At 40.0% G+C, this 72,089-nt stretch overlaps 1 protein-coding gene across 1 annotated transcript; it reads right to left on the bottom strand.

Moving 5' to 3' along the window:
* Positions 1-20,591: 20,591 nt before the first annotated feature.
* Positions 20,592-71,639, bottom strand: EPDR1 (ependymin related 1). Its single transcript, XM_049894526.1, has 3 exons — positions 71,072-71,639; positions 25,404-25,612; positions 20,592-22,526 (listed from the first exon to the last, which is right to left on the bottom strand). The coding sequence occupies exons 1-3, from the start codon at positions 71,362-71,364 to the stop codon at positions 22,330-22,332; spliced, it is 699 nt and encodes a 232-aa protein (XP_049750483.1). The 5' UTR covers positions 71,365-71,639; the 3' UTR covers positions 20,592-22,329.
* Between the last annotated feature and the right edge of the window lie 450 nt (positions 71,640-72,089).

The raw sequence follows: 72,089 nt of genomic DNA, 5'->3' as shown, positions 1-72,089 counted from the left end.
GGTGTTGTTGTCCTTAGGCACCTTGGAGTTGGTTCTGACTCATTGGGACCCCATGCACAACAAAACAAAACACTACCCGATCCTGCATCATTCTCACAGTTCTTGCTATGTTTTAGCCCATTGTTGCAGCCACTGTATTGATACATCTCAATGAAGGCTCCCCTCTTTTTTGCTGACCCTCTGTTTTACCAAGCATGATGTCCTTCTCCTGGGACATGTCCCTCCTAATAACATGTCCAAAGTAGTGGAGATGAAGTCTTGCCAGTCTTGCTTCTAAGGAGCATTCTGGCTGTACTTCTTCCAAGACAGATTTTTTTGGTTCTTCTGGCAGTGCATGGCATATTCAGTATTTTCACTAACACCACAATTCAAAGGCATCAATTCTTCTTTGGTCTTCTTTATTCATTGTCTAGCTTCTGCATGCATAAGAGGTGATTGAAAATACCATAGCTTGGGTCAGGTGCATCTTAGCCCTCAAAATGCGATCTTTGCTTTTTAACACTTAGAAGAGGTCTTTTGCAGCAGATTTTCCCAATGCAATAAGTTGTTCGATTTCTTGACTGGTACATCCATAGGTGTTGATTGTGAATCCTAGTAAAATGAAAACTTTGACAACTTCAAACTTTTCTCAGTTTCTTACAATATTGGTTGTTGGTCCAGTGGTGAGGATTTTTGTTTTCTTTATGTTAAGGGGTAATCCATACTGAAGGCTGTGGTTTTTTATCTTAATCAGAAGTACTTCAAGTCGTCTTCACTTTCAGCAAGCAAGGTTGTGTCATCCGCATATTGTGGTTTGTTAATGAGTCTTACTCCAATCCTGAGGCCCCATTCTTCTTCATATAGTCCGGCTTCTTGGAATGGATTATTTGCTTAGCATACAGATTGAGTAAATATGATGAAAAGATGCAACCCTGACACACAACTTTTCTGATTTTAAACCACTTGGTATTCCCTTGTTCTTTTCAAATGACTGCCTCTTGGTCTATGCATAGTTTCCATGTGAGCACAATTAAGTGTTCTGGAATTCCCATTCTTCGAAATTTTATCCATAATTTGTTATGATCCACACAGTCAAATTCCTTTGCATAGACAATAAAATACAGGTAAAAATCTTTCCGGTATTCTCTGTTTTCAGCCAAGTTCCATCTGACATCAACAATGTTATTCCTCATTCCACACCCTCTTTTGAATCTTGTTTGAATTTCTGACAGTTCCCTGTCTGTGTACGGCTATAACCATTACTGAATTATCTTCAGCAAAAATTTACTCGTGTGTGATATTAATCATTTGATAATTTCTGCATTAATTGGATCACCTTTCTTTGGGATGGCGATAAATATGGACCTCTTCCAATCAGTTGGCCAGGTAGCTGTCTTCCAAATATCTTGGCACAGATGAGTGAGCACTTCTAGCATTGCATCCACTGGTTGAAACATCTCATTTGGTAATCCATCAATTCCTGGAGTCATGTTTTTCATCAATGCCTTCGTTCAGCTTGGATTTCTTCCTTTGTTACCATCGGTTCTTAATCATATACTACCTTCAGAAATTTTTGAATGTCGACCAATTCTTTTTGGTACAGTGACTCTGTGTATTCCTTCCATCTTCCTTTGATGCTTCCTGCATCGTTCAGTATTTTGCCCATAGCATCCTTCAATATTGCAACTTGGGGCTTGAATATTTTTCTTCAGTTCTTTCATCCTGAGAAATGCCAAGCATGTTCTTCCCGTCCCGTTTTCTAACTCCAGGTCTTTGCGCATTTCATTATACTTTGTCTTCTCGAGCCGCCCTTTGAAGTCTACTGTTAAGCTCTTCTACGTGGTTTTTCCTTTCATTTGCTTTAGCTACTCTACATTCAAGACCAAGTTTCAGAGTCTCTTCAGACATCCATTTTGGTCTTTTCTTTCTTTCCTGTCTTTTTAGTGATCTTTTGCTTTCTTCCTGTATTATACCCTTGATGTCATTCCACAATTTGTCTGGTCTTCAGTCATTAGTGTTCAATGAGTCAAATCTATTCTTGAGATGGTCTCTAAAGTCAGGTGGGATATGGTCAAGGTTATACTTCAGGTCTCATGGACTCGTTTTAATTTTCTTCAGCTTCAGCTTGAACTTGTATATAAGCAATTGGTGGTCTGCTCTGCAGATGGCCCCTGGCCTTGTTCTGACTGATGATATTGAGCTTTCCCATCATCTCTTTCCATAGATGTAGTCAATTTGATTCCTGTGTTTTCCATCTAGCGAGGTCCACATATATAATCACCATTTATGTTGTTCAAAAAAGGTATTTGTAAAGAAGAAGTCGTTGGTCTTTCAAAATTCTATCATGTGTTCTCCAGCATCATTTTTATCACCAAAGACATATTTTTGAACTACGGATCTTTCTATGTTTCAAACTTTCACATTCCAATCAACAGTAATTATCAACGCATCTTGATGATATGTTTGGTCAATTTCAGATGGCAGAGTTGGTAAAAATCTTCAATATCTTCATTTTTGGTCTTAGTGGTTGGTGCATAAATTTGAATAATAGTTGTATTAACTAGCCTTCCTTGTAGGTATATGAATATTATCCTATCACTGACAGCGTTGTACTTCAGGATAGATCTTGAAATGTTCTTTTTGACAATGAATGTGATGCCATTCCTCTTCAATTTTTCATTTCCAGCATAATAGATCATATGATTGTTTGATTCAAAACAGCCAGTACAAGTCCATTTCAGCTCATTAATGCCTAGGATATTGACCTTTATGGATTCCTTTCATTTTCAATGACCTCCAATTTTCCTAGATTCATGCTTTGTACATTTCACATTTCAATTATTAATGGATGTTTATAGCTGTTTCTTCTCATTTTGAGTGGTGCCACCTTGGCAAATGAAGGCTCTGAAAGCTTGACTCCATCCATGTCATTAAGGTTGACCCACTTTGAAGAGACAGGTCTTCTCCAGTTATATTGAGTAACTTCCAATCTGAGGGCTCATTTTCTGACAGTATATCAGACAATATATATAAGGTTTTCACTGGCTAATTTTTTTTAGAAATAGACCTCCAGGCCCTTCTTCTTAGTCTGTCTTCATTGGAAGCTCTACTGAAACTTGTCTACTGTGGGTGACCCTGCTGCTATTTGAAATGCTGGTGGCATAGTTTCCAGCATCACAGCTGGAAGCCACCACAGTATGACAAACTGACAGAGGAGTGTTAGATAGGACAGGTAGAATCTATTCAAGTGGATTGTTGTTGGAAATGCCTAAAGGTCCTCTTATAATCAGATTCTTTTATTCATGCTCCTCTCTGAACTCTCTCCTGCTCTAGGGGAGCTCAGCATTGGAGCATCGGGCATATCAGGTAGACAACTGTTAGCATTTTGCTTTCAGATAGAGTCATGAAGCACTTAAGAACCTAAAATAAGTCCTATATGACCAAATGGTGGAGCAGGTGTCAAGTCCTTAATCAGTACCAAGTTAAAGTCAGTAAAAAACAAGTTCAAATGTCACAGAATCTCAGCTGACCCAAAGCAGGGGAAAAAACCTAGAACCGTAATAAGATGGGAGAGATTTAGGGGATAGAATAATGGTTATTATCACAATTTAACTGATGTATTCCTGGCTTGCCTGTATTTGTGGTCAGTCATGTTGTTTGGAGTTTCTGGCTAACTTGTTTAAACTTAAGTGCACAGATTCAGGATAAGGTATCTCCAGGTAAGAACCCAGACAACTCAATGTGGCTGAGTCTTCATTACAATGACAGAATCCAGTGTAATACAAATGTTCTGGTTAATTCACCAAATCAAAGTCAAAGGCTTTGAGGTATATTTGAAAGAACACCAACTACAATAATAATAATGGATTCCCATCTCATCTGACAAATTACTAGTTTTTTTTTTTTTTTTTAGGAGATGAATTTGATGGTTCTGAGCTACTGATTCCTTCTCTAAAAAGATATCTATTTTGCTAGGCTACTTGTAAGGGTCAAATAAAGTACATCTGTGAAAGCAGCTAGTACAATACTAGCTTGGACCTTCTTCTCCCTACCCATTTTCTTTCCTCCACTTTTTCCTTTATCCATCAGTCCCTCCTCTTTTTCTTCCACAGTAGATACCCTAAATGTATCACTCCCTGAGCATCGAATCCACCAAAACTCCCAATTAAGTCTGATTTTCAGTACTCACATAGACTTTGCCACCAAAACAAACCAAACTCATGGCCATCGAGTCAATTCCAACTCCTCGTTACCCTATAGGACATAGTAGAATTGCCCCATAGGGCTTCCAAGGCTGTAAATCCTTATAGGAGCAGACTGCCACATCTTTCTCCTGCAGAGCATATGGTGGGTTTGAACCACCTACCTTTTGGTTAGCAGCTGAGCCTTTAACCACTGCACCATCAGGACTCCTCTACCCTTGCCACAGTGACCTTCAGATGCATTGATCTTCCTGCCTCCTTCCACATCATCTCTGCTAGAGTAATGCTCTATGCCCACATGGACATAAGCAGAGGGTGATTGTAACCCTGAGTCAGGGTCCCTCAGGGAAGACGAATAGAAACCTCAGCAAACTCAAAGCATGTGTTTTATGTATCAGGGGAGATCACAAGGGCAAACTATATGTCAACTGTTTCCATTGTTGACTGGAGAGGCCTTGCTGATTGAGAACATCCCACCAATGACTGTCCTTTGACCACTCATTCCCCTCTGCCCTGTGGCAAATCTGTGTTAACAGCCAAAAGGATATGAATTTGGTAGCATCCTCTAAAAAGGAGTTACCATAGAGTTACAAAACAGCATTCAAACATGCCATGCAAATATTCATGTGAGCAAAATTGGACAGAATTTATTTTGTAAGCAGATGGGAAAATTATTGCAGCCCAGGGTGAAGACTTGGAGGTTCCTGCAAAAAGGTGGTAGCTGAAACCATGCAACAGGATGAGATCACTCAGGGAGAGAGTGAAAAAGCAACATTTAAGGAGAGACAGAAAAGCTTCTTTGACAAAACATAGAGTGGTAGGAATGTACCAACATAAAGTAGCATCACTAAAGAATCAGGGTTAAGAAATTTCAAGAAGTTACAGTGGTAGAAGTTCACGAGTATGGATAGACATACAGGTCAAGTAAGATGGAGTAGTCTTTCAATGGTTTCTCATTTCTCTTGGGGAAAGTTCAATTTCTTAAAATGCCCGAATGCCCTTCCAACTCATCTCATACCATTCTCTCATTCTCCCACCTCCAACTCTCTGCTCCAGCCTCACTGCCTTTTAGTTCCTCAATGTACCATGTTCTCTTGTCTTAGTTTCCTAGTGCTGAGATTTTTTTTTTTTCTTACAGTTCAGGGGGCTAGAAATCCGAATTCAGTGTGTGGCTTTAGGGGGTGGTCCTTCTTTATCTATTTCTGCTTTTACTCATTGCCGTTGAGTTGATTCTGACTCATGGGACCCCATGTGCTACAAAGTAGAACTGCTGTATAGGAATTTTTTTGTTTTTTGTTTTTTGGTTGTAATCTTTATGGAAGCAGATTTCTAGGCCTTTCTTTTGTGGTGCTGCTGGATGGATTTGAATCACCAACTTTTCAGTTAGTAGACAAGTCAACCATTTTGCCACCCAGGGACCTATCAGCTTCTAACAGCCAGCAATCCTTGGAGTTCCTGGGTTTGTAGATTGATACGCTCCACTGCTTTCAGATAGCGTCTGTCTTCCTTCTGTTCGTGCTTGCTCATGTTTGTGTCTATGCTGCTCCTTAAAACTTAGAAATGTTTGGGTTTAGGACATGCCCTATGCTGATATGGCCATATTAACATAATAGAAAAACCTCATTTCCAAACAGAATTACAGCCACAGTTATAGGGGTTAGGATTCTAACACATTTTTGGGGGGGAGTGGGGATAGGGAGGGACACAATTCCATCCATAACATCCCTCCTATCCCAAAGCTTTTATACATGCTGTTCCTTCTGGCTAGAATACTCTTACCCTTAAGCGCACTTTAACTCATCTTCCCAATTTCAGGTAAAGCACTACTTCCTCAGTGAAGCCTGCCCAGACTTCTCCAGGCCAAGTCAAATTCCTTCATTATATGTTTTTATGGAATAAGATTTCTATCATAGCACTCATTTATAATTATGTAATCATTTGTATTATTACTTGATAAAATGTGTCACCCACTGGATTGTAAACTTTATGAGATGAGACTGAAGAAATTCTAGTGCTGCCATCAGGATTTTAATCCAATAGCAACAGTTGCCAACCAAATTTAAGTCTGGTATGGAAAGAGACTTTCTGTACTCTGTGCTCATTAGGACATGCCTAAACAACCATGTCAAAATCCCCTTGGTGGTGCTTCCTGATTTGGCACTCAAGAAACATTGTTACATCTCAAGCCTACAAATTGGCTGGTTAGATTGCTACAGGATAAGCCATAAAGAAGATTTTTACAGTCACTGGTCCTTAGTCTTTGGAAAGTCCACAGTCTCCTTCAAGAATCCAATGAAAACAGATAGTGGTGATGGTTGTACCACAGGGTAAATAAAATTAATGTCACAAAATGTGAAAAATTTTGAAATGGCAAAGGTTTTGTTACATACATATTTACCACCACAATAATAATATTAATAATAATAATAAAGGAATCCAATGAAAGCCATAGATATTCTATTAATAAAAACTTTTAGGGATGTACACAAGCTGCCTAGGTGAGGAAAATGGGTTGGACTTGACCACTAACCTAAAGATTGGTGGTTCGAACACACCCAACAACCATCAGGCCAAAGAAAGGCCTGATGAGCTGCTTCCGTAAAGATTAGAGCCCAGAACCCCACGGAGCAGTTCTACTTTGTGATGTATGGGGTCACCATGAGTTGGAATAAGCTTGATGGCAGTGTGTAATGGAGTATGGCTATATACAAGTCTGCATATAATTTTAAGAGGTTCACAGATCCACTGCAATCCAGGTTAATAATTCCTGCATAGATGCTGTAAAATTCCTGCACCAAAATCCCTCAGGATAAAGATAGAGGAAAGGAGAAGGAAATGGACACCAGACACTGTTTCCTACACTTGGCATCTGTCACTTCATTGAATCCTCATAATCACTCCATCAAATAAATGTTACCATCCTCATTTAATATCTTGCAAAACTCACACATCTAGACAGCGATTATGCTGGGAATACGGAATATGGATTGAGTTGTTTTCCTTTTACCCTAAAACCAATGCTTATTCCATTCTTAGCCTGCCTCTGAGCACGAGTGATATATGAGACCAGAAGCACATGATGTGTGGCTTCCTGGGCTTTGAGGTTGTGGAGAGACCAGGGCTGTGTATGTGCCAGAGGCTTCAAGGAAACAGCAGATTAGCCACAAAAACTGAAAGAAAAAGATTTCTTTTGACTGTTCCCTTTTCATTGTTTGGAATTACTATCACTTTTTTTTCACTGTCTAAGTATTTTGGTATAGGAGGATTTTTTCTCTTGCTAGGAAAGGATAGAGACAACCAAGGATTTTGTTAAGCTGAACTGATGATAATTATCAGCAAGAATTTTAAATTAGCAAAATGAAGGAAATTCAACTTCTCATTCATCAGAACAGATATGTTGATTGCCCTCTTAGCTGCAGGCTTTATGCTCTGTGCTGAGAACCCAATCGTGAGCAAGGCAAACAGTCTCTAGCCTCACAGAGTCTCAAGTCTAGAGAGGGAGACAGATAATTACCCTGCCAATGCAACATAATGAAATGTTGTGTATGGTAAGCAAGAAACAGTGTTCTATATAGTGAATAGTAGGGGTAACTATCCACTTCTAGTTGGGGAGAAAATTTACCCTGAAGTCTGAAAAGTGGTTATCCTGGAACAAGGCGGTGGGAGGGATATAATTCTAGGCAGAAGAAACATGCAAAGATAATGAGGCAACAGAGAACAAAATGCATTTGAAGACCTGAAGGCAATTCATGACGACCTGAGTGTGGGACGGTAAGAGGCAAGAAAACTAATTACATTGGGGAAGTAAACAGGAGCTAGACTGTGAAGGGCTTTGTGGCTGGATGAAGACTGGGTTTCCTTCAGAGAGCAGAGCAATGAAAGCTATTAAAGTTTTGCAAGAGAAGAGTGGGTACTGGAGAAAGGGGCTACTGGCTGCAAGTTAGTTAACCCCTCTGAGTCTCAGTGGCCTCATATTAAGGGATAATGACTGTTGTAAAGAATAAACAAGTCATTGCATGCTATACTCTTGGGACAGTGCCTTAGGAAGTACCAGCTTTTATATGATAACACTAACACAGGTGAGACCGGAAGGTAGCTGACCATAGGTAGACACAATACTCTAAGAACCATTCTTTCATTTCACCCACTGTCCTTACAACTGCTCAGCAGTGGCAAGTAGAGCCCTGCACCATGTCCAAAGACTCTGTGGATTATATAGAAGTTTTCAACAGGTCTGTCCTATCCCACCATGATCAGGGAGCAATGTTTTTCCTTCCACCATCTTGAAACAAAGTACACAAGTCTCCAGGTCCATCAGAAGGAAATGTCAGGAAAAGGCAATGGGCAGAGCCCAAAGAATAGATGGCTGAACTGCTGCTGACGAGTGGCCCTTGAAATCACACACTCCCTATCAGCTTGGAGCTCAGCAAGGCTTATCTTGTTTTGGAGTTGCTGTGAGGTGTGGGAGACTCATCCCACATGCATGCATCTGAATCTTTATGCCACACACTTCCTTGTTTTGCAGCTTCTTTAAGTGATTGGATTTGCTGCAGTGAGGTCTGGGCAACAGATCTCCTGGTATCGGCAAGAGAACACAGGGGCAAGGGGTGGGGAGAAGGAGGTATACCTATGAAACAGACAGACAGCACTTCAAGACCCTGCCTCATCTGCCACTGAGCATTTCCAGAACATTCGGTTCAGCTGAACATCTCTTTCTTGTGCCCATCAAGTACAATTTTGGAGACTTGGTCAAAATGTCTGTGGGTGTGGTATCACTTCCAAGTATGAAAAGCCTTAGGACTTGAGACTTAAAATCAACATTCATACTGTTCTTATCTCTAGCTATGGAACCTCTGAGGTTGGGGATTGAATGAAGAGATGAATGGGCACCCTAGAAAGCATACTCTGTTCTGAGGGTTTCTTCTCATTAGAGATGGAAACAAGTATATGCTGAGTATGCACCGTGCTCAGGGAACTATTCTAGTTGTTTGCTCAAACATTATTTGTTAGTTGCCATTGAGTGGATTACAATTCATGGCAACCCCACGTACAACAGAACAAAACGTTGCTTGATCCTGTGCCGTCTTTATGATCGTTGGTATGCTCAAGTCCATTGTTGCAACCACTTTGTATTTTTTGCTCATTCCAACGTAGAGGGCTCATTTTCTAACACCATATTGGACAATATTCATTTTTATAGATATGAACAACAAAGCCCTGAGAGATCGATCTATCAATAGGACAGAACTTCATATGGGTCAGTTGGACTCAAAAGTCTAAGGGTTCCTTATGCTCCACTGCCACTCTGGTCATCATGGTTTAAGTGCATGACTTGGAAGACTGTCTGCTTGTGTGTGAATCTTAGCATTATCACTTCCTGGCTCTACGACCTTGGACAAGTTACAAACTGTAAAATGGATAATAAATATATTCACCTAATAGGACTGTTATGAGATTAAATAAATTAATACTTGGAAGACACTAGAACAGTGCCAGCTGACTTAAGTGGCCCTGTTATAACTATTGTTATAACTAAAAAGGGTAAAAAAGTCCCAACTTCTCAGGGGACAATAGCATATTGTCTTAGGTCTCTAGAATAAAAGTAAATACATATATAGTCCAGTGAATACATAAAAAAGAACAAGACAAAGAACATTCAAGCCCCAGCCTCAATACCTCATTCCAAGAAACCGTCTCTAAAAAGAAAGAAAGGAAGGAAGAAAGCAAGCAAGCAAGCTAGCTAGCTCCAAGGCAGACACATGGGAAACATTGGTTTTTAAAAAATTATTTTCCAGTAAGAACTAATCCCTTTATTGGTGTCTCTCACACCCCTTCCCATTTCCCCACAACTTCATGAAGGACCTGGAAAAGGACCTGGATGAACTGAATAATACCATCCTTGTCCCATGATTATCTACCATTATTACTGGCTTCTTCAAGTAGAGCCCCTCCAAAGACCCTTAGAAGAGCTTTATAGTCATTAAAATCTTCAACCTCAAGGTTTACTCAGCTTATTCTCAGCTACAACTGGGATAATGGAAAGATAGGGATTTAGTGACATTCTTTAACTGGGCTAAGCACTAAATCCTAAATTGTAGCTGTAGTCATGTGTCCAGAACTTTCTACAGGCTTTTTCTTCTTAAAGGATGCTTGTTTAATGAATTTAGTTCAATTAGCAAATCTATATTGAGAGTTTACTTGTGCAAATTATTATGGGAAGTTGGAGAAAATATTAAGACAGGGGACTTGCCCTTGCGGAAAATAAAGTCTATCTAGGGAACCATGACCTGGTTGTATGTTAAAAAATGGTGGGTGACACACATGAAATAGCTAGAATAGAAAAATGTATAGAGACCAAAGTTCATTAGTAGTTACCAGGAGAGGGAGAAAAGGGGAGTCATTGTTTAGGAAGCATTAAGTTTCTGTTCATGGTGATAGAAATTTGGCAACTGATGCTGGTGATGGTGGCACAACATGATTAATGCAATTGAAGTCACTAAATCGTACATGTGAAAAATGTTAAATTGGCAAGTGTTGTGTTATATGTATTTTTACAACAGTTTAAAAAAAAAAAAAGTAATGAGTCACAGCCAGAGTGTGGCTGGGTATTAGGGTGGCAAACAAAATACTGTCACGCCCTGACTGAACTATCCTTGAAATCGTTCATTATAGCTTCGTTTCTTTAACTTGAACCTTTTTGGCTCCTCCAAAACATCAAATGCCTAGCTGTCCTGCTTACTTTAGAAATTATTTCCTCTATGCCAGCTATTCTCGACAGCACAAGCATCACCTGGGGAGCTTGTTGGAAATGCAAATTATCAGGCTGGACCCCAGATCTGACAAACCTATTGCCCTGGAGTTGATTCAGGCTCATAGTTACCCTATAGGACAGAGTAGAACTGCTCCATAGGGTTTCCAAGGCTGTAAATGCTTACAGAAGCAAATTGCCACATATTTCTCCCATGGAGTGGCTGGTGGGTTCGAATTGCTGACCTTTGGGTTAGCAGCCGAGCGCTTAACTACTGCACCACCAGGGCTCCTTGGACCCCAGATCTACTGAAGCTAAAACTCCGAGGGTATCTCCGACAATGTGTTCTATCAAGTCCTTAGGTGATTCTGACGCATACAACAATTTGAGAACCACTGCTGTAGGAATTTTCCTCTTAATCCCCACCCTAAATTGGGTTAAAGACCTGTAATGAATATGTTATTGCCTGAGTAGGTGCATTTTGAGGACAAAAGGATACAAGAATTCCACGGCCAGTGAAGAGAAGATTCTCATGTTTTAATAGCACAGCAAGTTGAATTAACATCTCTTGATAAAAGATAAGAAACTGGTGGGTAGGAAATTGCCCCAACTCTCAAAAGACAGACTAAGGAGGTGCCAATGTTTCCTTTTAACAATAATGTGGCACCTACTCCAAGAAATGGTCAAATGATCCACTAAAACCTAAAATTCTTGAAAACAAACCAAGCGCCCATCCAGAGATGAACAGATAAACAAAACAAAGGTGGTAAATACATAAAATGGGGTATTATTTGGCCATAATGAGCAGTGAAGTTCTGATATATGCTGTGACACAGATGAACCTTGGAAACATTATGCTGAGTGATATAAGTCAGACATGAAAGGACAGGTGCTGTATGACCTCACTTATATGAAATATCTAGAATAGGCAAAGGCATAGAAACCAAAGTTTATTAGTGGTTTCCAGAGACTTGGAGGTAGGGTGGGGTGAAGGAGATTATCTCTTAAAGGGAAATAGAGAGTGGTGATGGTTGCACACCATGGTAAATGTAATTAATGTCACTGAAAGATACTTCAAAATAGTTGAAAAATGGCATATTTTAGCACAATAAAAAAATATATAAATGAACAAAATTCTACAGCCTATCACCTGATTGCAAGAATTTAGCTGGAAACGTGTTTAAAATTGCTCAGTGGTTAAGAGTTTGGCTGCTAACCAAAAGGTTGGAGGTTCAAATCCACCAGACGCCCCTTGGAAACTCTATGGGGCAATTCTACTCTGTCCTGTAGGGTTGCTATGAGTCAGAGCCCACTTGACGGCAATGGGGTTTTTTTAAGGCCCTCAATTTCATATCACCAAAATACTTCCAAGAGATGCGCCCAACAGCTGTGTACCCACCCATTGCCATTGAGTCAATTTCCCCCATAGAGTTTTCAAGGAGTACCTGGTGGATTCGAACTGCTGACCTTTATGTTAGCAGCCATAGCACTTAACCACTATGCCACCAGGGTTTCCAGCAGCTGTGTAGAGAGTACTTAGTTCATTATCAACCCTTTTACATCATTGAGTATTATAAATTTCTTAATATTTACAAATCTCAGAGGTATAAATGACATTTTATTGTTGTTTAACCTACATTTATTTGATTACTTCCAAGACTGGATGTTTTAAAATGTTATGCATCATTGTCTTTTTTTGTGTGTGTGTGAGTTGTCTGTTTGTGCCCTTTGCCCATTTTACTAATAAACTGTATTTTTAATTGATTAGTGAACTGTTACTTTATGTAAAAAGTATATTATAAAATGTTTTCTTCCAACTGTCAGTAATTATCTTTCGATCTCCTTTATATTTTATATAAGGAGCCCTGGTGATGCAACGATTAAGCACTGGCTGCTAACTGAAAAGTCAGCAATTCAAACCTACCCAGCAATTCCCATGGTGCAGTTCTACTCTGTCACATGGGGCCGCTATGAGTCAGAATCAACTCAGTGGCAAACAACAACACATTTTATAAGTGTTGTTACATAGACAGCTTTGTATACTCAGTTCTGCTTTTCCTGCACAGTTTCTTTCAATGCATTTTTTTTTTTGCTTAAACTATTTCAAACCAATATCAGGAAATGTTTGCCTGCATTTTACTTTCATAGGCTTAAAACAATCCAGGGGTGTTTTTAAATTGTTTTTACATCCAATCTCTTTAATGCACCACAATTCATTTCAGTGTGTGGTTTGGATAAGACTACAATTAGATTTTCTTTCTAAAAGAAATGGATGATTTCCTCAGTACTTTTTGACAAGTAAACCCATTCCTCATACGGGCTTATAATGCTTCTTTATGAAATCTTAAATTCATATGTATATTTCAAGACCATACCACCCCATGGTTTATTTGTGAGTTCTAGAATCTGTCAGACTTTTGACTTAACCCCTCATTTTATACCTAATAGCTCAAAGAGTCCTCAAATGTTCTTCCCTTTCTTCTCTAGTTCCGACTATTTATTTTTCCAGGTGAATTTTGAAATAACTTTGTCAAATTGCAAAGAAAATCCCATTGGGTCTGTGATTAGATATTTTTAACCTCTAAATTTAGTTGGAAAAAAATTACATCTTTATAGATTATTTAGTAGTAAAATTCGGAAACTGATTTTTAAAATTTTCTTACATAGCACTGCAAAATGTACGAAGTTGATGTGTTTTTTTTTACTAGAAATTTCACATTTTTTTAAGGATTATTTCTCTATTTCTCACAAAGAAGCCTCTCAGTAATTTGGAACAAGGGATATTTCTTTAGCTTGAAAAGTACAACCCCTAGGATCTCTCCTCTGTTAGGGGACTTCACACATCCGTTATCAATGGCTGGCTACGTGTCCTATTTCATTCTAGAAATTGTTTTGCCTGGAAGGAAAAGCAGTACAATTGAGAAGTCTACTGGAAATAGGGGAGGAAGGTCCCAGAAACAACTCTCCTGGTAGGGAAGTTGACCACTAGTTTTCAGATTGATCACTTCAGTCCACTGGCATAGTGGTAGCAGTGAGAGGAAATGTTTTCCTACCTTGTTCCTGCTTGCCCCTGTTACTTACTCATCAAAGCCGAGGACAGCCTTAGTCAGATTGCTCGTTAGTGGTTACTCTTTCACAGGTTGGCAAACTGATAGTGGATACTCCTTGTTTCCAGTGCTACTGTGACTTTATATCTTTTGTGTGTTTAAATGTACATTTGAACATGAAGTTTGGAGAAAGATAAAGTGCCAGCGCAACCCAGAACTCCAGGGGCACTGCAGCCAATCAAAGAAAGGTGATTTTGAAATATTTTTATTTCCAACTTATATTATTCAAAATTGGATGCATAGAGTTGGGTTTTAATGTATTTCTTCAGTCTTGTCATTGTTTAATACATGTGACTTTCATAAGTAATGCAGATATCTAGTGGTAAAGTCATAGTCAAAAGTCAAGGATATTTGATAGAAACCTTAGACTTCTCATCTATGAGGTGAGAATAATAATAACAATAGTATCTGGCTCGAAGATTGTTATAGAGATTAAGTGAGATAATCAGTATAAAGCTCTGAATAGAGAACCTGACACGAAATAAGTGCTTATTAATGTTTTCTATGACTGAGGTTGTAAAGCAGAGGGCCAAAAAAGGTGAAGAAGACACATGCTGAGATAGGTCGGCACAATAACAGCCACAATAATGGACTCAAACATGCTGGCAAATTGTGAGAATGGCACAGAATCAGTTTGGCTCTCTTGTACATAAGGTCGCCATGAGTCAGAGTCAACTTGACAGCAGCTAACAGCAACAACGTGGTTAGGGTTGATACTATTTTTATTTTCTCTATCCTTAATGTGTTGTGTGCAAAATGGCAAGGCCCATGTGAGAAACACTTATTAAAAGAAAGTCCTTGTTATTTTTTAAACTAAGCTTATGTAATTCCTGATGGTACCTGAGTGTGGCTAGCTGCAGGTGCACATTTTTGCATATGGACGTGGAGCAATGGAGAACAGAGGGCAAGCCAGCTGACAGGTCAAGGTAGGTCCCATAGAGGACACTTTCTTTGTGGGTTATCATAACCCAGATCTAATTATTAGCAGATTTACAGTCAGAAAGTTTGATTTTGTTGGTCCATGAAGGATTTTTCAGACTATCATGGAAAAGAAACCAAAAGAGGAGGCATCTAATATTTTGAGTGCCTATTACTCACAAAGCCATGTGCTACAGACTTTATAAATATTATTTCATTTAATTCTAACAAAAACCCTTTCAAGGAGGAAATGGAAAGGAGATTGGGTCATACTCAAATACAAAACCCAGTGCTGTCGAGTCAATTCCGACTCATAGCGACCCTATAGGTCAGAGTAGAACTGCCCCATAGAGTTTCCAAGGAGCACCTGGCAGATTCGAACCTTTGGTTAGCATCATAAAAAAAAAAAAAAAAAAAGTTTAAATAACTTATCCCAGGTCACACAGTGGTAATAAGAGACCGAACCGGCATTTAAACTTAGGTATGTATGATTTCAAACTCACTCTAGCCCTTCCTTTTACACATAGTCTCCCTCAGAGGCTGACATATGCTTAGTTAAGATACTGGTACATAAACCAGAATAACAAGACATTTTACAGTGGTATTTTTAACCTTTCTAGTGAGTTAAATATTTAAATCTGCCATTTAGAGCACTCACTCATGATAATAAATTATTTGAAAAGCAGAAGTTCTAATCAGCAGGGGATTCGGCTAGTGTTAGTGGGTAATTCTTCCAGGCCATAAAGTTTATTGAATTCTCCTTGACTGACAGGCCTGGTCAAATCTCTCTCTCTCTTTTGAATCTTACCCCTGCCTTCAGGTTGGCTACTGCCTTGGCCAGCCAAGTTCAGGGGAAGGCAGCATTAGGCCCCAAGGTAAATACTTTCTTCCTGTATCTCTGCTCCTTTCCCTTTAGTGCTTTTGGATCTGTTCTGTGTGCCCTTCTGCTGACCTGGAGGTGGTGAGAGCTAATGAGCTGGGACTTATAGTAGGATGGACAGACCTAGTAATTTAGCCTACTTTTTCCTCTACTTCCTGCATTTGTTCTAGCCTAGTTCACTAAAATTCTATGTAAGTATTTGGGGCCAAAGCCCCAGCTAAATAATGGTGATGATTTGCTTGGCTCTATCATCTAGCTTGTTCCTTTATGATCCTTGACAGGGGGAGTGAAGTAAAATTTGGGTATTCCTGGATATGGGCCAAAGTAACAACATACGACTTTAATCTCATAATTGTCCCCAACATTCTCTACAATTCTGCCAGATTCAGTGTTTTTTCTCTCCTGGACACACTTAAATAAACACTGCCAAATCCTTGGTCTTACATTCTCTGACTAAACTCGGTGTAAACCAAGTTCCTTCTGCTAAAACACTTTGTCTTCAGACAAAGTGATAAGGTTCCAGCATTTGTCCACATCAAGCCCGTTCTGATTGTGTCTTGCTGAGGCTGCATTCCAATGGTAATCTTGCTTTATTTGGACCTTATGATTGCTCCAGTTTTTTAGCCCTGAATTTTGAGACCTTCTTTTCCAGTGGCTTAAAGGGAGCCCTGGTGGCATAGTAGTTAAGCCTTCGACTGCTAGCTAAAATGTTGGCAGTTCGAATCCATGAGTTGCTCCTTGTAAACTCTATGGGGCAGTTCTACTCTGTCCTATAGAGTTGCTACGAGTCAGAATCAACTCGACTGCAAAGGGTTTGTTGTACTGGGAGGAGGTTATGAAAGGTATTGTTAAGGTACAGGAGGTTTAACCTGTAAGATATTTCCTAAAAGCCTGCACCTTTGCTGGCCCCAAGACATCACTTTATTTACTACCACAATACTGATTTGCACCATAAGATCGTTAAAGTTAACTAGGTTCATGCAAGACATGCCAGTCTACGTCTTCACTTTATTATTCCTGAGCCCTCAGGGAAACTGGAGGAGCTGAGGGAGGGTCAGTTAGCACCATAGAGTTAGAAAGTACTGTAAAAGCAACCCCAAACCAAACCAAACCCATTGCCATTGAGTCTATTCTGACTCATATCAACTCTATAGGACAGAGTAGATAGAGTTTCCAAGGTTGTAATCTTTATGAAAGCAGACTGCCATATCTTTCTCTCGTGGAGTGGCTGGTGTGTTCTAGCCCCTGACCTTTCCATTAGCAGCTGAGCAATTAACCACTGTGCCACCAGGATTCCTTTAGCAAAGTGCCCTGATTAAAAAAAAGAGGTTAAATAGCAGTTGGTGATCCTATATGCCCACCAACAAAAGTGATTACGGAATGTTTCAGAAATAACTTTTCTCGTAGTCTTTTTCTCATCCACCTTTCCAATTTTGCTTTTACAGACTTTTGTTTTTCTGGGAAGAGAAGCTAACATTTTGTGATGGAATTTAATGTGAAACTAGCCTTTGCTAAAATTTACTTATTCCATAAAAGAGCTCAGCTACGCTATGGCACTGCAGAAGGGTACCATTTTTACCACTTGGAATAAAAAAAAAATCAAAAGTCCCTAAATTTCTATGATATGTATATAACTTCCCACATATCTAGCCCAAAGCTATACTGTTAATCAAACAAGCTTGTGGATTTAGTTAACTGGAAACTTCACAATAGTTTAGGTTCTCCTGGTTGGGAAGCTAGTACCAATGTTTTCCCAAAATCCACTTTCCTCCATGTTGACAAAGAAAACTAATCAACTATGGCTGAGAGATTACTGAAAAGAGCACTTAGGTTTGGAAAACCGTCCCCGACAATAACAGATAACCCCTTGATTTATTAGTTGATCTGATACTTCTCTTTATTGGAACTGTAGTACTCAGGTAAAATTTATAACTATAGCAGTCATGTTTTAATAAGAAAGATATATATTTTGTCATCAAAAATTATCCTGATGGAGGAAAAGAAAACTTAGCTATGTGATTTGAATGTTGTGTATTAAAATAAATGTACAATTTTCCATTGAGAATGACTGCAACCGCAGCGTCCATAGCGCGCACATGCATGCATGCGTAGATTACTTGAATACTTTGCATGTTGCATTCATTGCAAACGAACCCTAAATTATAAAATAGTTATAGCCCACTCCTTGATTGTCAGGGCTACATGACACTTCTCGACTTTAAATATGAAATACATATTGGAAATATGTTAATTTTTGTTTTAATGAAAACTCTGCGAATTGAAAAATTGGGATATCATAAAGCACCAGTCTCCCTGAATAAAATATACAACAAATTATAGGCCTAGGGAACTGAGCTAATAATTCTGCTTTAAAACAAATAAAAAGATATTTTAGCTATTATTATCCTCATATAGGTCTTAAAAGATTATTGCTGCTGGAATGCCCATAATCAAAGTTAAGGTTGTTGGTTGAAGAGGCATCTCCTGACAAGGCCTTGGAATCTCTTACACATTTTTCTAAGTCTTTAGCTGGGGAGGCTCCTTTTCTCATCCAGTTTAACTCAAGTTATTTAGACTCAGCAAAATGACAAGGACACTATTCCTGAACTGGAGGCTCTTTCTGTAGATGGAAGATGACAAAATATACATATCTGAAAACTGAAAAGCACTCTAGAACGGTACAAGCAGAATACTCTGATGAAGTGATTCAAAACAACAGAGGAACATTGCGAGGGTGGAATTCATAAAGGAGATGCAGCAGAAGGTGAGAATTAAATTTTTAAATGATGTAGAATTTAGCTTGGTGAGAAAGAACCTTTTGTGGAAATTCTCTGGAAAAATTTCCTCAGGAATTGAAACTTTTTGATCTTCTTGAAATATTTAAAGAATTTTTAAATAGGTTCCAAGTTTAGGAAATACAGCATTATCTCAATTAGCAAAGCTTCTTGAAAGAAAGTCACATTGATAATAGAATATTTGGGGACAGAAAGGTCAGGCCCATTAAAGGGCCAGTGTTATCACAGGGCTGGGCCTTTTTAGCCTGGCACAATTGAAGGCAGAGGGTAGCACCCCACCCCAGTGCTTGCAGGGATACTGCCAATTTGGAACTGGGAAGCTGTTGTGAGAGAGGTGGAAACAATTTGCTCCAATGTAATGCAAGAGGTCAGAGACATATAAGGCAGGAAATCCACAAAATGGTACCCAACCCTACCTATTTCATGTCCATTATCAGCAATGCCAATGACGTAAATCCTGGTGACGTAGTGGTTAAGAGCTACAGCTGCTAACTGAGAGGTCAGCAGTTTGAATTCCACCGGGCACTCCTTGGAAACTCTATGCAGCAGCTCTGTTCTTCAGTGAGACACCAGAACGCTTTGGCACAAGTCTCTTCTCAATTTCATAGCCCTCTTCATTTTGACTATGGTGGTTCCTAGGGAGTTTTTACACAAGATTGGTGACTAAGGAAAACTGCCTGCCACCCAGAAGTAACCCACGTCTCACTTCTCAGGCTCTGGTGGCAGTTGGAGAAAGAGAACAGAGTGCCAAGTGGTGAAGCTGGAAAAAGAGTCAGAGGCCTGATCAAAAAGGGCATTGCAGGCCACACTAAGGAGGCCCCACTTTATTTTCATGCAGTGGAGAAGACAGGAGCAGGGCACCATTGGGTCTGCATTGAGGTCCCCACCAGATGTAAAATCTTTCTGTAAGGGCAAATTTCATTCATTTCTGTGAAGTGGTTTAATTACTGAAATAGGCCTCAAGTGAAAAATGAAAGGGTGCCCACTGCATATGTCCCTGGATAAAATAAAAACAGTTTCCCTCCTTTCTCCTTTGAGTGGGGATGTGGATCGGAAAGGGCAAAGACAAAGTTTTAGATGGCCAAGGCGAGAAGTGCAGCTTTGGGAAAAGAGGGGCCTTTCTCTGTTAGAGAGCTAGCAAACAGGGCAGACACTGTCACAAAGGCTTTATCAGGCTGGATGACCTTGGGCACAGATGTGAAACTCTTCCCAGTCTGTGCATTCCAAATGCCTACCTTGGCTGGGGTTTGTCCCTGTTCTGCTACTTCAGCAGAGGCCCTGGGTGGTACAAATGGTTTATGCACTTGGCTGCCAACGAATATGTTGGAGGTTCGAGTCTACCCAGAGATGGCTTGGAAGAAAGGCCTGGTGATCTACTTCTGAAAAATCAGCTCTTGAAAACCCTAGGGAGCTCAGTTCTACTCTTCCACACATGGAGTTGCCATGAGTTGGACTTACCTTGATGGCAACTGGTTTTGTCCTTGCTCTGAAACTCCAGCAATGCATGGACACTGGAGATAACAAGTGTTCAGTAATTTGTTTATGATTGAATGACTTAATGATTGAATGAACAGAAGATGGTTTCTAGAAGAAAAAGCCAGGGGAAGGTCACAGGTTACAAAAATCTTACAAATGCCAGAGATGTTAAGAGCCTGGACTTTGGCGGTGGCTGAGGGGGTGGTGAAAAGGCAGACGCTGTAAGAATTATTTGTATGAAAGTCAGGATATGATTGCCTGCAGGGGCTAGAGGTTTAAAAAAAAAAGATCAAGAATGATTTTGCAGTTTCTAACAGGCAACTGGACTTTAGGGAAGGTGAGAAGGAGAGCAGTTTTGAGAGAGGATGACAAAATTGGTTTAGATCAAGTGAAGCCCTTTTTATTTATTAGAGAAAAATTTTAACTCCCTTATAGCCAAAAAAAAAAAAAAAAACTAATGTATTACAGAACACTTTGAAATGCAGTTAAATTTGTTTATTGAAATAATATCGATAAATTTTGAGTAATACAGATTGTTTTCAGTGAAATATATAGGTGTTGCACATTTCTTCTGATAACTAAAGAACATCAATGGCCAGATAAAAAACACAAAAGTAGAAGAATCTAGAATAGTACAATTTTTATTAATGGAAGAGATCAGCAAATCCAACCACCCCATTTAACAGATGAGGAAACTAAGGGCTGCAGAAGCTAGCATTCTTCACTCTACAAATACTTAGGGCACTGTGTGCCAGGCACTTGCTTAGTACTGGGAATATAAAAGTAAACAGAACACGGTACCCGTACTCACAAAGCTCATAGCTAGGATAGTGGAGGACAGTGTCCAATAAGTGAAAAATTATCACACAATGTAATAAGTATTGCAAGAAAAGGCATGCCCAAGGTGCCAAGTGCTCTTAATGCAGGCTTGGGAGCGACTCCCAAAGAGGGTCAAGTGTGAGCAGAGCTGGGAAGGATGGGCAGAAGTCAACCAGACAAGGAGGTCATGGAACTGTGTCCCAGGAAGATGGGACCATACGTGAAGGCCAAAGTGAAGGAAAGCATAGTGCATTTAGTTAGCCCCAGGAGTTGGAGTGCAAGGGAATTCTAGTCCTGTATTTAGGATAGGTAGGCTCCTGGATCCCAGTTCAATGCTGTCTTTAAAATTCTACCTGTTGCTCTGGGTCTATTGACAAGCCTTTGATAATTCAGTACAGGCAGTAGTAATATTCTTGCATAGAAAAAAAAAGCAGCACACATGTTTCATGCTTACTCAGGTATAGATATGAAGATTTTCCCAGACTCTCTTGATTAAAATATCTCCTTACGGGAATCATTACTTCATATTATAGCTTTTCATTTCCTTTTAAGATGTTTATATCACTCGGGTCATGCCATAAAGCTCTTATGTCTGGAAGGGATTTTAAGGGGTCATTTTGACAGGTGCCAAGGCAGTGCAGGGGTGGGGGTGGGGGGCAGTGGGAGCAGTCCCCCACCCTGGTGCAGGAAATAAAGGAGTCATTGTAGACAGGGAGTCCCAGGGTAGTGCAAAGAGTTGATGAGTTTAGGTGTTAACTCAAATGTTGGAGGTTTAAGTCCACCTAGAGGTACCTCAGAAGAAAACCCTGGTGATCTACTTCTGAAAAATTAGTCATTGGAAACTCTGTGGAGCACAGTTCTACTCTGACACACGAGGTTGCCATGAGTCAGAATCTACTTGATAGCAATCATTTTTTGTTTGTTTGTTTTGTTTTGTCTTTTTGTTTTTTCTGTCTGTAGAGAATTTAAAACTTAATAGTAAAGCTGACCAAAATCATTCTGTTTTTTATCATCACCAGGTGCCATCAATTTTCAATAATGTTGGTAATAAAATACTCCTTCCCGCCATGACAAAGTGCTCCTATAATGCCTTACCCCTTTGTATACCACAGCATTTAGTATATACCTGCACACCCATATAAACAGAACTCATGTAGGCTTTAGAAACATCGGAAGTATTCATAGCAGCCATCTATTCAGCTCACATTACCATAGATTCGTCATTCAATTTCATTTTGTAAACATAGCTTGAGTAGTCAAAATCATACATACAGAAACCACACATTCTTCGTAAAATTATTGTAGTTATTTCCAGTAACAATTCTCATCTCCTCAAATCACAAATCACTTTCCAGCTGGGGTCCCTGCATGTGATGCGCGATGATGTCGCTTCTGTGTGGACAAGTCACAGGGGGCAGTCCTCGCTCATCCTCTCGGGCTGGGCTGTCTGGCATGTGCTGGGTGGCGTGAACACGGAGGGATCTTTAATACCCAGCTGTATGTCGAAGAAGCGGCTGGACAACATCACACTATAATTTCTGGTGAAGGTTTCCTGCACAGGATAGCAATCCTTGACTGTATAAATGCCAATCCAGGTTTCATCTGTAAGAGGAAGTAAAGTCGACTTTTTAATACTGAAGATGGGCAAAGTGCCTCTATTTTCACAACAGTCTTTGGGGGTCGGAGTACTGGCAGTGCAGCAGAGAACAGTTTCACATCTAAGTACAATTACAGGCAGGTCTGGCACCCTGTATGATGGTGCAGGTCTGGTCACTGCAACTTTAGGAAGTGATGTTTGGGGAGGACAAGAAGGTGCCCAATTCCAATCTGTGCCTTAGAGAAATGCCTTCCAAAGTCACAGATCAGAACCAATGCCAAGTCCATATGAGCCAAAGTAGCAGAAAGGTACAGGTGGCACTAGAAGGTTAAGAGGTTTCAAATATGACCCATACGTATCTCACAGCATCCACAAAAACTAACTCGAAATGGATCAAAGACCTAAATATAAAATTTAAAACGATAAAGATCATGAAAGAAAAAATAAGGACAACACTAGGAGCCCTAATACATGGCATAAACAGTGTACAAAACATTACTAGCAATGCACAAACACCAGAAGAGAAACTAGATAACTGGGGGCTCCTAAAGATAAAACACCTATGCTTATCCAAAGACTTCACCAGAAGAGTAAAAAGATTACCCACAGACTGGGAAAAAGTTTTTGGCTATGACAATTCCAATCAGTGTCTGACCTCTAAAATCTACACAATACTGTACAAACTCAACAACAAAAAGACAAATAACCCAGTTAAAAAAATGGGCAAAGGATATGAACAGGCACTTCACTAAAGAAGTCATTCAGGCAGCTAACAGATACATGAGGAAATGGTCACAATCATTAGAAATCCAAATCAAAACTACAACGAGATACCATCTCACTCCAGCAAGGCTGGCATTAATCCAAAAAACACAAAATAATAAATGTTGAAGAGGTTGTGGAGAGACTGGAACACTTATACACTGCTGGTGGGAATGTAATATGGTACAACCACTTTGGAAACTGATTTGGAGCTTTCTTAAAAAGCTAAATCTAGAACTACCATACAATCCAGCATCCCGCTCCTTGGAATATATCCTAGAGAAATAAGAGGCTTCACACAAACAGACAAATTCACACCCATATACACTGCAGCACTGTTTACAATAGCGAAAAGATGGAAGCAACCAAGGTGCCCATCAACGGATGAATGGGTACATAAATCATGGTATAGTCACATAATGGAATACTATGCAAGGATTGAGAACAACGATGAATCCATGAAACATAACATGGAGGAATCTGGAGAGCATTATGCTGAGTGAAATTAGTCGCAAAAGGACAAATATTGTATGAAAACACTATTATAAGAACTCAAGAAAATGTTTAAACACAGAAAAAAGTTCTTTGATGGTTACGAGGGTGCGGAGGGAGGGAAAGGGGTATTCACTAATTAGATAGTAGATGTGAACTATTTTAGGTGAAGGGAAAGACAACACACAATACAGGAGAGGTCAGCACAACTGGACTAAACCAAAAGCAAAGAAGTTTCCTGAATACAACCAAATACTTCGAAGGCCAGGTTAGCAAGGGTGCGGTTTGGGGACCATGGTTTCAGGGGACATCTAGGTCAATTGGCATAACAAAATGTATTCAGAAAACATTCTGCATTCCACTTTGGTGAGTGGCATCTGGAGTCTTCAACGCTAGCAAGCGCCCGTCTAAGATGCATCAAGTGGTCTCAACCCCCTGGAGCAAAGAAGAATGAAAAACACCAAAGACATAAGGTAAAGATGAACCCTAGACACAGAAAGGGTCACATAAACTAGAGACTACATCAGCCTGAGACTGGAAAAACTACGTGGTGCCCGGCTACAACTGATGACTGCCCTGACAGGGAACACAACTGAGAATCCCTGATGGAGCAGGAGAACAGTGGGATGCAGATCTCAAATTCTTGTAAAAAGACCAGACTTAATAGTCTGACTGAGACTAGAGGGACCCTGGAGGTCATGGTCCCTGGACTCTCTGTTAGCCCAAGACTGGAACCATTCCCAAACTCTTCAGACAGGGATTGGACTGGACTATAAGATGAAAAATGGTACTGGTGAGAGTGAGCTTCTTAGCTCAAGTAGACACATGAGACTATGTGGGCAGCTTCTGTCTGGAGGCAAGATGAGAAGGCAGAGAGGGACAGGAGCTGGTAGAACAGACACAAGGAATACAGGGTGGAGAGGAAGAGTGTGGGGTCTCATTAGGTGGAGAGCAGCTAGGAGTACACAGCAAGGTGTGTTTAAGTTTTTGTATGAGAGATGGACTTGATTTGTAAACATTCACTTAAAGCACAGTAAAAAAAAAAAGAAAAAAGATGGGTTTCAAATATGATGCTAGTGTGACACAGTTAGGAAGATATATACGGCAGCTTAAATGTGGTTTGTTGTTGTTGTTGTTAGTTGACATTGAGACAGTTCCAACTCATGGCAACCCTATGCGTGCACAGTAGACCTACTCCATAGGGTTTTCAAAGCTGTGACCTTTTGGAAGCAGGTAGGACTCTCTTCCAAGGCACCTATAGATAAGTTTGGGCTGCCATGCTTTCAGGTAATAAATGAGCACTTAATCATTTGTGCCACCCAGGGACTCAAATATGGTTAAACAAACAAAAAAACCCGTTGCCGATTCCAACTCATAACGACTCTACAGGATAGAGGAGAACTGCCCCGTATGGTTTCCAAGGAGCACCTGGTGGATTCGAACTGCCAGCCTTTTGGTTAGCAGCTGTAGCTCTTAACCACTATAGCACCAGGGTTTCCAATACAGTTTAAGCAAGTTAATTAAGTTCATAAATTCCCCTAACAGCTACCTTCCTTAAAGGAGTTGAACACTTTTTCCCATCATGCTTCCTGAGATCCAGTGCTGGAATACTTTTTTTAATCCCTTACATGATCTGGCTGATTTCCGATTGGACCACTCCTGGACCATTATCTGCTCCTGAGGCCCCCCTATGGAGTACTGATCTTCAAAGGTGGAGTTCTGAGGGATGTCGAGCGGATCCCAGGGGTTCAGCAGGGTAATCTTTGAGCACTGCTTGGTGGCTTGTTCAATCTGAAACATCACTTTATCCTTATAGAGGAGAATATATTCAAATAATCTGAAAGAGGAAAAGAAAATCATTTATGACTTTACATTACAATCATCATGCCTTTTACCAGCATAAAGACCAAAGGCCTTTGATATAAATGATTTTTCAAATAGAAAAAAAATTTCTTTTTTTACTTGTTAGGCAGTGCTTTACTTATATATAAACAAAAGGCAAATGACCAAGTTGAATATGAGATAACGAAAATAGAGGAGTCAAAATCTCATGCGTACTCAGTATTTATCGAGTAGCTATTATATGCCACACCTGGTGCTTAGGATACAAAAATGAGGAAGATACGGCCCTGGGTTGTCAGGCTTTGGTGTCCACTGGTAGGATTCTCCCCGTCCATGCAGGAGACTTGGGTCTAATTCTGGTCAATGCAGTTCATGTGCAGTCACCAACCATCTGTCACTGGAGGCTTGTGTGTTGCTATGCTACGCAACAGGTTTCACCAGCGCCTCCAGACTAAGATGGTCTAGGAAAAAAGGTCTGGTGATTTATGTCTGCAAATCAGCCAATGAAAACCCTGTGGATTACAACAGTCTGATTCCCAAATGATCATGGGAATGGTGCAGGACGAGGTAGCATTTCTTTTCATCGTGCATGGGTTCCACTCAGCAGCTGACAACATGGCCCAGGGTTAACAGTTTTGTGACCTTTCGTTTAGCCGCAAGGACATAGAAGGATTTGACCCCTAGTTGAATTCTCGTTGCTGTCAAGGAATGAAAGCAGTATGATGAGTTCAGGATAAACAAGAACCCTGCTCAGGACTGTCCCGGACCAGGCACCATACCACATTGTCATGATTGACTATCCATCATGAATAAAGCGTTTTGGTGAGATGGAGCTGCGCTGAGAATGGGCTCCTCTCCTAAGGAGACTACAACTACCAAGGACAAAAGGCGAAGGGACCCAGAGCTAATGGCTTCCCACAGCTGAGCTGTCTATAAACTCTCAGACTCCTCTGGTGACCACACACGGGCTCTACTTGCACGTGAGACTAAGGCTAAGCAGAAGCTGAGCCTGGAAGTCTCCAGACCTTAGATCTGCCACTACCAGGCTGATGTGTTATTGCCGGTCCTGAATCCTCTCCTAGCTCAGCAGTCCGGGTGCTGAGTGAAGCCTGTTGTGTTTCCATGAGCTTGACTATCTTTCAAAACCTCAGATCACTGCTGCTGTGAGCAGAGCGAGTGTTGCCGCCGCATGACTTCAAAAAGTGCAATTTGCAACACTTGAGAGCAGAAAAGCCTGGAGAGGTGTCTTTTCATAGGTATATAAGGATAGTCAACAAATTGTGGTGTCTGAGATTCACACCTACCAGAGGAGTCTTTAGGGGGGTGTGTTCTGCCATCCCAAATTCAAGGTTAAATTTATTATATGAGTATTATGTTTCAGGTTTCTACAAGCTTATATGGGAGTATAAGCATGACCCAATTTTATATATTTAGATATAGCCTCCTTATTCTAGAAAAGATTTGAGATGGCTTGCAAGGATAAAACTCAAGCAAGAGTGAATGTAGAAAGAAAAGTAAGTGTGCATCTTATGAGGTACTAGTCAAAATTGGAGCCAACCTCTTGTAATACACATGCAGGGCTCACACAAAACTGTAAGCCTTCTGGAGGAGTTTGGGGTTGTATTGCCACTGTTTTCTCCCAGCCAGTTAAGCCCCTGGCACATCAGAGTCTAGGCATTTGTTGAAGGAATACAGAAACATTAACGTGAGAACATAAGCCATTCATAAATATCTTCTGAATGGAATCTTTGTCCATGTCATGTGGAATCTTTCCCAATGCACAAATCCTGTTCTGTGATACTTTTAATGACAGTGGGCCACCCATGCTACCTCTAGGCTGTATAACCACAGGGATAGTCATCTTCATCCTTCTCTTCACCATCATCATCATCATCATCATCATCATCATCTGATATTTTCCCGAGTTCTAGGTCTCTACGCTAGTCATTCCTAGCCTTGGCCGAAATTCTAGTTCTGTCCTTCTCAAGCTGTAGCGATTTTACCCTGGAGGCTATGCAGCCAGGTGTGGCTGTCCCCCTAAATCCACAGTGCCACAGAAGTGGGCCTTGGAAGCCATGTTTATAATAATGGCCTAGCTACCCTCACCAGAGCTTACTGGACCAGCGGTGGACATGTGACCCAGAGCTGGACAATCAGATCCTCTACCCCGGAAATGTGCAATTGTGATGGAAGGTCTGCTAGTCATGTGGCCTGATGTGTCATGCAAACTCTGAAGTCTTTTTTTAATTTATTGTGCTTTAAGTGAAAGTTTACAAATCAAGACAGTCTCTCATACAAAAATTTATATACACCTTGCTATGTACTCCTAGTTGTTCTCCCCCTAATGAGACAGCACACGCCTTCTCTCCACCCTGTATTCCCTGTGTGCATTCAGCCAGCTTCTGTCCCCTTCTGCCTTCTCATTTCCCCTCCAGACAGGAGCTGCCAACATAGTCTCATGTGCCTACTTGAGCTAAGAAGCTCACTCCTCACCAGTATCATTTTCTGTCTTATAGTCCAGTCCAATTCCTCTCTGAAGGGTTGGCTTTGGAAACGGTTCCAGTCTTGGGCTAACAGAGGGTCTGGGGACCATGACCTCCGGGATGCTGCTAGTCTGTCAGACCATTAAGTCTGGTCTTTTTATGAGAATTTGAGCTCTGCATCCCACTGCTCTCCTGCTCCATCAGGGATTCTCAGCTGTGTTCCCTTTCAAGGCAGTCATTGTTATGGCTGGGCACCATCTAGTTCTTCTGGTCTTAGGCTGATGTAGTCTCTGATTTATGTGGCCTTTCTGTCTCTTGGGCTCATAATTGCCATGGGTCTTTGGTGTTCTTCATTTTTCTTTTCTCCAAGGGGGTTGAGACCAATTGGTGCATCTTAGATGGGTGCTTGCTAGTGTTGAAGACCCCAGATACCACTCATCAAAGTGGAATACAGAATGTTTTCTTAATAGATTTTATTATGCCAATTGACCTAGATGCCTCCTGAACCCATGGTCCCCAGACCTCTGCCTGCCGCCTGAATCCATGGTCCCCAGACCTCTGCCCCTGCTACTCTGGCCTTCGAAGCATTTGGTTTATTCAGAAAACTTCTTTGGTTTAGGTTTAGTCCAGTTGTGCTGACCTCGCCTGTATTGTGTGTTGTCTTTCCCTTCACCTAAAATAGTTCTTGTCTACCATCTAATTAATGAATACCCCTCTCCCTCCTCCCCTCCCCACCCTCGTAACCATCAAAGAATATTTTCTTCACTATTTCTTGAGTCCTTGTAATAGTGTTTTCATAGAATATTTGTCCTTTTGCAACTGACTAATTTCACTCAGCATAATGCCTTCCAGATTCCTCCATGTTATGAAATGTTTCGTAGATTCATCATTGTTCTTTATTGATGCGTAATATTCCATTGTGTGAACATACCATAATTTATTTATCCATTCATCCATTGATGGGCACCTTGGTTGCTTCCATCTTTTTGCTATTGTAAACATTGCTGCAATGGACATGTGCATGCATGTCTGTTTGTATAAAGGCTCTTATTTCTCTAGGATATATACCAAGGAGTGAGATTGCTGGATCATATGGTAGTTCTATTTCTAGCTTTTAAAAGAAGACCTAAATTTATTTGCAAAGTGGTTGTACCATTTTACATTCCCACCAGCAGTGTATAAGTGTTCCAATCTCTCCACAACCTCGCCAACATTTATTATTTTGTATTTTTTGGGTTAATGCCTTGTTGGAGTGAGATGGAATCTCATTGTAGTTTTGATTTGCATTTCTCTAATGGCTTTTTTTTTTTTAATGGCTAATGATCTTGAGCATTTCCTCATGTGTCTGTTAGCTACCTGAATGTCTTCTTTAGTGAAGTGCCTGTTCATATCCTTTGCCTATTTTTTAATTGGGTTATTTGTCATTTCATAGTTGAGTTTTTGCAGTATCATGTAGATTTTGGAGATCAGACGCTGATCGGAAATGTCATAGCTCAAAACTTTTTCCCAGTCTGTAGGTAACCTTTTTACTCTTTTGGTGAAGTCTTTGAATGAGCATAGGTGTTTGATTTTTAGGAGCTCCCAGTTATCTAGTTTCTCTTCTGGTGTTTGTGCCTTGTTAGTAATTTTTTGTATACTCTTTATGCCATGTATTAGGGCTCCTAGTGTTGTCCTCCCATGATCTTTATCGTTTTAGATTTTATATTTAGGTCTTTGATCCATTTTGAATAGTTTTTGTGCATGGTGTGAGGTATGGGTATTGTTTCATTTTTTTTGTAGATGGATATCCAGTTATGCCCGCACCATTTGTTAGAGAGACTGTCTTTTCCTCATTTAACAGACTTTGGGCCTTTGTCAGATATTAGCTGATCATATATGGATGGATTTATTTCTAGATTCTCAATACTGTTCCACTGGCCTACGTATCTGTTGTAGTACCAGTACCAGGCTGTTTTGACTACTGTGGCGGTATAATATATTCTAAAATCAGGCAGTGTGAGGCCTCCCACTTTGTTCTTCTTTTTCAGCAATGCTTTACTTATCCAGGGCCACTTTCCCTTCCACATGAAGTTGATGATTTGTTTCTCCATCTCATTAAAAAGTGTTACTGGAATTTGGATTGGAGTTGCACTGTATCTATAGATTGTTTTAGGTAGAATAGACATTTTTACAATGTTGAGTCTTCCTATTCATGAGCAAAGTATGTTTTTTCACTTCTGTAGGTCTCTTGTTTTCTTGCAGTAGTATCTTGTAGTTTTCTTTGCATAGGTCTCTTATGTCCCTGGTTAGATTTATTCCTAAGTATTTTATATTCTTGGGAGCTACTGTAAATAGTATTGATTTGGTGATTTCCTCTTTGACATTCTCTTTGTTGGTATAGAGGAACCCAACTGATTTTTGTAAGTTTATCTTGTATTCTGATACTCTGCTAAACTCTTCTATTAGTTTCAGTAGTTTTCTTGAGGATTCTTTAGGGTTTTCTGTGTATAAGATCATGTCTTCTGAAATTAGAGGTACTTTTACTTCTTCCTTACCAATCTGGTTGCCCTTTATTTCTTTATCTAGCCTAATTGCTCTGGCTAGGGCCTCCAGCACAATGTTGAATAAGAATGGTGATAAAGAGACCCTATACTACAGTGTAGAACTGCCCCATAGGGTTTCCTAGGCTGTAATCTTTATGGGAGCAGATCGCCAGGTATTTTCTTCTGTGGAGTCACCGGATGGGTTTGAACCACTGATCTTTCAGTTAGCAGCTGACTAATTAACCACTGTGCCACTGGCTCCTGTAATTATTATACATTTTCTAATAAACATCCTGTTTTTGCTTTTGATTTTGTGCTACTCATACATGACTAGAAAGTTTTTTGTAATGTTGTTGAGGACCCCACTACTCCACCTAGTGCCCTGGGAGATGGCTGCCCATGCAGTTGTGCTAGGAGAGCCTGGCAGGGCACTCTGTAGAACCAGGGGTCATGGAGACCTGGTCACTACCTGCCAGGCAAGGGAATGGGGGCAGTGGGAAATGAACTCAGACAACATCACAGGATTCCTGAGGCAGCTTGCCATATGCAGAAATAAAATTTAAGTTTAAACTGAGGATGCTAGACCTAAAATAATTATTCCAAAAGGTTAACGTTTGTTAAATCTGGGCGATCTGAATGCAGAGGTTTGTTATGTTATACTCTGTACTCTTCTGTGTTTTTGAAATATTGAATACAAAAGAGAGAGAACATAATTTGATATCAAGGTTATGTTGACTCTACCTTAAGACTGAAAATAATAATTTAATGAGAAACAAAATAGAAGCATATAATTCATTTTTTCAAATACACATATGTAGATATAAATGCCAGTACTGTCCCATGAAAAATTTTGGAAAAGAAAAATTTAATGATGCTGTAGTGGCTTGTATGATTTATATGAACATATTAATAGTTAAGATTTAAGGTTCTCATCACTAATAAGACGCTGAATCTGGAGTCCAATAAGGCCAGAAGGTCAAAACGCAGAGATCAGCCAAGGTTGAAATGAGTCATCAGCCTAGGATGCTGTGCAGCAATAACCCGAAGACCCAAAGAATGAACAATTTAAACAGAAACTGGATTCTGGAAGAAGAGATCAAAGCCGGGCTCTGAAGGGAGCTAGTCAAGGAGGACCAGGGGCACAAACCACACCCCTGGGGTGCAGTCAAAATAGGTGAGGAGATGGAATCAGTGAGTAGACCAGACAGGCCAGAGCAGGGACAAAACAAAGGCGGAGTCATGAGACTTTGTCCTCTTTGCTGGCCAGACACCAACCAAAGCATGATTCCTAAGGTGGGGTGGTAGAGAGCTCCAACAAAGGCCTAGCCCCAGGCCTTAGCTTTGAGCGAGGTAACGCTCCCTAGGCTCTTCACGGCGTCAGAAGGCAGAACTCTCCGTGGCAACCGCAAAGCAAAGGAGGGGCCCAGCAGCCCATTTTGCCTCTCACCATGTGGGAGAGAGGATTTTCTGTTGCTGTTGGAAAAATTCTCAGGTTGTAGTGACAATTTCTATTGTTTTTTGAAAAGTAATTTTCCTAAAAATTAGGCTCTTCCATCCCCATGCTTTTCAAAACATTAGAAAACTACAAAAGTTTTCTTCCGAAAATAAGTTTATTTTTGTAGGAATGATTCTCAATTGATGTTAAAAAAAAATCTAATGAGATAGAAATGAAAAAGGAAGTAAAAGTTGCCCAGAAGACAGATGAAGTTGCACCCCACTATTAATACTACTAGCTTTGATCATTAAGTTATATGGTGACAAGATGTCTTGTTATAAAAATGTTTCCCTTTGTAATTAGCAAGTAATCTGTGTGTGATACTTTGTGATTCTGGAAATATCCTGATCCCCAAAAACTGCCACCTAATGCTTTTAGGTAAAACCATTTCCTGAATCAATTATTACACTGGGGATTGGAGATTGGTCATTTTCTTATTATTATTCCTTTGTTTTTTCAGCTGGCATTCATCTGTAAAGAAGAGTTTTGTTTCAATCAACTGGGATAAGCCACAGTTCCTATAAATAAATGGTTAATACCCGTTCCTTATTAATTTTCAAAGTAAGGAGTTGGTATAATAGTCACCTCCACTGGGATAGCCAATGTGTCTCTCTCTCTCTTACTATCACTCTAATCCATGGGTTTCTGTTATTCTATTATTAAAATCAATTAAAGTCATTCTTTTTAATGCTCAAATTGTCCCAAATTTGGTCAGCAGGATCTCATTTGGGCCTTTTGATATAATCCCATTAATCTTTGAGTACTTCCTGGTTTTCTGGAAACACAAGATGTCCCAGACTTATGTTGTACTTTCCCTGCCCCAGATCTGAAATCAACCATTTTTCTAAGAAACCCTGGTTATACTTAGTGAGAAATGGAATTCAGAAACTAGGAGTTAGGCACTAGGTATGCTCATTGTCATTGGGTGTCATGACTTACTTTGGGAACCTTTCGGTGGGCAGAAATTCCTATTTTTTTTTTTTAAATCATGAATTTCTATTGATATTTCCAATTTACCTTTAACATTACAGGTGCTCCCCATTTCATTTTTGTTTTTATAATTGTATCTCTTTTCTCTTAGAATATCATGGTTCCTAATAACATCAGCAAATTTAATTACACACTTTACCCTGCAATAGTTTTTCAAAATGATCATTTCAAGCTATTATTAAAAATAGAACTGCTGAGTGAAGTTTAAGATTTAATTCCAAGTTGCTTGGGGGGTCTGTGCTTGCCAGGTGTGCTGAGTAAAGACTACGCTGAGGCAAACTGTCTCAATGACTATTTGTAAATTCTTCCTTCAAATCCAGGGTCGCTTTGGAGACTGGTACTTGAATGAACATCCCAGAGCCAGGGGTTCAGGTGGAGGATGGCAGCAACCTCACGGAAAGCCCTCAAGTAGTAACAGACATGGATGGAATGCCGCTATCCAGAGATACTCCAGTGTGATCCAGCCAACCAATTTCTCCAAATTCATCCCATGGGGGTGGGAGGGCAACAGAGATCAAGGGAAGCCCTCATTATGTTCTTTTGAGCCTAGAACTTCAGCTAGCAGGAACAGGGAGTTTGGATTGTCTCAGAACTTATTTGTTTCACTTAGCCCTGATGAGTAGAAAGATAAAAAGAAACTTCTGGAAGAATTGTAAAAGGTATAGAAGTTGGGGAATCACCAGGGCAGTGAATGTTTTTGTTTACTCACCAATGAAAAAGGAACCTAATATTTCAGGCATTTATTCCTATGAAATTCCCAACAAAGACTTCAAAAAACTAATATTAAGTTTTTTCAAAGAGATAAAGAAAAACATGAGAAAATTTCTAGAAGAATCAGAAAAACAATACAAGAACAAAATGAGAAACTTAATAAAGAGATAGAAGCCTTAAATAAAAAACAACTAGAAATTACAAAGCTTAATAATAACAGAAATAAACTACTCCACAGAAGTACACAGAAGTAGAACTGAAACACTGGAAGGAAGAGTCAGCAAAATAGAAGGCAAAGCCTTGAGATTATTCACTTTGAGGAACAAATAGAAGAAAAACAGAGCCTAAGGGTTATGTGGGACACCATCTAGAGAAACAATATACACATAATGGGAATTTCAGAAGAAGAGAGGGAAAAAAGTACACAAATTTTTTTTTGAAGAAATAGCTATAGAGAGCTCCCCAAATATCATAGAAGATGACAAGATTTTCATCCAAGAAGCTCCACAAACCCTATACAGATTAAACCCTAAGAGAAATACACCAAGACATATCACAAACTTCCCAGACCCAAAGGTAAAGAATTTTGAGAGCAGCATGAGAAAAGCAAAGTATCACCTACAAAGGGACCTCAATAAGATTAAGTGCTGATTTCTCATATGCAGGCAAGAAAGCAATGGGATGACATACACAAAGTCATCAAAGAAAAGAACTGTCAACCAAGAATAATATACCCAGCAAAATAGTCATTCAAAAACAAAGGTCAAATTAGGGCATTTCCAGACAAACAGAAACTAAGGGAATTTGTAACCATCAGATCAGCTCTACAAGAAATATTAAAGGGAATCCTCCAGAAAGAAAACCAAAAACAACCACCAGCAACAACTCAAAGTAATGACACTTAACAGCTACTTGAATACATATGACAACAAAATAAATTTAAAATGAAATTACAGGGAATCTCATACAAAGTTGTAATTGACGACAACATCAAAATAAAAGGGGGGATGATTGGTGTAGATATAGAATTTTCACATGTTGAGGAAATCAAGGCTGTTTCGAGATATATCAGATTGTTTTAAATGTAGGATGTTAAATTTAAACCTCATGATAACTACAAAGAAATAATTCTACTTACCAAAATAAAGATGGGAAACAAAAAAACAGTAATTACAAAAACAACAATAGTAAAGAAAAGGAAAAAAAAATCTATACTTAAAAAGAACTCAGCCTTGCAAGTAAAAAGGAACAAATAAGTCATCAACCTCACAAGAAAGAAAACTATAACAAAATGGCTGAAGTAAACCCTTCTCTATCAATAATTACAGTAAATATAAATGAATTAAATGCTCCAGTCAAGAAACAGCGGCAGAATGTATATATATAAAAAAAATGACCCATCCATATATTGTCTACAAGAGACATACCTTAGACACAAAGACATAAATAGGTTAAATGTCAAAGGATGGGGAAAAAATGTACCAAGGAAACAGTAATCAAAAGAGAGTTGTTTTTGCTGTTAGGTGCCCTCAAGTGGGTTCCAACTCATAGCGACCCTATGTGCAACAGAACGAAACACTGCCTGGTCCTGAGCCACCCTTACAATCGTTGTCATGCTTGAGCTCATTGTTGCAGCCACTGTGTCAATCCACCTCATTGAGGGTCTTCCTCTTTTCCGCTGACCCTGTACTCTACCAAGCATGATGTCCTTCTCCAGGGATTCAGCCCTCCTGAAAACGTGTCCAAAGTAGGTAAGACGCAATCTTGCCATCCTTGCTTCTAAGGAGCATTCTGGTTGTACTTCTTCTAAGACAGAAATGTTCATTCTTTTGGCAGTCCATAGTATATTCAATATTCTTTGTCAACACCACAATTCAAAGGCATCAATTCTTGGGTCTTCCTCATTCATTGTCCAGCTTTCACATGCATATCATGCAATTGAAAATACCATGGCTTGGGTCAGGCTCACCTTAGTCTTCAAGGTGACATCTTTGCTCTTCAACACTTTAAAGAGGTCCTTTGCAGCAGATTTGCCCAATGTAATGCGTCTTTTGATTTCTTGACTGCTGCTTACATGGCTGCTGATTGTGGATCCAAGTAAAATGAAATCGTTGATAACTTCAATCTTTTCTCCGTTTCTCATGATGTTGCTCATTGGTCCAGTTGTGAGGATTTTTGTTTTCTTTATGCTGAGGTGTAATCCATACTGAAGGCTGTGGTCTTTGATCTTCAGTAGTAAGTGCTTCAAGTCCTCTTCACTTTCAGCAAGCAAGGTTGTGTCATCTGCATAACGCAGGTTGTTAATGAGGCTTCCTCCAATCCTGATGCCCCATTCTTCTTCATATAGTCCAGCTTCTCCGATTATTTGCTCAGCATACAGATTGAATTGATATGGTGAAAGAATACAACCCTGACACACACCTTTCCTGACTTTAAACCAATCAGTATCCCCTTGTTCAGTCTGAACAACTACCTCTTGATTTATGTAAAGCTTCCTCATGAGCACAATTAAGTGTTCTGGAATTCCCATTCTTTGCAATGTTATCCATAATTTGTTATGATCCACACAGTCGAATACCTTTGCATAGTCAATAAAACACAGGTAAACATCCTTCTGGTATTCTCTGCTTTCAGCCAGGATCCATCTGACATCAGCAATGACATCCCTGGTTCCGTGTCCTCTTCTGAAACCAGCCTGAATTTCTGGCAGTTCCCTGTCAATATATTGCTGCAGCCAGTTTTGAATGATCTTCAGCAAAATTTTGCTTGTATTGATATTAATGATATTGTTCTATAATTTCCACATTCAGTTCGATCACCTTTCTTGGGAATAGGCATAAATATGGTATTTATATCAAAAGAAAGTGGAAGTGGCAGTATTTATATCTGACAAAATAGACTTTAAGTAAAAATTCATTATAAGACACAAAGGACATTATATAATGATAAAAGGGGACACACATAACAACTGAGTCTCAAAATTTATAAAGCAAACTCTAACAGAATTAAAGGGAGAAATAGGTCTACAATAATGCTAGCAGACTTTAATATACCACTTTTGATGATGGATGGAACAACTAGAAAGAAAACAAAGAAACAGAAGACCTGAATAACATCACCAACCAATTGGGTCTAACAGACATATATATAGAACACACCACCTAACAGTAGCACAAGCTCATTCTTCTCCAGTGTACACGTGTCATTCTCCAGAACAGGCCTTATTTTAGGACACAAAGCAAATTTCAATAAATGTAAAAGATTGAAGTCATGTAAAACATCTTCTCTGACCACAGTGGAATGAAGCTAGTAATCAATAACAAGAAAGAATAAGGAAAAATGAATATATTTATGGAAACTAAATAAGAACACTACTAAAAAACCAGTGGGTGATAGAAGAAATCAAAAGTGAAATTAAAAAACACAGAATTAAACAAAAATGAAAACACGACATACCAAAACCTTTGGGATGTAGTGAAAGCAGCGTTCAGAGTGAAATTCAAAGATATTTTTATAACAATGCTAAGACTTTAATTGCCATTTTTACCATGTTGATATTTGCACTGATGGTGCAAAAGCACTGATGAGTAAAACTGCTTGAATCTTAGCCTGAATCAAGGCAGAGGCACCAAACTGTATTACTATAATAGTCACAATAAAAAAAAAAAAAAAAAAAGCCAGTTGCACCTGAGAATAGTTGACGAAGAGGTAAAAATCACTAACTTCATCAAATCTTCACCTTGGAGTACATGTCTTTTTAGTATTCTATGCAACAAAATGGGAGGTACACTTACTGTACTTTGCTGTGTACACAAGTATGCTGGTTTCACTACAGAAAAGCACTTATGTGGTTGCCTGCATTGCAGCTGACCTAGCCACTTTTTTCACAGACCATTTTTGTTTGAAAGAATGACTGAAAAAAAAACTATGGTTATTCAAACTTAAGCATTTGGCAGACATTTTCTCAAATGAATAACATGTGTCTGTCAATGCAAAAAAAAAAAAAAAAAACTGGCAGTGTTATTGCCAGTGACAAAATTCAAACTTTCAAGCAGAAATTAGGATTATGGAGAACTCTTTTCTGCCACCATGAACTTGACAGCTTCTCTTCTGATGAGCAGGTGGTGACATTAACAACTGTGAATTTTCTGATATTGTATAACGTCATATGTCAACCTTTTGAAGTTCTGCATAACTTGGTAAGCCAGTATTTCCCAAATGACCAATGTATGATGTTACCAAACTATGCATGGCTAAAAATCCATTCTAAGTGCAAGACTTTAATGTAATAGCCAAAAAGCTTATTAACGTGATTTGAATCCTCATTGTAACCTTTAAGAAACTACCATTTGTCAAGTTTTGGGGTAGTATCAAAGAAGTATATTCACAATTATCTGGAATTATATTAAAGTCTTCCTTTTCCCCTTAAACCAAAAACATCCCCTGAATCTTCTTAAAACCAAACAATCATGTAGCTTAACCAGTAAAGAATGTCTGCATTGAGCATTATGCTTTTTCAAGAACTATCAATATGGGATCAAATTTATAATGGTGACTCAAAAGATGAGTCTTAGGGGCAGTGAGTTTATGTTAATGGGGGAAGAGCAACTCAGAAAAGGAAGATGAGAATGGTTGCACAACTCAAAGAATATAATCAATGCCACTGAATCGCGTGTGTAGAAACTGCTGAGTGATGTATGGTTTGCTGTGTATTTCTCAACAACAAAATAAATAAAATAAATTATATTTAAAAATAAAAAAGCAGATTTCATTGCAGAATTTTGTCCTTAGAATAGAACTCACTAGGATTTAGAGTTGGTACTGTGTTTAAAATTCCTTTCAAAAATTCCTATTCTCTGTGTGGTTATGTTTCCAGATTGGCATATCCTTAGGTTCATTAGTTTTCAGTTTGTTCTCAACATAGAGATTTTACATTTTTTCCTCTTTGATTTAATTTTATTGTTTAAATATGTAAAAATGTTCATGTTTCAAAACTACATAAAATATATACATATAGTTTTAGCTTTGAAACAAGAACATTTTTACATATTTAAAATAATAATTTGCCCAAGTATTATTTCCCCAAATCCTTTATATTCCTCATAGGCAACAATTTTTATCGGCTTTCATATTATTTTTCCTGTGTTTTTCTTGAGAAAAATAAGGAAATACATGTATAGGTTCTTATTTCCCCTTTTTCCATACAGAAAAGTTAGCATATTATATACACTATTCTGTACTTTTGCTTTTTTCACTCTTACACATGGAGATTGTCCTTATTCTTTTTTATGGCTGCGTAATATTTTATTGTGTGTACGTATCATCATCTATCTAATCAGTCTCCTAGTTATGAACACTGGGTTGTTTGCAGTCTTTTCATAGTACCAAAAAACACCATAATGAATAATCTTCTGCTTGTTCTGTATAGGAGATGTATATTAAATTATTAAACGTGCAACTACAAGGTCTAAAGGTAAAAGCATTTGTAAATTAAAAAAAAAAAATTCTTATTCCCTTCCATAAACCAGTTGTCATTGAGTTGACTCTGACTCATGGCCACCCCGCATATGTCGGAGTAGAACTATGGTCCACAGGATTTTCAGTGGCTGATGTTTTGGAAGTAGTACCACCATGCTTTTCTTCGGAAGAGCCTCTGAGTGGACTCAAATTTCCAATCTTTCAGCAGCTGAAAACACTAACCATTTGCACCACCCAGCATCCAGGGTTGTACTATTCTGCACTCTCACTAGCACTATATGAGACAGCTTGTTTTCTTTTTAGCCTTGACAATGCCAAAAAAAAAAATACCTTTGCCGTCAGGTGGATTCCAACTCATAGCAACCCTACAGGCCAGAATAGAACTGCCCCATGGAGCGCCTGGTGGATTCAAACTGCTGACCTTTTGGTTAGCAGCCATGGCTCTTAACCACTATGCCACCAGGGTCAGAATATGTCAAATCTTTGAATTTGTGACAATCTGATAAATGAAAAATGGTACCTGAGTGCAGGTATTTTTTAGACTACTTTTTTTGGGGGGGGGGAGGGAGTAAGTAGAACATAGATACAATAGACTGCATAAATCTAAAATGTAGAGCTTGAAAAATTATACAAAGAGAACACTCCCAAGTAACCCCCACCCAGATTAAGATATGATACTCGGAAGCCTCCTTCGTGACCCTCCCAGCAGCTTCCCTCACACAAACAGCAATGTAGTTTTAATTTGTCTGTAGTCATGAGTTGGCTAGGTGGCACAAGTGGTTTTCAATCAGCTGCCCACCCAAAGGCTAGCAATTTGAACCCACCCAGATGGTCCAGAGAAGAAAGTCCTGGCAATCTGCTTCTGTAAAGATTACAGCCAAGAAAACCCTATGGAGGAGTTGTACTCTGTAGCACATGGGGCCACCATGAGCAGGAACAGATTTGATGACAATGGGGTTGGGCTGGTTTTGGAGGTCTTTTTTGAGCATCTTTTTGTATGTTTCTTTTTCTGTGAACTGACTATTCATATCCTCTGCACATTAGGGTTCTTGTTTTTTTTTTTCTTTTCTTTTCTTTTCAAAATTCTATAGCCCATTAATTGGCTTTTGACTCTAATATAAGTTGCAGATATTTTTTCCTGCCATTTGTTTGTTGACTTGAATTTTTTTCTGCAATGCAAGTAGTTTAATTTTTTAAATCGAATTCTTTTATTGCTTCTGGATTTTATCATATTTGGAAAACGCTTCCCTACCCCAAGGTTATAGAGTAACTCTTCCGTTTTCTATTATTCCTATATGATTTTGTTTTGTTTATATTTAGGTCTGTAATCCATTTGGAAGGAGACCTGGTGGCACAATGGTTAAACGTTCAACTGCTAACTGAAAAATCAGCAGTTAGAATCTACCAGCCGCTCCACAGGAGAAAAGACCTAGTGATCTGCTTCCATAAAGATTACAGCCTTGGAAACCCTATGGGCAATGCTACTCTATTCTACAGGTCACTATGAGTTGAAATCAATTCATGGCACAAAATAACAATCCATTTGGAGTGTATTCTTGTGTGCAGTGTGAGATATGGACCTGATTTTATCTTTTCCCAATTGTTCCAAAACCATTTATAAAAGTCCATCTTTTCTCCAGTGATTTGAGGTGCCACCCTTATCATATAACAAACTTCCAGATATATGTGTTTCTATTTCTGGACTCTTTCCTTTGCTTGTCTGTGTATTCATGCACCAGTACTACCCTGCTCTCATTACAGGGACTGCATATTGTGTTTCAATATCTGGGAGAATTAACTAGTGCCCTCTCCGTGTCCTTCTGCTTCTCTTCTACACTTTTCCTACCTACTCAGACTTTTTTATTTTCCCATATGAAACTTAGAATCAACTTATCTCAAAAAAAGAAAAAGCTTTTTTACATCTTTATTAGAATCAAGTTGTATTTATGTATTAACTTGGGGAGAATTGATATCTGTATGATGATGAGTCATCTCATCTGGGAAAAAAACTAACAAACAACTACCATCCCATTTGTTCAAGTCTTATTGTTTAAGTTTTTTTGTTATTTTTTATTGTGTTTAGGTGAAAGCTTACAGAGCAAGTTAGTTTCTCATCAAACAGTTAATATACAAACTATTTTGTGACATTGGTTGCCAACCCCATGATGTGTCAACCGTCTCCCCGGCTCCACCCCAGGAGTTTTAAGTTTTGTAAGTCTTTAGGACTTTCCAGGTATGTTGTTGTTTGCCATCAAGTCCATTTTAACTCTTAGCGGCCCCATGTGACAGAGTAAAACTGCCCCACAGGGTTTCCTAGGCTGAAATCTTTACACGAGTAGATCACCAGATCTTTTCTCCCCGAGGAGTAGCTGGTTGGTTCAACCAACAACTTTTTGGTTAGCAGCTGAACAGAACACTTAACCATTGCTCCACCAGGGCTTCTTCCACGTATACTGCACCCACTTCATTGGCAAAGAAAGATTGTTTTCATGTCTTCCAATTCTCATGCTTCTAATTGTTTTCTCTTCTCTGATTACATAGTAAATCCAACACAATATTAAATAAAAAAAAGAATATAGATAATGGATGATACTGTCTCTTTCCTGAGTTTACTGGAAAAGGGACTAGAGTTTCAACATGAAGTAAATTAAAATTGTACAGATTTGATCATGTTAAGAAAGCCTCTGCCAAATCCTACTGAATGCATCTTCAGGAATGTATGCTGAACTTTATCCAATGTCTTTCTAGAGACTATGGAGATGATCATATGATGCTTTTCTAAAACTGAATCATCTTTGCATTCCTGGAATAAACCCTACTTTCAGGGCTGGCTGAAGATATTCTCCAGCCCTGGACAGAGGGAATATACGGTGCTCTTTAATAGAACAGCACCAGAAAAAAAAAGTACTTATTCATTTACTTTGTTTCACGAATGAAGTTCTTGAAGGAACTGGCCATGAGGAAATGTACTGGTGACCGACACAATGGGCCACTTTGATGGCTCGTGTTTCCCACAGTGTCGTGCAATAGGAATTGGCAGAGACATGTCAACAGTAGGTTATCACTGTCAGTGGAGGTTACGACTAAGACTGGAGGTGATGACTGAGATGGACCTAGGAGCAAGCAGTCCCTCCACAATTAGTGCTTCTTGAGAGCTTCTGCCACTTGACTGGCACAGCGGCCTGGTGAAGCACCCACTTCTGTTCAAGTTGTTTTCAGGACCGCTCACAGGACTCCCACTGTGATGCTCCCCTTGTAAGCTGTCTGGAGTTGTCCTAGCATCATGGTGCACTTTTCATGCGAGATTAAAACTGTAATTGAAAGTATTTTCTACAGCGAGGTTTTGCTTACCTTACTGACACCATTGGGCCATGGCACATAGTTTGAGAATATCTACATAAGCTTATTACTACTTGATTTTTATTTTGCTTTGCTAATATTTTAGACAAGTTAATTCGACACACGTTGAATTTGGTGTCCCATTAAGCCTACTGCCCTGCTCCTGCCCATATAGCCCACCCCTTAACCAGAGCTGTTCACTTGGTTATAATGTATTATTTTTTTAATGTGCTGATGGATTATTTGGAAACCCTGGTGGCTTAGTGGTTTTGTGCTACGGCTGCTAACCAAAGGGTCAGCAGTTCAAATCCGCCAGGCGCTTCTTGGAAACTCTCTGGGGCAGTTCTACTCTGTCCTGTAGGGTCGCTATGAGTCGGAATCAACTCGACTGCACTGGGTTTGGTTTTTTTGGTTTTGGATGGATTATTCACTGTTTCCTTTTTATTTTTTAATTAACCTCAATTAATGATTATATCAATATTCATAAGTGAGATTGGTTTACAACTATTTTAGCAGATGCATAATTCCCCGTACATAAATACTGTGATTTACTTCACTAGTTCCCTACTCATGACTACTAAGATTGTTTCCACAATTTTGTTAATGTTAAAAATACTGAAAATAAATTGGTGATAAATCCTTTTGCTTTTTGTGTTTATTTCCTTATGAAAAATTTATAGAGTGGGACTGTTTATTCAAAGAAAATTCCCATAATATAATAATATCTAGTACTATTGAAAATATACACAGCAAAAACACAATTCAACAATTTCTATATGTACAATTCAGTGACACTGATTACATTTTTCAAGTTGTGCAACCATTCTCACCGTCCTTTTCTGAACTCTTCCTTCCCCACTGACATAAACTCACTGCCCCCTAAGCTTCCTACCTAACCTTTCAATTGCTATCATCAATTTGATCCCATATAAATAGTTCTTTAAAAAGTACAAGGCTCAAGGCAGACATTCTTTACTAATTAAGCTAAACTACTGAAAAAAAAATTTTTTTTTTTTACTGTTTGATTTTAAAGAAGGCTTCAGGGGATATTTTTGGTTTAAGGTTTAAAGATTATATCAGCAATAGTTTGGGGTTTCATCCAGCCTCAGTGGTTCCAGAATGTCTGGATGTCATGAGTATATCCAATTCTGTTCTACATTTTCCCCTTTTTGATCAAGATTCTTCTATAGAATCTTTGATCAAAACATTCAGCAATAGTAGCCAGGCACCCTCCAGCTCTTCTGGTTTGTCAAAAGAGGCAGTTGTTCATATATTCCATCCTCTTATTCCTGAAACTCCTTTATCCTCTCCAGTTTATATTTTGATAGATACTACCAACTGCTTAGGAGCCCTGGTGGCACATATGGTTAAGCGCTCAGCTGCTAACTGAAAGGTTGGCAATTTGAACCCCGCCAGCAGCTCCATGGGAGAAAGACCTGGTAATCTCCTTCTGTAAAGATTACAGCCAAGAGAACCCTATGGGACAATTCTACTCTGTCACATGGGGTCTCTAGGAGTCAAAGTCAACTCAGCACTACCCGACAACAACAACAAACCAAATGCTTCCCTAAAAGGAACACAGGAATCTTTAGCTGGATGTGGAGTTCCATGAATTTCTTTGCATCAGAAAAAGTAAAACATCTTTACTCTACTCTCAGAAGAAGGGAGAAAATCTTCTGTCTAGTTTTCTCACTTCAGGAGGAGGTTTATACACCAATGTGAAAGGCATCATAAAAAAATTTAGGTCAAGGAAAGAAGGTTCCCAATCTACCCCCTAGTGAGTTGTGGGATCATAAATTTGAATCTCTCTATTTTTCATACGTAAAGGAAGACTAAAAAAATCTGAAGCCCACCGCATTATTAAGAAGATGACATAAGATAACAGATATAAAATTACAAGTACCAGAAATTATAGCTATTATAGGATATTCTGATCATATTTGTGTTTACTATTATTTAGCTAATATTTAACAAGCAAAGCAGTCATTTAACTTGTTCACATAAGACTTGTTCTGCTATGTAACAAGGAAGGCTAATTCATCCAGGTGGGATGGGGTGATGAAAGGGAGAATATTATGGAGTTTGGTGGTGGACTCCTTTGTAAAAGACCTAGCAGGCAGTCCCACCCCTTTCTCTTGCCTGTCTTTCAACATGGAGGCTAAGAAAGTTATTCACTTTTTAGTCTCCCTTAAAGCTAGCGGTATGATTGGTTCTGGCCCCAGGAATCTAAAAGGAAGTCTGTAGGGAACAGGAAATCCTCTGGAGATTTCTCCTCTCTCAGAAAAGGAGAGGAGAGTCCTTGTCTCATGCTACTTCCTTCATTTCCTATCTTTGAGTGTAGTTGAATAAGGGCATAATGCTAGGAGCTGAGGCACCCATTTTGAAACCATGAGGCAACAAGTCAGTGAACCATCTTGCAACTGCCTACCAACCTTCTAAGAATGGTAGACTGAAGGATGGAGAAAAGCTTGGGTCCTTGATGCAACTGTTAGGTAAACCTAGGAATACATGTCAGAAGAATACTGAAGTAAACAACGAACATTCTTACGGTTTAAGTCTCTGAAATCAGGTTTTCTGAAACCTACAGCTGAAAGCACCCTTAATGAAGCAACCACTGTGTGAGCGGATCTACATATATTATCTTTTTTATTCTTTACAACTGGATGATAGCCTTCTCTTCAGGGATGAGCAGGGCCCTAGAATTTGGCTTCTCCTAGAGTCTCAAATCGTCCGGTGGTTAAGAGCTATAGCTGCTCTCCAAAAGGTTGGCAGTTCACATCCACCTATAAAACCCTATGAGGGCAGTTCTGCTCTGTCCTATCGGGTCATTATGACGCCGAGGCAATGGGAGTTTTTTTTGGTTTAGAGTCTGAAATACCAGAGCCTGGACTCGGCATAGGCGAGCCTGATGAGCTACTGCCTTTACAGCCAAGAGATAACTGTTTTTCTGTCCTGAATTGAGACAGTCAGGGAAAAATGAAAACGGCTAAGGCAGAGGTTAGCCAGTACCGGTTGCTGTGGAGTCCACTCCGACTCGTGGTGACCCTTCTGCGTCAGAGCAGAATTGTGCTCCATATGGTTTTCATGTGTTTGTTTGTTTATTTAATAATATTTTATTGTGTTTTTACTGAGATAGGATTTTCAATGGCTGATTTTTTTAAGAAGTCAATTGGCAAGCCTTTCTTCAAAGGTGCCTCAGGGTGACTTGGACCTCTAACCTTTCTGTTAGCAATTGAATGCGTTATGTTTGTACCACCCAGAGAGGTTACATACTGGCAAATTCAGCTGACTGACATGTTATTCCTTTTTTTTTTTTTTTAACAGATGAAGAAATATGAACATCAGAGCATAACTAGCAAAATATAATGGTACCAGAATTGGACCCAAAAGGGGATCTCCTATCAGACCCATTCTAATTCTCTAAACACCATGTTTCCTCTTCCCATCTCCCCAAGATTCTTCCCATTCACAAAGAACCCCTGGGCCATCCAAGATATTACAGAAAAGGGAGTAGACAGATATTATACTGTGATTACAAAAGGACTTTGGCTTTTATGGAAGACATTGGACAAACTTTGGAGTTGTTTAATCTGCAATATAAAAGATTAGTAATACATGCCAGCTCTCTGACTCTTAGGAGAAAGAATTGAGCTGCGGCCACTTGCCATTCTGGCATATACTGAGTTTGAGTTACACCCTACAGCAATTATGAGACATAAAAAGAAAAACACTATTTCAAAATTGTGTTAGAGGCAAACTCACTGAGCAAGCTGACATCAACCACATAGAACAAAAGGAAAATTAAATTCCTTGAGAATGCAGCCTGAGGAAAAGTAAAATTAAAGAACAATTATGAGTGCAATTTAAGAAGCTGTAAGGTTATGAGCCTTCATTACTTGGATTCTAGTACAAAAGACAGAAAGAAGAGTCAAAATATGGAAGAGATTCTTTTTTTTTGTCCAAAAGTATGTCCGGATGAATACTGACAATGTGTGGGCATATATTCCTTCTTCTGATGGAAGAAGAAAAAAAACTGCTTCTGAGACAATGGTTCAAGCTGACCTTTTTCTTAAACTAGTTGTCCAGTCAACTCATGGCAATCCCATGTAAATCAGAGTAGAACTGTGTTCCACAGGGTTTTCAATGGCTGATTTTTCAGCTCGCCAGGACTTTTGATCTGAGGAGCCTCTGGGTGGACTCCAATCTCCAGTCTTTCAGTTAGCAGCCAAACATACTAACTGCACCATCCAGGGACTCCTGACCTTTTTCTTAATGACCATTAAAAGAAATGGCCTCATTAGGACCTTGGTACCCATGTTGTCATGGCACATAGTGATTTCTAAAACTACATAACCGGGGGTATTAAGGACAGTGGAGTAGGGGGGTAAAAGGACAGTCAGGTTCATATAGTCAGCACTATGCTTTTCAATAGAAATACATAAATTCCCACCCACCATAAAGTATAAACACACATACCCTCTCAGCTAACATACAAGCAATTAATGGAATTCTAAAATACACATCTTATTTTTCACTTTCACTGGGATTTGCTTTTATGAAAAAGGAATAATGTGTAATTAGACAGATAGCTTTCTAATGAAAAGCATAATTATCAAAAAACACAGTGGAGGCAGCATAAAGCAAATTAGTTTGGGAAAAAAATAAAAAGGAAGCAGCAAATAAAATGGTATTATTCCAGAGCTCCAAAATATGGATAGATTGATAGACAGATGTCAATATAAAGGTTAATGAAACTATAATAAATTTAGAGTACAGAAGTAGGAGAGCCAATATGGGCAAGGAGAGAGAAATATTCTATAAAGATCAAAGACAAAAGACAGTATCAAACTCCAGAAAGAGTAGATGACAGAAATAGACTGGAGATGTGATTGAAACTCAAGGATTAAAAAAACAAAACAAAACCAACCTACCAAAAACATAGACAGAAAAAAGTTAAAACTAAAAAAAATTAGTTTGATATCAGACTTCTCTTCCATAACTCTAAATACTATAAAAAATGTTAAACAAAAAGACTAATATTACTCAGTGAATTGCATACAGGCAAAAAAACTACCATACGGTAAAATGGTGATAAGTAAATTTTCTTAGCCATTCAAAAACTCTGAAACTATACTACTCAAGTACCCTTTCTGAAGAAAATGACTGGAATAAGCTCTCTAGCTGACTGAAACATGGATCCAAATAAAGGATTCTGGTAAATGAGACAACCGGTATGAAAGAAACTACAGTGAATAATAAAAGGAGTAAAACAGTTAATGCTTTTTTTTTTTTTAACAGAAGATCTTGCGGCAAAACCACTTAGAAGTTTTACCAACACACACTATAAAAATTCCTCTACACTTGAACAAGGGAAGAAGTTGACCTTTTTGTGGTGTGAGTCAGCATGGTGAAAGAAGGAAATATCATAAGCCGTGAAAACACTAAATTATTTTCACATCCCAAGTGGGACCTTTACAATAGAATCTGTATTTTGACATCAGAAAAGCTGATTCTCAAGCTTCATTCTCTAATTCCTTAAGGAGGACTGAGATTCTACCAGAGTGACTCCTCTGGAAGTCCGGAAGGTAAGCCAGGCAATACGTGCAGCTGGGCCAGGAGCTGCCCCAAAATACAGAGTGTGCGGCAAAGAGGACAGGTAGAGGGGCAGGATGCTGAGATGAAGGTCTTGCACTCCCAGAGGGAACACTTAAACCACACCTGAACCCAGCACCTAGAGTGACATTTCAGTGGATATTAAGTCTGGGGTAGATTCTTTCCCCAACAACCCTTACGCTGTAGCACGTGGACTGGTAGAACTATTTACTGATCCACTGCCCTGTTTCTCCTGAAATGGGAGCTTTCTCAACCCGGACGTCCCGATTCATCAGCTTATTGATAAGACACTCTAGGGAATAGGCATTTGGGTTCTGGAGGATCAGAGAGGTGTCTTATCAAGAAAATTAGAGAAAACGTCTTAGAAGCTTCGGATTGATGCAGATGGCTTGGCTCACCACACTCCAAAAAATTGTGAGTATTTTCAAGCAGCCTTGGAGAGTCTTGCATTTACCATGCTGACCTTGGTTGCCAAACCACCTGGTCCGGGGTACATGATGTCACATGTATGCCTCATATGTTTTGTTTTACTTGTGGAAGACTATGCCACATCAGACCAAGAACTGATGTGCCCCTTGGTCCTGTGCCACCATCTTCCCAACTCCAGCATCTTCCTTGGCAACTTCTGAGATGCCCCAAAGCACTATATTCTGAGTCAACTTGAGGGTTACTCTGGTGCCTCTTCTGGGGCAGGTTGATGGCTCTTATTCACTGGGAGAGCTCCACTTTGGAACTTTTCCAGGAAATCTAACTTTAGCCACAACCAAGCACACTTCTGTGCAGGGGCAGGGTCTCCAAGGCACTGTAACGTTTTTGTCCAGTAGCAGCTACCTTCTACTGTTTTGGAGCATTAGGTTCTCAGAGTTTCTCCTTTCCTTGTAAGGCCTGAGTGCAACCTGGGCACTTTGTTAGGGTATGATTCTTCTTCAGAAGACATCTTGATTCAAAGAAGCACAGCTTCCAAAAGAAAACACTAGAGCTTGGAGGAACCTCCAATTCCTATATCCAGGGAAATTCTCCAAAATTGAGACTGAGGAGCCAGAGAGTTCTCAAGGATGGTGTTTGATGGGAAGAGAGCTGGGGAATGGCTACCGACAAAGGTGGGTTGGGAAATCCACACTTTGGGGTTTGTATATGTCCTCCTACGGGAACCCTGCTACTGCTTAAATACGGGTTGTTGTTGTTGTTGTGTGCCGTCAAGTTGATTCTGACCCATAGTGACACTATAAAATATGGCTACACAGTATAATTTAATGTCTTAAATTATTGTTAACAAAGGCGATATACAATGCAAAATAAAAATAAATCATAAAACATCACATAAATCCATGAACTTATGGCTTAAAAAAAACCAAATCTGATAGAAAATACAAATACAGAATGATGGAGTCAAAAAAAGGAGGTGTTAACAGATAAGGTGGAGTTGTTTAAAAGTTAAGAGAATATCATGTAAATCTTATGATGATAAATATTAAAAGCTTAAGATGGAAGATTTTCTAAGAAAATATGGAAAGACAAAACTGCCTCAGAGTGGAAACAGAAAGTTAAGTGAACCCATAATCAGAGAAAAAGTCTTTACACATCTACAGATACCTTCGATCTTTGAAACAAAAAAATAGATCGAAGAGTTTCTCCTCCAAAAGGAATTTACCCAAAAGAAACTTAAAAGCAGTCCACATATAATCACACACAAATACAAAGCTATACGTTGTACAATTGTTTATACTAGGGAAAAAGAGAAGAGGAAGAAACATAACTGTCCCATAATAAAGAGTTGCCACAACAATTTGTTCTATCAGCTAGAATAATACAGTCGGTAAAAATAATTTTGTTGAAGATTACTTGTGGTATGATAAATATGTACAATATTTTGTGTTAATTGAAAAAAATTGCACAGCATGTTGACATTTTTATTTTAAAAGTGTATATACAGAAACAGAAAAAATCCAGAAGTACATAGATTAGAGTTGTTAAACCTGGACAGCAGGTTTAACTTTCTGTTTTGCTCTTCTGTGTTATCTAGATTTTCACCATGAACAGGTATAACGCAAGTAATCCAAAAGTTACCAAAAATATGTTTATTAATTTATTCATCCAACACATTTATTGAGGCTTACTATGTGCCAAGCACTGTTCTAGGTGTTAGTGATTCAATGAAGTTCTCCCTAACTCCAGGCGAGAGACAGACAAACATCAGACAAGTTAGCTGAAAAGACAATAGAAGACAGTAATAGTGCTCCACAGAAAACATAACAAGATGTGCTGCAGAATGACTTGTGGGAAATGGCTCCTTGGATGGTCACAGAAGGCTCCTCTGGGGAGGCAAGGAGCTGAGGCCTGAATGAGAACGAACCAGGAGTTCAAAGACGGTAGAAGTAGACTAGGTACGGACAAATTTGTACAATATATTGTTACATGAAAAAAAAAAAGCCTATTATTAAATAGTATGTACCATAGTTGTTTTGGGAGCCCTGGTGGTGCCATGGTTAAGAGCTATGACTGCTCACCAAAAGGTTGGCAGTTCCAATGTACCAGCTACTCCCTGGAAACCCTATGGGGCAGTTTTTCTCTGTCCTATAGGGCCACTATGAGTTGGAATTGACTCGGTGACAATGGGTTTGGTTTATAGTTGTTTATTGTATATCTAAAAATCTCCTAGGATATTAAGGAGATATTAACGGTGGTCATAACTGTTGGGAAGTTATGGATAATTTTTACTTTTTTCTGTTTATCTGTATTTCAGATAGCTACCATTAATAGCGATTCCTTCATTTATTTATTTTTAAAAAATTAATCAAACTCCTGTTGTAAAATGCTGGAGATACAAGAATCAGACAAAATCCCCTGCCCTTATGGAACCTTACTTTGGGTGAAGGGTAGTGGAGCAGGGTGCAGGACTAGACTTAAAAAAAAATTATATAGTATGTTGTTTTTGTTAGCTGCCATTGAGTTGTTCCCCAACTCTGGAGACCCCATGCACAACAGAATGAAACACTGCCTGGTCTTGTGCCATCCCCAGAATGGGTTGCAGCTTGGACTGTTGTTATCCACAGAGTTTTCACTGGCTAATTTTTGGAAGTAGATCTCTAGGCCTTTCTTTCTAGTCCATCTTAGTCAGGAAGCTCTGCTGAAACCTGTTCAACATCAGAGTAACACGTAAGACTCCACTGATGGACCAGGTGGTGGCTGTGCATGAGGTGCATTAGCCAGGAATTAAACCCGGGTCTCCCAGTTCTACTCTGCCCTATAGGGTCACTATGAGTCGGAGTCAACTTGATGGCAACAGGCTCCCGCCCCCACATGGAAGGCGAGAATTCTACCAGTGATCCACCAATGTCTCACATACAGTATGTTAGATAGTGCTAAGTGCCTTGAAAGGTGAGGCAGTGAGGTGGGGTGGAAAGGAATGTTGAGGGGAGACACAGTATACAATGGGGTGGTTATGGAAGGCCTCACACTTGAGAAGGTGACATTGGGTGTAGGCCATGTGACTTTCTAGGGGAAAAGCTTTCAAGGAAGACGGGACAGCTTATGAAAATGCCAGAGAGTCAAGTATACCTAGTATGTTGGAGGAACAGCAAGGACGCTGGAGTGAGATCAGACAGGCAATGGGTGGTTGGGAGAAGAGATCCCATAAGATCTTTGAGTCCTTGTTAAGGACATTTACTCTGAGAGAGATGGAGAGACACTGGAGGGTTCTGAGCACAGAAGTGACATGGTATGACTTGTTTTAATCTAGATGAAAGGGGAAAGGGCAGAAGCATAGGGACCCGTTTAGAAAGAAGGCTTATGCAAAATTACAGGTACAAGACAATTATCTGGACCAGAAAGAGAATGGAAATGCTCAGACACTGAGTACATATTGAAATTAGAGTTAATGGGATTTGCTAATGGATTGCATGTAGCAAATGAGAGAAAGAACTGAGGGACTATTCAAGGTTTTCGGTCTAAGCAATGAGTTGCTATTAACTGAGATAAAACTGCAAGAGGAGTAAGGTTTTGTCTGTTGATTTCTTCTGTTTGTGGTGGAGAGCATTAATTTTGGACATGTTGAGTTTGAAATGACTATTAGACATGCAGGGGGTAGTGGTGGTTCAGCGGAAGATCTGTGTTTTAGCTATCCAGTGCTGCTATAGCAGAAATACCACAAGCGGGTGGCTTTAATAAACAAATTTATTTTCTCACAGTTTAGCAGGCTAGAAGTCTAAATTCAGGGTGCCAGCTCTAGGAGAAGGCTTTCTCTCTCTGTCAGTGCTGGAGGAAGGTCTTTGTCTCTTCTGAACTTGCGCTCCTGGGAGATCTTCATGTGGCTTGGCATCAATCTCCCCCTATCTCTGCTTGCTAGCTTGCTCATTTAATCTCTTTTATATCTCAAAAAACATTGACTCAAAATACACCCTACACTAATCCTATTCATTAACATAACAAAGACAACCTTTTCCCAAATGGGATTATAACCACAGGCATAGAGGCTGGGATTTACAGCACATATTTTGGGGGGGAAAACAATTCAATTCCTAACAACCTGGGTTCGATTCCTGGCCAATGCACTTTATGAGCAGCTATCACACCCATCTGTCAATGGAGGCTTGATAGATCTGTTCAGGTTTCAGTGGAGCTTCCGGCTAAGATGCAATGAAAACCCTGTGAATTATAATGGTCTCATCTGCAACTAATCACGGGGATGGCAACAGGACTGGGGAGTGGTTTGTTCCATTGTGCATGGGGTCACCATGAGTTGAAGGCTGACTCAACGGCAGCTAACAACATTAGACATCCAAATGAAGAAGTCAAGTAAGCAGCTAGATATATGTGTCTAGATTCAAGGGACAGCTCTGGGCTGGAGATAGACATACATTTGGAGTCCTCAGTGTAGAGGTGGTATTTAAAGCCATGATTTTGATGAGATCACCAAGGGATTGAGTATACACAGAACAGAAATTAAAGGGATGGAAAGCCTGAGCCCTGAAACATTCCACCACTAATGCTCCAAGAGAAGAGGAAGAATAGCAAAGGAGACTGAGAAGTAGAAGAAATGGGGTAGGAAGGGGTGAAACCTGAAGAGTGTGGTGTCCTGAGAGCCAACTGAAAGAAGGATATGAAGATGGAAAAAATGACCAACAGTAAAATGAGGACTGATAAAAAAAGATCAGGTGATTAGTAATGTGGAACTCATTGCTCTTGACTAACCAGTTTCCGTAGAGTTGTGGTGGTGAAAGGTTGATGGGAGTGGGTTCAAGAGACCATGGGAAGACAGAAACTGGAATTAGCACAAACTTTCTTTAAATAGAAAGGGAGAATGAGGTGTTTGTTAGCTAGCAGGATCAAGAAAAGCTTTTTTTTTTTTTTTTTAAAGATGGATAAAAGAAAATATAAGGGGGGAAAATAGAAGATATTTACTGGAAATGGGGAAATATAAGACTATCACATTTATTCCAGGAAAAACAAACCACTAATTGATGGAATCTTCTCAGATCTTTGGGCACTTTTCCCTTGACCACCTCTAACCATCTTTAAGGTCAGAATCTGGGAGAAAGAGTTCAAGGTTATTGGAGAGAAGTAAAGATATTTCCAGCGCAGTAGGGGGACGACCTCTGGCTTCCATTTATAAGTTAGCTTCACACTCTGCCAGCCTTCTTCCTTTCCTGGGCTTATCTTCTTTGGCACTTCTTTGCCTCACTGCCCCTTTCTCCCTGTCCATCCCAGCATCATCCCTCTGAATTCCTGAGTCCACAGACCCGAGGAATTAAGACTCTTAAAGCAGACTTTTTGTGCTTCCAAGAAAATCTTTTTATTGAAGAAAAACTCAGTATTGAAGATCAACATGGTTTATTCTTCGAGGATCAAGAAATTACAAGCAGTCAGATTTCTAAGCTACAAAAGAAAATGCTAGCTCTAGCTATTAGAGTTCAGGGGGAAGCAGTAAAAACAAAAGGAGGAGCCATTCTGAAATTCTGAAAGGCAATTCATGCTAAACAGTGTTCGTGATCAAATCAAATTATTGAACACTTCATGTTATATCTACACTCCCCCCTCTTCCACCCAGACACACACTGAGGATTTACGATAAACTTTTAGCGTGTTAAACCCTCTGAGAAATCTAGCCAGAAACAAATACATTATAAAAAAAAAAAGGTAACCCAGCCTCCTCTTACTCTTCCCCTCCTTCTTGGTGAACAATTTAAGATTAAAGCCGTTAGGTGGGGCCGTGCAAAGCAGGATTCTGCTTGGCCTGGCCTGAGATACAGAGCCCAAGAGGAGTGAGAATGGTGTCCATGCAGAGGGGTGTCCTGGAACAGAGTGTGAGAACCCAAGTGTGGTGAGGAGGACAGTCAAGCAGGGGAAGGAGCATCATGGCAATGGAAGATTTGTTACCTACTGCAACTGAATAAGGGAGCCAGTTTTCTCTCTGGCTGAGAAGTGAGTTACAAAAATGAAAGGGAGAAGACTAGAATGAACCATGTAGTACTGAATTAGAACTGGAGGTTATCAGTATAGATACCTCTCTGGGAACCCTCGGAAACCCTGGTGGCGTAGTGGTTAAGTGCTACAGCAGCTAACCAAGAGGTCGGCAGTTCAAATCTGCCAGGTGCTCCTTGGAAACTCCATGGGGTAGTTCTACTCTGTCCTATAGGGTTGCTATTAGTCGGAATCAACTCAATGGCAGTGGGTTTAGTGGGTATGGGAACCCTCAATGAGATGGACTGACACCATAACCACAATGGACTCAAATATACCAACAATCATGAAGATGGCACAGGACTGGTCAACATTTCATTCTGTTATACATAAGGTTACTATGAGTTGGCACCAACTCAGTAGCAAGTAACAACAACAACATGGATTAGATTTGGATGCATCAAAATACAGATGTAAATGTGAATATACATATGTGTTCATGTGTATTCAAACTTATATCACTTTGCTTCGTCTTCTGAGAGGGCCTAGGAAGAGCGCTACCCAACAGCAATGAGCACACCTAGAGCACAGGTCTTGGCTTCTAAATACTATTTGCCAACAAAAGTAAGCTACTCCTGGGGGCCAAGACAGCTAACTAGGTATAAGCTACCTCGGATCCCTCTTGCAACAAAGACTCAGAAAAACAAGTGAATCGATCACATACATGACAATCTACAAACCCTGACCATCAAACAGATCTAAAGAGTTGACCTGAGTGACAGAGGCTCAGCCAGCACAAGCAGGCTGCACACTGAGGAGGCTAAAAAGAGAAAGAGCAACCACGGGGAAGCAGTGACTGTTTTCGGAGCCTGGAGCCAGCATCCCAGTCAGAAAATCCTGGTGCCAGGCTTTGGACTGGGTGCAGGGGAGCTGAGCATAACATCCTGAGATGGTGCAAACAGGGGACGCAGCCCTAGCCCCCAGAAGTGACCTTGGGGGAAGCCCAGCCAGTGCACACAGGCAGCGCAGCTACGTGGCTGACAGGAGGAGAAATCACCGGGAGGCAGCAACTGGTTTTGGAGCCTGGAGTGCAGCGTCCCAGCCGGGGAACCTTGGCGCTGGGCTTTGGACTGGGAGCGGAGGAACTGACCACAGCTTCTGAGACAGCACAAGCACAGGACGTGGGCCTGACCCTTGGGGACAATCTTGACCCAGCCTACACAGGCTACACACCCCTAAGGAATCTCAGATAAAACAGTCATCACCAAGCAAGATAAGTAACTTTGTCTATATTCCAGGGTGCTACTCTCTCCTATCTATCTGATCCCTCCCCTCCCCTTCCCAGGTGGCTTCATTAACATTGGAATTTCCTGGGCCAGAGAGTGAAATGCTCTGCAGGGTTTTTGTTTTGTTTTGTCTTTTCCTAACCCATTATCCTGGCCTGAGAGAAGCAGCTACAAAAAACCCAGGGGCCAAAAATCCTTCCCTGAATTCCCGAAATTGAAATAAAAATACAGAACCAGCTCCAGGCAAGCATATATGATCCAAATCTCGGGCTTTCATCCTTACAGGGAACAAGGTGGCTCTTACAATGCAAAGGCAATTCTGATAGTGATCTGACTGTAATTGTTTTAGCGGATTACTGGAAAGACAAGTTCTCCAGGTCTGATATCTCTACCTATTAAACAGAGCCCTCACTGACCCACAACAGGGAACTGAGGGCTGAAGCTCCACCCAAACCACCTAGCCTCCTGCCATAGGGGTCTGAATATACTGATACCTACCAAACTGTAGAGGTACATGCATTGGGTGCCTAAGGGGCAGCTGCAGAGCCCACCCACCAAAGTGCTTTAGGATAGAGACACATCTACCTCACTGGCACTTGGGAGAAGCCTGTCAGCATCCTGCCCCCGCCCCCGCCACCGGAGTGTGAACCCCTGCTGCTACTAGAATCTGGTGCACACAACTATCACCACTACTCCTCAAAGTGAATAGGTGACAGTCTACACCACAAACTTGGTGACCCCAAATCAGATTCTACTCAAGAATAGTGAATGGACTCTTAGCCTTATATATCTGGTAACAGCCCAAACCAGCTGGTAATAGGACATAAGTGATTCAAAGGCTACAACAATCAAGACAGTGCAATCTAGTAGCCCATCTAAGTATATTGAAAGAAAGCAAAACAAGATAAGACTCAGTGAGCAAATATAAAATAAACCATTACAATATCTTATAGATGGCTCAGAGACAGCAGTCGATATCAAACCACATAAAGAACCAGGCCATGATTGCTTCTACAACTCCCCAGATTAAAGAATCAAAATCTTTCCCAAATGAAGATACAATCCTGGAATTGCCAGATGCACAATATAAAAAAACTAATTTACAGAATGCTTCAAGACATCAGGGATGACCTCATAAACAAAGTAAGGCAATCTACAGAAAAAGCCACAGAACACACTGATAAAGCAGTTGAAGAAATCAAAAAGATTATTCAAGAACATAGTGGAAAAATTAATAAGCTGCAAGAATCCATAGAGAGACAGCATTCAGAAGTCCAAAAGATTAACAGTAAAATTACAGAATTAGACAACGCAATAGGAAGTCAGAGGAGCAGAATCGAGCAATTGGAATGCAGAGTGGGGGAGCTGGAGGATAAGGTAATTGACACCAATATAGTTGAAGAAAAATCAGATAAAATAATTTAAAAAAATGAAGAAACCCTAAGAATCATGTGGGACTCTATCAAGAAGAATAACTTGTGTGTGATTGGAGTCCCAGAACAGGGAGGGATAACAGAAAATACAAAGAGAATAGCTGAAGATCTGTTGGCAGAAAACTTCCCTGGCATCACAAAAGATGAAAGAATATCTATCCGAGATGCTCATTGAACCCCATATAAGATTGATCCAAAAAGAAAATCACCAAGACATATTATCATCAAACTTGCCAAAACCAAAGATAAAGAGAAAATTTTAAAAGCAGCCAGGGATAAAAGAAAGGTGTCCTACAAAGGAGAATCAATAAGAATAAGTTCAGACTACTCAGCAGAAACCATGCAGTCAAGAAGGCAATGGGATGACATATATAGAGCACTGAAGGAGAAAAATTGCCAGCCAAGGATCATATATCCAGCAAAACTCTCTCTCAAATATGAAGGTGAAATTAAAACATTTACAGATAAACACACACACAAAAAAACAAAAGCTTAGAGAATTTGCAAATACCAAACCAAAGCTACAAGAAATACTAAAGGAAATTGTTTGGTCAGAAAATCAATAATATCAGATACCAACACAACACAAGGTCACAGAACAGAACATCCTAATATCAACTCAAATAGGGAAATCACAAAAACAAATCAAGAGCAATTTCAAAAAGAAAAAAATGCTCAAAACAGGGAATCATTGAAGTCAATATGTAAAAGATCACAATAATCAAAAAGAGGAACTAAATACAGGAGGCATAGAACTGCCATATGGAGAGGAAAACAAGGCGATATAGGACGATACAAGTTAGGTTTTTACTTAAAAAAATAGGGGTAAACATTAAGGTAACCACAAAGAGGTCTAACAATTCCATAACTCAAAATAAAAACCAAGAAAACCATAATGACTCAGCAAACATAAATTCAACTACTGTGAAAATGAGGAACACACAATTTACAAAGAAAAATGTCTCAGCACAAAAAAATAAGTGGAAAAATGAAATCGTCAACAACACACACAAAAAGGCATCAAAATGACAGCACTAACCACATACTTATCTATAATTACACTGAATGTAAATGGACTAAATGCACCAATAAAGAGACAGAGAGTCTCAGACTGGATAAAGAAACACGATCCATCTATATGCTGCCTACAAGAGACACACCTTAGACTTAGAGACACAAACTAAAACTCCAAGGATGGGAAAAAACATATCAAGCAAACAATAAGCAAAAAAGAGCAGGAGTAGCAATATTAATTTCTGACAAAATAGACTTTAAAGTTAAATCCACCACAAAGGATAAAGAAGGACAGTACATAATGATTCAAGGGACAATTGACCAGGAAGATATAACCATATTAAATATTTATGCACCCAATGACAGGGCTGCAAGATACATAAAACAAACTTTAACAGAACTGAAAAGTGAGATAGACACCTCCACAATTATAGTAGGAGACTTCAACACACCACTTTTGGAGGATAGGACTTCCAGTAAGAAGCTCAATAGAGACACAGAAGATCTAATTGCTACAATCAACCAACTTGACCTCACAGACTTATACAGAACACTCCACCCAACTGCTGCAAAGTGTACTTTTTTTTCTAGTGCACATGGAATATTCTCTAGAATAGATCACATATTAGGTCATAAAACAAACCTTTGCAGAATCCAAAACATCGAAATATTACAAAGCATCTTCTCAGACCACAAGGCCATGAAAGTGGAAATCAATAACAGAAAAATCTGAGAAAAGAAATCAAATACTTGGAAACTGAACAATGCCCTGCTCAAAAAAGACTGGGTTATAGAAGACATTAAGGAGGAAATAAAGAAATTCATAGAATGCAACGAGAATGAAAACACTTCCTATCAAAACCTGTGGGACACAGCAAAAGCAGTGCTCAGAGGTCAATTTATAGCGATAAATGCACACATACAAAAAGAAGAAAGAGCCAAAATCAGAGAACTGTCCCTACGACTTGAACAAATATAAAGTGAGCAACCAAAGAATCCATCAGGCACCAGAAGAAAACAAATAATAAAAATTAGAGCTGAACTAAATGAATTAGAGAACAGAAAAACAATTGAAAGAATTAACAAAGCCAAAAGCTGGTTCTTTGAAAAAATTAACAAAATTGATAAAGCATTGGCCAGACTGACTAAAGAAATACAGGAAAGGAAACAAATAACCTGAATAAGAAACGAGATGGGCCACATCACAACAGACCTAAATGAAATTAAAAGAATAATATCAGATTATGACGAAAAATTGCACTCTAACAAATTTGCAAACCTAGAAGAAGTGGATGAATTCCTAGAAAAACACTACCTACCTAAACTAACACAATCCGAAGTAGAAAAACTAAATAGACCCATGACAAAAAAAGAGATTGAAGCGGTAATCAAAAAACTCCTGACAAAAAAAGCCCTGGCCCGGACGGCTTCACTGCAGAGTTCTACCAAACTTTCAGAGAAGAGTTAACACCACTACTACTAAAGATATTTCAAAGCATAGAAAATGTTGGAATACTACCTAACTCATTCTTTGAAGCCACCATATCCCTGATACCAAAACCACGTAAAGACACCACAAAAAAAGAAAATTACAGACCTATATCCCTCATGAACATAGATGCAAAAAGTCCTCAACAAAATTCTAGCCAATAGAATTCAACAACGTATCAAAAAACAATAATCCACCACGACCAAGTGGGATTTATACCAGGTATGCAAGGCTGGTTTAATATTAGAAAAACCATTAATGTAATCCACCATATAAATAAAACAAAAGACAAAAACCACATGATCTTATCAATTGATGCAGAAAAGGCATTTGACAAAGTCCAACACCCATTCATGATAAAAACTCTCAGCAAAATAGGAATTGCAGGAAAATTCCTCAACATAATAAAGGGCATCTATACAAAGCCAACAGCCAACATCATTCTAAATGGAGAGAGCCTGAAAGCATTTCCCTTGAGAACGGGAACCAGACAAGGATCCCCTTTATCTCCGCTCTTATTCAACATTGTGCTAGAGGTCCTAGCCAGAGCAATTAGGCTAGACAAAGAAATAAGGGCATCCGGATTGGCAAGGAGGAAGTAAAATTATCTCTATTTGCAGATGACATGATCTTATACACAGAAAACCCTAAGGAATCCTCCAGAAAACTACTGAAACTAATAGAAGAGTTTGGCAGTCTCAGGTTATAAGATAAACATACAAAAATCACTTGGATTCCTCTACATCAACAAAAAGAACATCGAAGAGGAAATCATCAAATCAATACCATTCACAGTAGCCCCCAAGAAGATGAAATACTTGGGAATAAATCTTACCAAAGATGTAAAAGACCTATACAAAGAAAACTACAAAGTACTAGTGCAAGAAACTAAAAGGGACCTACATAAGTGGAAAAACACACCTTGCTCATGGATAGGAAGACTTAACATAGTAAAACTGTCTATTCTACCAAATGCCATCTATACATATGATGCACTTCCAGTCCATATTCCAATGACATCTTTTAATGTGATGGAGAAACAAATCACCAAATTCATATGGAAGGGAAAGAAGCCCCTGATAAGTAAAACATTACTGAAAAAGAAGAAGAAAGTGGGAGGCCTCATTCTACCTGATTTAAAAAAAAAAAAAAAAAACCTATTATATAGCCATAGTAGTCAAAACAGCCTGGTACTGGTACAACAACAGGCACATAGACCAATGGAACAGAATTGAGAACCCAGATATAACTCCACCCACATATGAGCAGCTGATATTTGACAAAGGCCCGGTGTCAGTTAATTGGGGAAAAGATAGTCTTTTTAACAAATGGTGCTGGCATAACTGGATATCCATTTGCAAAAAAATGAAACAGGACCCATACCTCACACCATGCACAAAAACTAACTCCAAGTGGATCAAAGACCTAAACATAAAGACTAAAACAATAAAGATCATGGAAGAAAAAATAAGGACAACGTTAGGTGCCTTAATACAAGGCATAAACAGAATGCAAAACATTACTAAAAATGACGAAGAGAAACCAGATAACCGGGAGCTCCTAAAAATCAAACACCTATGCTCATCTAAAGACTTCACCAAAAGAGTAAAAAGACCACCTACAGATTGGGAAAAAATTTTCAGCTATGACATCTCCAATCAGCGCCTGATCTCTAAAATCTATATGATTCTGTTAAAACTCAACCACAAAAAGACAAACAACCCAATTAAATACTGGGCAAAGGATATGAACACACACTTCACTAAAGCAGATATTCAAGCAGCTAACAGATACATGAGAAAATGCTCTCGATCATTAGCCATTAAAAAAAAATAAAATAAAGAAATGCAAATTAAAACTACAATGAGATTCCATCTCACTCCAACAAGGCTGGCGTTAATGCAAAAAACACAAAATAATAGATGTTGGAGAGGCTGCGGAGAGATTGGAACTCTTATACACTGCTGGTGGGAATGTAAAATGGTACAACCGCTTTGGAAATCTATCTGGCGTTTTCTTAAAAAGTTAGAAATAGAACTACCATACAACCCAGAAATCCCACTCCTCGGAATATACCCTAGAGAAATAAGAGCCTTTACCGAACAGATATACGCACACCCATGTTTATTGCAGCACTGTTTACAATAGCAAAAAGCTGGAAGCAAGCAAGGTGTCTATCAATGGATGAATGGCTAAATAAATTATGGTATATTTACACAACGGAATACTACGCATCGATAAAGAACAGTGAGGAATCTGTGAAACATTTCATAACATGGAGGAACCTGGAAGCCATTATGCTGAGTGAAATTAGTCAGAGGCAAAAGGACAAATATTGTATAAGACCACTATTATCTTGAGAAATAGTATAAACTGAGAAGAACGCATTCTTTTGTGGTTACGAGAGGGGGGAGAGGGTTATTTACTGATTAGTTAGTAGATAAGAACTACTTTAGGTGAAGGGAAGGACCATACTCAATACAGGGAAGGTCAGCTCAACTGGACTGAACCAAAAGCAAAGAAGTTTCTGGGATAAACTGAATGCTTTGAAGGTCAGCGGATTAAGGGCGGGGGTTTGGGGACTATGGCTTAAGGGGACTTCTAAGTCAATTTGCAAAATAAATTCTATTATGAAAACATTCTGCATCCCACTTTGAAGTGTGGCATCTGGGGTCTTAAATGCTAACAAGCGGCCATCTAAGATGCATAAATTAGTCTCAAGCCACCTGAATCAAAGGAGAATGAAGAACACCAAGGTCACACGGTAACTATGAGCCCAAGAGACAGAAAGGGCCACATGAACTAGAGACTTACATCATCCTGAGACCAGAAGAACTAGATGGTGTCCGGCCACAACCGATGACTGCCCTGACAGGGAGTACAACAGAGAACCCCTGAGGAAGTAGGAGAACAGTGGGATGCAGACCCCAAATTCTCATAAAAAGACCAGATTTAATGGTCTGACTGAGACCAGAAGAATCCCGGCGGTCATGGTCCCCAAACCTGCTGGCCCAGGACAGAAACCATTCCCGAAGACAACTCATCAGACATGGAAGGGACTGGACAATGGGTTGGAGAGAGATGCTGATGAAGAGTGAGCTACTTGTATCAGGTGGACACTTGAGACTGTGTTGGCATCTCCTGTCTGGAGGGGAGATGAGAGGGTAGAGAGGGTTAGAAACTGGCAAAACGGTCACGAAAGGAGGGACTAGAAGGAGGGAGCAGGCTGATGCATTAGGGGGAGAGTAAATGGGAGTATGTAGTAAGGTGTATATAAGCTTATATGTGACAGACTGATTTGATTTGTAAACTTGCACTTAAAGCACAATAAAAACTATTTTTTTTTTTTTTAAAAAGTAAGCTACTCCTTGGAGAAATGGTTTATTCCAGGCCTGGGGCAAGGAAAGTACAAATAATCTTGGAACATCGTTTGCCAGAAGGAAAGGAAGTGCTCAGAGAATAATGGAGACATGTCAAAAGGACAGAGAAATCAACTTGAAGAGGCTCATACCAGCCAAATCTCAGACAAATCAAACTTCAAAATAAATTATGAGAGTGATGAATGATAACCCATTGAATAAAATAAGAATTCTTGAGACCACACTGATGTAAGAAAATGAACAAATTGAGAGTTGATGAAGAGTAGAATATGTACCTAGTTTCAAAATATCTCCTTAAAAATACTTATTAATTACAGAGAAAAAAGTATAATTTCTCAGTGAAGAAACAATCAAGTGATCAAAGTGAACATCAGGATGTAATGAGAAGAACAAGTATCATTTCTGTGATATTCCTGCCAAAGGCAAATAATAGGAAGCTAATTATTATTATTATTAATTATTAAGGAAATATCAGACAAACTCAAATCAAGGGGCATTCTACAAAATAACCGGTCCATAATCTTCAAAAGTGTCAAAGTACAAGAAAGAAAGAAACCAAAGAGACACAACACCTAAATTCAATGCTTGAGTACAAACTGGGTCCTTTAGCTATAAAGACCAGAAATATAACAATTCACAAAATGAATGGGATCTGAATACCAGATGGTAGAAATGAATCAATGTTAATGTTTTGGGTTTTATGGTTATATTGCAGTTATGGAAGAGAATATCCTTGCTTGTAGGAAATACACACTAAACTTGTTTGGGGAGTAATGGCAGTATCAAGTGGCAACTCCCTCTCAAATGGTTCTGGAAAAAAAAGCTCTTGGTACTATAATTGCAACTTTTCTGTAAGCGTGAAATAGTTTAAAAATAAAATTACTTATTAAAAAAAAAATACATCCCCACTCTCAAACACATATGATCACTGAATTCACCTACTGTGATAACATCCCATGGAGCTAATCTTAGACAGCAGATACCTGGGAGAACAGTACTGTAAGCAGTCCCATTTTACTGCTTAGTATGAAGGAAGGCTCTTTGGAATAGAGAGCCTTCTGAGCCTGGGGCTACATTATTCAAGAGTACCGTCTTCTTTCTCTCTACCCATGGGCACAGGATTAGGTAAAATGGAGAAGGAAGAAAAAAACTTTGGATTATCCACACTAAGGGGACTATCAAGTTAAATAAAAAATTTAGAGTCTATGTCAAGTTCATTACATGATCCCTGTTGCCATTGAGTTGATTCCGACTCATAGCGACCCTATAGGACAGAGTAGAACTGCCGCACAGGGTTTCCAAGGAGCAGCTAAGGATTTGAACTGCCAACCTTTTGGTTAGCAGCCAAGTTCTTATCCACTAGTGAATTTTCCTGAAATAATAAAAATACAGTTACTGCTTTCATGGTGTCATTGAATCCTATCTGCAACTAGCTTTTAAGAAAGAAGGCCTAAAGTTTACTTAATATCAATGCTGTAGGTATTGTTGTTACAATTAAATTAGAAAAAAAATTAAAAGCTGAGGTTCTGAGAAGTTAAGGACTTTGTGGTGAACCCAGGATTAGAAGCCATGTTTGGCAACTCACAACTCCAACATGCACACCCATGTTCTCTTCACTACAGCTGATTTTCTATAAAAATAGCAATGCTGTGCTCTTCTCCAAGAAATGAAATGCTATGGGAAAACTGAGACAGACATGAATTAATCAGAACTTGAATAAGAATCCACTTACCACTCTATTTAAGATATTTTTTCCACCTCTCGTCGTTTACAAATAAAAACCCCCAATCAAACATGAGGGATTGGTAATTGACTGGACTTCCAAGCTATTACCCACAATTTACAGAAACAAATTCACTTAAGTCCTCTCTGCTCATTCTACATCAGTAAAAAAAAAGTAGCTTCATTAATTCCAACAGTCAAGCCACCATATTGTAAGCGGGAGTAGTAAATTGCTGGTGGCTGAACAGAGTCCGCTCAGTATCTACATTGCTGTTGTTAGGTGCCCTGAGCCGGTTCTGACTCATAGTGAGTGACCTTATGCGTAACAGAAGGAAACGTTGCTAGGTTTTGTGGCATCCTCACAATTGTTGCTATGTTTGAGCCCACCATTGCAACCACTGTGTCAATCCGTCTCATGGAAGATCTTCCTCTTTCTTGCTGACCTTCTACTTTATCAAGCATGATGTCCTTCTCCAGGGATTGGTCCCTGCTGATAACACGTTCAAAGTAAACAAGATGAAGTCTCATCATCCTTGGTTTTCAATGCTTCTTCCATAAAGGTCAACATGTCGACTGAAATATGAGAACAATCTTCTTGCTTTTCCTTCAGTCATCCAAAAGTAAGACTTATGATTTTAATCAAGCAGTCAGGAAAGACAGTTGGAAATAGTATCAATTACTAATATTTCCCATTCTCTGCTAAGGCTTGTCTTATCTGAAGCTTGTAAAGTTGTTTAATCATTTCCATCATCTCAGGGAAAAGAGAGCCTGGAAAATCCTAGTCATTCTACAATAACTATCAGTGGGATTTTCCATAACCATCAGGATGCAAAATTAAAATCTTAAGAAGATGATCCAATTCTAAAACTTACTTCTCTACTTACTAATAAATATGAAGAGACACACATCCATATTTTCTGCAAATAAATCTAGTTTCTGAGCCAGGTTATTAGTACCTGAAAAAGCTTTTGAGTTTCTTCCAAGAACCGAAAGAGCTTAAAAATGCATTTATGTGCTAAACAGTCTTTTCTACATCTGACTTGGGGCCAGAGATGGATGAGATTGTGAGGCAGAATTTTGCCAAGAAATTGGAAACAAGGGGAATTAAATTGACTTCTTAAAAGTTAAACTGTAAAATCAACACATAATGAATTAGGACAGAGAAATGAGAAATCACCGTAAGGGTACAAAAGAGCCTCTAGACCAGCAGGATGTTGCTGTGACCCCACCAAAAGTATAATACACATATCTAAAGACTATATTGATCAATCACAGGGTTGTAGAAAAAGAAGAGTGGTCCCGTCCAGAGTGGAGTAAGCCCTGTCCAGTTGAGTTGGGGTTACACAGACCCACGAAACAGGGTCTGTATTGTGAAAATGAATGTAGCATTTTACCCTAGCTTGGTTACCATCTAACATTACCTGGGTTGGCTGTCTTATTCATGATGAAAAGCTCAGCATTGAGCATACTGTCTAGCCTAGAGTGGGTAATCATTAGATGTCTGTTTAGTGAATTTGAACTGCTCCAACTCTTTGCTAGTTCAACAACATTCTGATTATAATTTGGCTTCCCACATAGTTCTGTCTACAGGGAGAAAATAACCTAGTCTTGTGGATTTGAGAGTTCTGGTGCCATGCCAGCTGTACAACTCATTGAAATGTAGAGATTAGCCTTTGAGCTTGTTTACTGTGAGTCTGCCTTGTGTGTACTCATGGACCAAGTTTCTGAGCCCACAGCAGTAACAGTGAGTCTCCGGGCCAACGTAAGTTCACCAGGATGTTGATGATGATGGTGATAGTAGGGATAAGTGCTGCCATGTGCTGAGCATCTTCTATGTGTCAGATACTGTATTATGTGCTTTATATGCTTGAACTCATTTAATTCTCACAACAATCCAGTATAGGCATTATAAATAGTCCCATTTTTTAGATGAGGAAACTGAGTCTCAGAAAGCTTTACTGACTATATGTACGTGTTTGTCTATCTGCACTGCACATGCAGACAGGCTGTGCTGCAAACTTCCAGGCAACCATTAGGCTGCTAGGAATGAGACATATATGCCACCAGCATCAACCATTCCATGCATGCTACAATCATCTGTGATCAAACCAGACACAGAATATACCTACAGTGTTGGCAAAATGAAGCTATTATTATTATAGAAAGCAAATATTACACAATAACAACACATTCTCAAAGGAGAAATGCTTACCTTTCCCCAAATTTCCGAGGTCCATTTTTATATTCCTGGGCAGGCACACCATGATTCAGGTCCAATACTGTCTTCGTGTCACCACTGCCTCTGGCTACCACCATGCTGCCCAGGGCTTCTGCTCTGCTGCTGGGCACCACTGGGCCCCACTGAGCCTCACTACCAACTGGTAGACTCTGCACAGAATCTCTAGAGCCTCTGTCACTGGGCCCTTCTAAGCCTCTGCTGCCAGCCCCTGCCATGCTACCTGGGCCTAAGGAGCTCTCTTGCCATCATGCTACCCAGGCCCCCACTGCCTGGGTGGGGGAGGGAGCCATGCAACCCTTGCACAGGGCACACTCGGGCCTAACTTGCCTCACACAAGCAAATGTCACAGCTATTTTTAGCTCTGCTGCAAGCCTCCTGCTCAGAGGCATCCGGCTCTGCCTTGCTGTAGGAAGACCTTTGCACAGGATCCTCCAAGGAAACCCCTGCATGGGGCACACTCAGGCATCTGCCATGCCTGGGCAAGTGATACAGCTCTTTTAGCTCCACCAACAAGCTCCTTCCTGAAGGCACTCAACTTGTTCTCCATGCACCAGACAGTCTCACCCCAGCTATCTATCACGACCTTCAGTATTTGCTCTTTCTTCTGGGTCTGGGAGGTTCTCAGCTCAGGGACCTTGGGTCCTTGGTCCAAAGAACACTCTCTACTCTAGACTTTTCTTCAACTTCTGTGGGATTGAATCTTTTAAGCCTAGTGGGATAGCAAACTGATCAATCTCCTTGGTAGGCCAAAGGCATCTTATTTGCATAGTGGCTGTCCAATTCCTGTAAGAGTTTTACAAACCTTATTTGCATAGTTCCAGCCAATCATTTTGTGGGTGTTACCAGACCATGGCTAGAAAGGCCATATAAAAGCAATTCACTGCACTGCAGGAACTTACCCAAACACCTACACTGGGAACCAGGATTTTAACTCTAAAGCCTAATCTCTTGAATTATAAAAAATACTACTTTTGTGGAGATAAACCCTTAGCTGTCTCCTGGCCATGCTCCTCTGCTTCAGCAGTATGCTTTGGGCCATTCCAGTCCATCTTCAACATGAACTATTCATCAGTACACCACTACTGTATAAGCCTTCAGAAAAATGCACAAAACAAGTAGTAATCCACCTTCATTCAAAGTGTAGAATGCCAAACCCTATCCCAGCAAACTGCATCATCATCTACACCACACCATCCATATTCTTAGCTGCAGGAGCCAACAGTGGGGGCCTCTTTCTTAACATTTCCCTCTCCATTATTACCTCTGCCACACATCATCTAATCATTTACACATCCTTCAATTAAATTTCTTCATTGTTTTCTTAATATCCCCCTATCTTGCTTCTCGCATTGCCACAACCCATCTTTCCACAATAGTCTCCTAAGTCATGTTTTTGCTGTCACTCTTGTTCTCCTCCATTCTCCATGATGCACTCTGTGACTTTCATGCAGTCTAATCCTGGCAGTCCACTGTTTAAAAAACCTGACAGTGACTAGCCTGTGGTTCTTGGAACATACTGAGCTCTGTGGTGGTTTGTGTGCTGCTACGATGCTAGACAGGTTGCAGCTGAGCTTCCAGACTAAGACAGACTAGGAAGAAAGGTCTGATGATCTGATTCCAAAAGTCAGCCAATGAAAGCCCAATGGATCACAACAAACCACTGTCTGATCCCCAACCAGTCTTGCAGATGGTACAGGACTGGGCAGCATTTCATTGCATTGTACATGGGATAGCCGTGAGATAAAAACTAACAAGAACGACCTTCAGACTATGACCTCTCTAAACCCTAGGACCCACTTGTTCACACACGGTGCCTGATCTGAATAAATGCTTGCTCAATGAATAAATGCATAAATGAATGAATGGATATGAACCTTGCACATCATAGGTGTCAAAATGCACCCAGATCCCTCAAGTCCCAATGTGTGATCTTGAGAAAGTTGTTTAACTTTCTTGGACCTTAGATTCAATGTCTATGAAATAGAGATACATAAAAACTACACGGTGTGGGATTTAAACTAAATCATATAGTATGTTAAATCCTCATCCTGGTGCCTTAGTCATCTAGTGCTGCTATAACAGAAATATCACAAGTGGATGGCTTTAAGAAAGAGAAATTTATTTCTTCACAGTAAAGTAGGCTAAAAGTCCAAATTCAGGATGTTGGCTCCAGAGGAAAGCTTTTTCTCTCTGTTGGCTCTGGAGGAAGGTCCTTGACCTCAGTCTTCCCCTGCACAAGTTGCTTCTCAGGCGCAGGAACCCCAGGTCCAAAGAACGTGCTCTGCTCCCAGTGCTGCTTTCTTGATTGCATGAGGTCCCCAACTCTCTGCTTGCTTCCCTTTCCTTTTATCTTTAGTAAGATAAAAGGAGGTGCAGGCCACACCCCAGGGAAACTCCCTTTACATTGGATCAGGGATATGACCTGGTCAAAACCAAGGGGTGTTATAATCCCACCTTAATCCTCTTTAATATAAAATTACAATGACAAAATGGAGGACAATCACAGAATACTTGGAATCATGGCCTAGCCAGGTTGATACATTTAAAAAAAAAAAAAAAACATTTTTAGGGGGCCATAATTCAATCCATGACACCTGGCGTATAATAAGCACTCAAATGTTGATAATTACCATTATGACTATGTTCTTCAAGACTTAACTAAAAGCATTCATCTTCTTGAAAGGCTTCATAGATACTCACTGTCCACCATGAGGACCCTACTCCTCGGTGTTTCCTGAGCGCCCACGGATGGTGTTTCATAATGCATTATCTTGCACTCCTGAGTATATTACTTTAAAAGGTTCTGTTGCTTCCACACTTTCTTCAAGATGCCTAATACTTCAACAAATACTGTTAGATGAAATTATGTTCTATATGCCCTTTTGCCATATGATGCCCTTTTGCCATAGATCTTACTGCCCACTGGAGCCTTAAACTGTGGACATTCATATCACATCTCATAACGATGCAAACGCCATAAAGACAGACCAGCAAAACAGAGGAACCCACAACAGGAGACTGGTGAAAGAAAGACAGGTAGTGATCCCAAAATAGAAATCAGATCCTAGACAGGTCCGGTGCAAGCTGAGGGTGTCCTCTGTCACAACACACATGGAAAGGTGAATGATCGCACCAGTGGTTAAAAAATTATCACGTACCCCTTCTATATAATATTGTGCAGTTATTAAAAATAGATAAGGAGTCAACTCATAAAGTGGAAAATAACAGCATATAGAAGACCATATTAAAGGAAATGACATGGAGAATATATGCTTTTTGATCACAAAACTTGCTTACACAACTTAAAGAGAGTGGACAAAAATGTTAATAGTTTTAACAGGGTGATGGGTTTGTGGGAGATCTGTTTCCCTTTGTCGATTTCCGATTTCTCATACTTTTGGTAGTGCTGTAGTATTGTTTAAAAAAAAAAAAAAAAAAAAAAAACTGCTTGCCTCCCTGGCAGTTGGCCCCTGGAAGAGATGAGATAGCTCACAAGCTTGACACGCCTTAGGCTGACAGGGACTCCAAATGCGGCGGCCCTGACTCAGCAGCCAGTGGAGACCAGGCGAACCTGGCATGGAGGCGCCCTACAGTGCGACCCCGCCCTCGCTCGGTTCTTTCCTTACCAAAGCCACTGCCCCGCCGAGGGCCTGCCCCGGGCCCTTCTCAGTGAACCAAGCCCTCCTCCCCAGCCCCCGACCATGCCGGCCCCTTTCAACAAGCTCGCGAAGGTTCTCTTTGAGAAGGAGGAGCTGCGAAGCACCTTTACGCCCACAAGTGCAGGGGATGGAAATCCAGTGCGGATCCCCGTGCCCCCGACACCTCCTCGCCCCTTGCCCCTTGCCCCTTGCCCCCGCGTACCTCTTGCAGGGGATAAGCGCCTTCCTCTCGTCCAGCACCCGGATGCGCTGGTTGAGCCCGTCGTAGGAGATCAGGGCGCGGCTGTAGCGGCCGCTGCTCTGCAGGTACAGAACCTGACGCCCCTCCCACTGCAGTGGCGCCTGGCACGGGCTTGGCTCCCCTGGAAAGCCCCAGGCACCCGGCGCCGCAGCCCCCAGCCCACAGAGGCTGCCCAGCGCCCAGACCCAGAGGCCTACCAGCAGCCAGGTCGCCAAGGACCCCCGGGCCACGCGGAGGCAGGCACTCCCTGGCATCGCTGCTGCCGCCCCTGCGAGCCCCCTAGAGTGAAGATGAGCCCAAGGGGGCGCTGGGGCACCCGGGCGCAGCGTGGGGCTCCTCCCGGTGCTCGCTGCACTTGCGGGGAGTGTGGGGTGGGCCACGTTGTTTCCTGTCCTCGCGGCGGCCTGTGCAGCTGTTGGAATCTGGGCACATGAGGTCCAGAGCCCCGACAAGGAGCCCAGGAAGCTCTGATGGCTCGCGCAGGAGCTGTTTCTGCCTTGGCCACTGCCTGCAGCAGCTACTGTTTTTACTCGCTCTCTGCTGCCAACAGGAAATGCAGTGGCAGTGGTGCCACTTGCATTCTGAAGGTCACTGCGTTTTAAGCGGGGGGGCGGGGGGGGGGTGTGTGTGCTCAGAAGGGCGTTATTTCTCCACCAACTGCAGCTTTCAGCAGGTTATCTCACACCAGGGGAGAATTTCAAGGTCAAGTTTAGGAAAACACTGCTGGTGCACATTCTGTGCCCCACATGCCTTTCCCCTTTTCCAAATTGCAGTCTCTCTCCTGCAAATTAAAAGTAGAAGGAAGGAGTCTTTCCTGAAGAAATGGTACCAGCCATTCGTTATAGCCACTTCCCAACCCCCACTCCCAGTACAGTCTAGGGGGCTAGTGGAAGGGCAGAGGGCTCAGGACCTCTCCTCAAAGCCATCCTTCCAGGAAGACTGCTCCCCTTCCCCATCTCCTGATAATACCACAAGCTTA

This window comes from Elephas maximus, chromosome 8, assembly GCF_024166365.1.
Source record: "Elephas maximus indicus isolate mEleMax1 chromosome 8, mEleMax1 primary haplotype, whole genome shotgun sequence".
NCBI lineage: Eukaryota > Metazoa > Chordata > Mammalia > Proboscidea > Elephantidae > Elephas > Elephas maximus.
This window is presented reverse-complemented; position numbering and strand designations above follow the sequence as displayed.

Bases quoted from the DNA above. Each gene is read 5' to 3' on its own strand.
- EPDR1 (XM_049894526.1), bottom strand. From the start codon at position 71,364: ATGCCAGGGAGTGCCTGCCTCCGCGTGGCCCGGGGGTCCTTGGCGACC. The intron at 25,613-71,071 runs GTACGCGGGGGC...TTCCTCTTTCAG, and splicing joins GCGCTTATCCCCTGCAAGAG to ATTATTTGAATATATTCTCC. The intron at 22,527-25,403 runs GTAAGGGATTAA...TTCCTCTTACAG, and splicing joins TCGGAAATCAGCCAGATCAT to ATGAAACCTGGATTGGCATT.